Consider the following 72,089-nt stretch of genomic DNA (forward strand, 5'->3'; position numbering starts at 1 on the left):
ATATTATGTTACGATTGCTGTGTATGTTGTGTAGGCGGACGGAATCATGTTTTTTTCTACTGCGGCCTCTGCTGCGGTCTGTAAAAGGGCTGCAGCACAAGCAGCAGTAAAAAAGGGATGTCTTTGAACATCCATGTACCGTGTGCCAGCACCACGTTGTGCCTTGCACACGGTGCCGGAATGTTTGGGGGCACCACATGTGCCCCCCTGCCCACATAGAGGTGGCACACAGGGGACAGGAGCACTGCGTAGGCCCCGAAAGTCCCTTTCTGAGAGCCTTCCGATGGTGTTGGGAATGTCAGAAATGAACATTGTAAAGGCATCGCCTTAATTTTAGGGATTGCAGTCTGACCCTGCCCTCTTTGCTCCAACCAGCGGTATCAAAATCAACAGGTCTGACCGTTACCCTAGATGCCGCCTAGGCCGCCGCTGGCAGCCTGTTTCTGGCGGGCTGCCCGATATTGTTATGAGGTCCTATGTCCTTTTGGTAACAGTGATTTACCCTTTGGGGTGAATGTGTTTGAATTGCCATGCCAATTCATTTTGAGATAAGGGACGAGGAGTCACAGCCTGGTATAATGCTTTTTTTAATCTATAGAAATGTTGTTTGGTATCCATGAGGTCTGTATGATGGGTGCATGCTGATGAACGCCTATTTTGGTGGTGATAAAAAATGCTTTAGTCGATTTCACTTAAAATCAAAAAATCACGATACAAATCATCCAAAGAAATTATTAAAATCATTAAACATTAGTACTAATTTAAAAATAAGGTTACAATAATCTAATTAAGATGAAGACTAAAAATGATGTAAAACTGTTTTGGTATGACTTCTTATAAACATAAGGCTTCCGGCCCTGCAATATATGGATAACACATCTGATGTATTTAATTTAGTCCAACTGCTGACTGTCCAATCTCGTGTCGCTGGTGAAAGTCAACAGATGATACCCGGGCATAAATAAAGAGTAAGGTGCCACTGCATTAATCATGTAGACTGCCAGTATTTGACCATATTAAGCCTAGTGCCTTTGTGATGGTGGTGTGTATTTATACTTTGATCATGAATTTCAATAACCATGTGATTTAGAAATTCTTGCACCCTGTCCGACATTGCAATATAGATAGTAAGAGTTTAATAGTTATGCCATTTGATCTATTATGTTTTTTTCGATTTAGCATTTAGTTAGGTGCTTGCTGTGTTGAAAAAAGGCCGGTTTCCTAGCCGAAACTTGTCCATGGCAAACCAAGTTGTACAAATATGCAAAATGAGATACTGTGCTGTGTCGGGCCTGTTCTTTAATTTTGGAGTGGGCATTAGAGGAATATATATGATGTCAAAATAAAGATCGCCCCTCACCCACTACAGCTGTAAAAATATATTGATATGTCATTTCATCGATTAAGTGTTGGCCAACAATGGGCTTAATTTTGACAGGAGAGAGTACATGTTTGATCAGAAGCTCTAATAAGAAAATAATATTTTGGAATATTTATTTTTTAAATATTTGCTGGATTTTTTAGTTGTTAAGAATAATGTAATTCAGAAAAGACCATGGAGCATATTATCAACCGATCAATGATAAACATGGCGAAGCGCGCTTAGCGTGATTTTAATTATCGCTGGATTACATCGCCATGTTAGCAGCGTATTAGCAATGCGTTGCTAACAGGCGATGTGAAATCCAGCGATAGACTGCGAAAATGATCATTAGCATGTGAAATCCAGCGATGACTTTACAGCGCTAATGAAAAGCTTGGTAATAGGGGAGTGTGTACTTAACCTTACAATCCACCTCCCTTAGGTATTAATGGTAAGTCAGGTGTTATTCAGGCGATAGAATATTGCGATAATGGGGGCTTATTGAGCCGTTTGTCCTCACTTTGCTGTTCAGGGGCAGCGTTGGTAATACCACGATGTAGGTTTTGCAGGCACTTCACTGTTTGTCCTAGGGGGGAATGCCTACTTTGCATCTCATTTCAGATGTATATCGCTAAGATGCGTAGCGTTAGTAATTCGGCTGCTAACATCCGCTAATGCATGTTAGCGCGGCCTTGGTAATAGGGCGATAGGAATATCGCAGCTTTAGCGGATAAAAGTGCAGCTAAAGCAACGATATTGCCCTTGATAATATGCCCCCATGTTTTCTCAGGATGAAAAAAAATTTTTGAAATGTTATGCAAGAATAATTGAGCAACACAGTTAAAATGAAATGAGATAAAAAAGTGTATATAAACCAACAGATATGAACATTTCAAAATCAAAATGAATTGAATGACGTACATATATATATACATATATATACCAGTAGCTAGTTATAGTTAGGACCTATTATGCATAGGAAATCTGCAATATTCTATTCCCAATACCTTTGGCACCGATTGATGAATCTTTGTGAAATTTTCTAAACTTTTGGCCAGCTCTGGTCTGCTCCTATCCTGAAAGTTTCAGGGTGATTCGTCAAGTGGGGGCTGAGAAAAAGGGGGATCCCAAAACGTGTTTTCCCCAAGCAGTTTCCCATAGGACCTTTAGCCACAGCTACAGCCCGAACGGCTGAACCGAATTACAGCAAATTTGGCAAAGAGGTAGTCCTCAGTTCAGACTTGTGCCTTTTGCTTAAATGGTGTCAATCTGTTCAGTAGTTCCTGAGAAAATTACAGTTAAAGTCATTTATATTTATATGGGCGCGGTGGATCCGCGGAGTGTGCGAGGATCGTCCTCGTACCATAAGCGCACTCTTCCGATCACGAGCTGAATGCTAATTGGCTGTCAAGTGGTTGTCAACATTCGAAATCAGGAACTGTTGGCAGCCATTTTGTGCCTCGGTAGAAGCGAGGCTGAGGAAGTCAGTGGAATGTGTGTGCAAAACGGAGAAAGGGGGCTTAGGGGGTCCCAGAAGCACCCCCAGGGCCCACATTTTTTATTTTATTTTTAAACCCGGCAGGTGCGTGTAGGGTGCGTGGACTGTGCCGTTAAATAAATAAAATAAAACTGAGTTTTTTTTTATAATTAGCCCCCGGGGGTTAAATACCAAATTTTATGGGGGGGCAGAGGGGCCCTCAAGTGTCAGGGATCATCACCCCGGGGCTAAAAAGACAAAAATGGTAGGGGGAGGGGTCCAAGGTCTCCAAAGCCGCTAAGACCACCACCCCTCAGGGATTTATGTATTGAGGGAGGAGGACTGCGTGGCCCCCCTCCTGGAGCACTCGAGGGCCCTGTTACCCCCTGGGGCTACAAAAAAATGGTTGGGGGCGAGGCTGCAAGGTCTCCAAAGCCCCGGGGACCACCACTCCCCGGGGTTTTATGTATTGTGGGAGGGCCGGCTCCTACAGTGTCCCGGGGTGTCCATCCCGTCCTCCCATAGCAAAGAAATCTGTTCTCTCTTTCAAAATCTAAATCAGATTGCTTTTCCACATGGAGAGCTGCATGTTAGTAGTTCCCCATGGTGAAAAGCAGTGCTGGCTCCCAAAGGCAAAGAAGTAGTGCACCAAAGGCGCTGGGTTTGCCCACCCTACAGATTATGAGTCGTGCATCCAGTGCGTGCACACCAGAGGGCCACACTGAGCGCTGCCCGGTGTGCGCGACTTTGAATTTTACTGTAAAAAAAAACCCTATCATTAATGTTGGGGACCGTAGGGGGAGCCACAATGCCCCCACGGTCCCGCCGGCTCCCCGCATCCTTCGGGAGCCGGCATTGCTTTTCCACATGGGGAGATGCTAACTTGCATGTGGAAAAGCAATCTGGTTTGGATTTTGAAAGTGAGAATAGATTTCACTGCTCCGTCTTTCAAAATCCAAACCAAGGGGCATATTATCAAGCAGGGCGATAACAATTATCGCCGTTTTAATAGGCTTGATAATATGGTGTTTCAAATAGAAACCCATGTTCTGGTGTGAACATGGGCTTCTATTGGAAAGCGGTGCAAGGGTGTTGTAAATCTGGTTTGGATTTTGAAAGAGAGAGCAGGGTGCATCTGTAGGGTAAGTGCATGTTAGTGTAGGGGTAACAATTACTATTCTAACTCCAGGAGGGTGCATCTGTACGGTGTATGCTGGATAGTGTATGAGTAACAATTACTATTGAAAATTCAGGGGGTTGCATCTGTGGGGTATTTGCTGGATAGTGTATGAGTAACAATCACTATGAAAAAAAAAGGAGTTAAAGGAGAAGGAGACACGCACTTTCACGGTGAACGTGGAAGAAGAGAAAGTGACGAGAGATGATTTCCAAAGTGTTTAGGCTTGAGAGCCTGGTTAATCATTAAATGGGGTCTGGCAGATAAGTGCGTACTTATTCTGCAAGAAGCCTTTATGGGTCTTGCGAAAGCAAGTCATCTTCAACAATTGCCTCTCGCTGTGTGTACTTGCAAGGTCATCTGATTTGCTCGTATGTTAAAAACAGAAACTTTCTACACCTCTTTTTCATTGGTTGTGAAGCACTGTAAGAAGACGTATTACCGACCAATCCCTTTCCTTGCGCAGATTTTGAAAAACATTTGATTGGCTGTTGTGTGGTTAACTCTACCTTCCTGATCCTAATGTTGATTGGCTTGTTTTTTCTATGTGACGTTACGATACCCTCACCATGTACGTAGCCCAATTTGTGACGCACTTTATTTTACAATGCGGTTAAAAAACTAGTTGTGGGAGGGTGCTTTAACTTAAACCGTGTACTCTGCTACGAGTTTGTTGACTGTAAAGGTATTTAAAAATATTATTCTATTTTCTATTCTATCATAATTGTGCTGACTTTTCTCCTTTACCGTGGAGCACTATGTTCTTTTATTAAATGTATAATACTTCAAACATCCTTGAAAGAAATATGCTCATGTTTTCAAAATATTTTTATTGAGTCTTTTATATTCATCATATGGGTGAAATGCACATTTCTTTTTTCATTCATTGGTATCACGTGTTGGACCACATTTATTTTATTTTATCATAAGCACTCATTCCTTAAGTGTTTCCCCCTCATCTTTATTTAAATGTTTGGGCTTTTTGGGCTTTTTTACTTTCAGATAAAGTAGAATAGAAATGCTACGACAAACACTCCCTCACTACTTCATCTTTCTTTTTTATGTACATTTAATTTCATTATTACATTTAACAATCATTTTTAAAAATGGAAAGAATTATTAACATTTGCAGCCACAATTATATTATTTTTTTCCCAAAAAGTGCTTGCGAAGATAATCCTCTTGTTCTTCACGAGTGAAAATTGGTAAAAGCACTACTCAATATAAGTACTTTTAGCCCATATTCACCCAAGAAGATAAAGAGTATTTAATTTTTTCGTCGATAGTTTGTTTATACTACATTTTTCAATCATTAAGAAATACTTGCATATTAAAAAAATATTATTTATTATGTTTTGAAATCCTCTGTTGAAAGTCATCCAACTCGAGTTGAAGGGTCATAAAGTTATATACAAATTAAAATATACATTAACAATATGATCCCTCTGTGGAAATGAAAGATAAATTCAAGATGATGGCATCGCTCCTAATTATTACTTTGCACGTAGTAATTCCTTAATTAATCCATATTTCTTGTAATTGTTCTTTCGTCAGCTTGTTATTATATTCCATTTAAACTTAATCATACCACATTCTATAATCATTTAAATATTTTTGCTTTCTTTTTTAAAAATATCAAACATATACCCATTCAGATAGTTTACCTCTATTCAATATTCTTTCCTTCCTCCGTCGAAATGTATCCAACTCCTCTGGAAGGAAGATAACGTTTAATGTATTTTTAAATATACATTAACAATATGTTCCCTCTGAGGAAATGAAAGATATTCTCAAGATGCTTCCGCAGCCCCGAATCATTACCTTGCTCGTAGTTTCTTCACCCGTATTGATTCTCTGAAACGAAACTAATTATCCCACGGGTGTGGTTTATACACTTTTTGGTTACTTAACACTCTATGGCATCAATTTATTGATCCTCCTACTTTTAAGTTACGTTTTTCAGTTGACAGGTGTTCTCATTGCCACTGTAGTGCGTCACGTGTTTATGTAAACGTTCCTCTTTTCATACTTTTTAACTTTCGTATAATTTCCAAAATGCTTTATTTAAACTCGTTTTTCTTATTAAAGCATTTATATCAGTTACTTTTTTTAAATACGTGTATTAACGGTCATTCCTCTTTTTTTCGCCTTATTATTCTAGTAACTTCCCTGTTGTTGTAAAACTTTTTTTTATTATTCTTCATTACCCTACATCCCTATTTTCCCTGCATCCCGTGCCAGAGATACTATACTCTCTATTAAACTTTGAGTATTCTAATTTTTATCCGAGTATTAATTTATTTAATTCCATTACTCCTAGCTTTATTACATTTAATAATCTAATATTTTTAATCTTTCTTTATACACTGCAAGGGATACTGTTATTTATCTAGAATCACACTATGAATCAGTGTCCATTTGGCAAAGTTGAGAGAGAATGATTTGGTTGGTTGATGTGTTTGCAGTTACATAAGTACATATATTCTTGCAGTAAGCCAGGCTTTATGGTATGCAGTGCTTCAAACTCCTATGCATTATGCATGTAGAGGTGTAACCACCTTCACATTTGTGCTTCAGGCCTACAATTCCCCAGTCACTATCTATACACTCCAGCAAACACAGTGTGACTCCTGTTGCAATTTCAAAATGACTCTTTCAGTACCATGTAGTAATTAATTCACTAAAGTAAATGTCAACCAATTAAGAATGCACCCAGTGTCTTTACTTATAATATCGTAATCATTCAGTCAGTAAGCATGTACTCATGCAGTGAGCCAGGCTTCAGGGAATGGAGTGATTCAAGGTGCTATGTATTATGCATGTAGTGGTGTAATAACCTTCACATTTGTGCTTCAGGACTACAATTCCCCCGCTCACTATACATACCAGGGGTCTCCAACTAGTAGCTCGGGATCTACTGGCAGCTCACCAGCACCCTGAAAGTAGCTCTCCGAGGTGAAGCCAAACCAAGCCAATCTCAGAGATTCTGTGTATATTAAAGAAGGTAGTACTGCTCATTTCACTACCCTTAAGAGTTACAGACAGCCAAACCAATGGCAGGGCCTGTTGATAACACTCAAACACACACTGTGGTGGCGTATCAATTAATCAATTAGGGATGTATAGAGCGCACTACTCACCTTTGAGGGTTTCCAGGTGCTGGGGGAGTATGTGGGGGGATTTGTGCTGCTTTGGTCATTCGAAAAGCCAGGTCTTATGGCTCTTCCTGAATGCTTTTAGTGTGGGGGTTCATCTGATGCTGAGGGGGAGTTCATTCCAGGTCTTGGCCATGATGTAGGAGAAGGGTGTGCCTCCTGTCTGGTTCTGTGGATACAGAGGATTTCGGCCAAAGCCTGGTCAGCGGAGTGGAGGTTTCTTTTGGGGGTGTAGAAGGAGACTGAGGTATTGGAGTCCGGTGTTGTGGAGGGCTTTATATGTGTGTGTGAGCAGCTTGAAGGTCACTCTTTTTTTGACGGGGAGCAAGAGGAGTGCTCGTTTATGCTGGGTAATGTGGTCTTGTCGTGGATTGCTAAGGATGAGTCTGGCTGCGGTGTTCTGGACAGTCTGAAGTTTGTGGAGTAAAGATTTGTTGATTCCGGCATAGAGGGCGTTCCCGTAGTCCAGCCTGCTGGTGATGAGTGCTTGGGTGATGGTCTTCCTTGATTCTGTGGGCGGGTCTATTTGAAGGTCTTGCTGAGTATGTGGAGGGTGTCGAAGCATGTGGATGCTGCAGCGTTGGCCTATGGGTCTGTCACATGAAACATGTTTATCCGCTTTAAATCTAAATTGCAGAGACTTACTGCTGTGGTATTACCATTTGTGGCACACAGCATGTGATAATTTATATTGTACTTGATTAGAAGCATTTAATATTGATAAACGTTTTCCTAGCATTCTGCTGATAACTTCACCTGGAATTTTATGGTGGTGACTACTGATAATTGTGCTTAGGGTGGTCATAGTGTAATGTTAATACATACTTCCAGCACAATCCCTATACTTCACAAACACCACTACACTACCCTAAACCCTAAAACGCTACCCCCAGCAGGAACGTCTATACTACATAAACACCACTACACTACTCTAAACCCTAAAACACTACCCCCTACAGTAGACGAACACCACTGCACTATCCTAAACATTAAAACACTACCCTCAGCACGTCCCCCTACACTATACAAACAAGGGTGCTACCCTAAACGCTAAATCTACCACCAACATGACCCCCTACTCTACACAAAGACCAATGCACTACCTTAAACCCTAAAACACTACCCCTAACACTTATACAAACAGCACTTCATTTACTCAGATAGATAGTAACTCATAGTTAGTGTTAGAAAATCACTATTACAAGTATACAGTTATCCATAGAATTACTGATGCCATCACTGAGTCATATGTATACTTTTTTATATACAACAAATGTCACATACACTGCCTTTTATTTTTGTACTTTATTGCACATGTACCATTGAGAGATATATTTGCTCATCACAACACCCATAAAGATATTAACTCACCCAGACAAATTTTATAACATGTAGTTTTAACGTCATACACCTACTGAATCAACTATTCACACATCTTTGGGCAGTCAGACACCCCCCCCACCGAACCACACACAGATTCACTCTCCCATACAAATACTCAGTTAACTAATCAGTAAGTAATATAGACTTTCACGTAGCTCGTGACCAACTGGTGCAGCAGTTTGAAGAACAACTGAGAAACTGGGTTTGGACGGTTTCCCTAGATGGCCGCAGAGCCCAGGACCAAAAACATACGTGGGAATGCTGGGTGGTAGGAAATTTGAGTCAGCCCAGTGATCCCACAACTTTCTCACATGGAAAGTAATTTTTCAGCTAAATGTGAGGTTTGGAGGGGAGTCTGGGTAGGAAAAGTTTTGGACTGGTTTCTGTCGCAGGCACTAAGGCTACACACACTAGGGTGGTACCATTTTTATCAGAAGACGTGTGGGAATGTTGGGTGAGTGGATTCCATTACTTTTCATCACGGAAAATGTGTTTTTTTAACAAAGTTTGAGGTTTGCAAGGGATTCTTGGTAACAGAACCTGGTGAGAGCAACACACATCACCCTATCGTGGATTCCCCTCGGTGACCAGTTTTCAAAATGTATAGGTATGGAAGGTTTCCCTAGATTCTTGGTGAGTTAGAGTCCAAAATCATCACCTAGGCACATTGCAAAAAATGGGTCAGTTTTCTGTAAAAAAATCTGATGCCCTCCACATAGCGTTTTGTTCCGTTTCCTGTCGCTGACACTAGACCTATCTACAGAAAAGAGGTAATATTTTTATTAGGAGACTTGGAAGAATGGTGGGTATGTGGAAGTTTGTGGCTCCCTGCAGATTCCACAACTTTCCATCACAGGAATGAGAGTAGAATGGGCTTTTTTAGACAAAGTTTGAGGTTTGCAAGGAATTCTGGGTAACAGAACCTGGCGAAAGCAGTGCAAATCACCCCATCCTGGATTCCCCAAGGTGTATAGTTTTCAAAAATCTACAGGTTTGCTAGGTTTCCCCAGGTCTCATCTGAGCTAGGGGCCAATATCAACAGATAGGCACAATGCGAAAAAGGGTCAGTTTTCACTGGAAACATTTGATGTGTAAACGTTGCATTTTGGACTGGTTCCTGTCGCAGGCACTAGGCCTACCCACACAAGCGAGGTACCATTTTTAATTTGAGACTTATGGGAACACAGAATTATTGTAGAACAAGCGTTATTACCAATTGACTTTCTTTGCATTTCTGCCTTCCAGTGTAAGACAATGTGTATTAAAGAACTCATTTTGAAAAATGTCCTCTAATTCACATGCTAGTATCGGTACCCACACTTTTGGAGATGTGCAAATAACTACTGCTTCTAAACTCTATATTTTGTTCCACTTTTGAAAATTGATAACTGTCCTTGATACCTATTTTTTGCTCTATGTATTTTACCAAATCCATTGCTATATACCTGGTACACAATGAAAAAACATTGCAAGGCGCAACTCAGTTATTAGCTCTGTGTACCGCAGGTTCTAGGTGGACCTGCAAATCCGATATATCACCACAATCAGAAGGGTTCATGGGTGTAACAGTATATTGCTTTTAAAAATCTGCGATACTTAGAAGAAGTTACAGGTGAAAATGTTGGCACAAATGGCTGTATTTTAAACTCAATTTCAATATTTTTTCATTTCAACTGTTGGTTTCCTGTGGGAAACTTTGAATTATCTGAAAAGAAAGTGTGATCAGTTGAAAACTGACAACATCCCTTAGGGCACTCCAGTATTATAGGTGAAATCCTCCTCTGTTATTCAAGAAACAGTATAGACAGTTTTAAAGCATTTATTCTCTACTTTCGTTTGAATAAAGCATATAGTTTTCAAAAGTTGATAAAGTTTTCAATTGCAAACATATATTCCATTCCATTTCATATATGATTAGCTCCGCTCCAATGCATTTCGGGCGTTGCCCTTCGTCGGGAAGCATCTAAACAAAAACGACATATAATATTCTAAATATGATATCACACATATGCATTAAATAAAGATTGTAAGGATAACAGTCTAAACTAAATTAAATAACACGATTGATTATCATCCTCATTGTGACAGGATACAGTTAAAGTGGTTTAAAGACAATATGTGATTACTACGGTTTAAAAATGAAAAATCCCCTCGAGAGTCACATAGGATATGCAGCGTCTGGTTACAAATTTAAACAGTGGAGATGAAGGAACAATATCATGCGGTTAATAGAAGCGGTGAGTGAAAAACCCAATTCAGCCCAGGTAAACGCAACGAAGATGATGTGTACGCCAGAACGGGCTAAGGTGACTAAACAGGTTGCGAACGGCTTGTGGTGGCCAAGTATGTCAAACGGTCATCTGGGTTTACTTACTCGGTTATTCAGTTCATGATGACATGGTGAAATGGAGTCTCCTGCTCGCGGGAATCGAAACTACCGGGAAAGACCCTGATTATTTTAAACGGGGAACCAGGAAGTGCTATGCTCACGTGGGTTACTAAACATGGTAATAGAAATGGGACTGACATAAATAAACAGAATCGCTATGTTCGATACCACAAGCAGGGGTATGGTAAACATGCAAATAATGAACAACAATGAAAACGAAAAAATAATAATAATAAGAGTTGCTACAAGTGATTTTCATAATAGTCGGCCAAATGGAAAGTCAGAACAGGGTTCCCACAAAAGTGGGTTAATTTATAAGTAACATGCAAACTCAATTCGTTCATTGAGTCCGTTCGGTTTGATCGAATTCAATCTGTAAATCCAATAATTTTCACGCTGTAACAATGTCCTGTTGTTATCTCTTCCTTCAATTTTCTCAATTGTTTCCAACGCCATAAACTTAAGTTGAGAAATATTATGGTTCTTTTCCATGAAATGGCTTGCTACAGATGATTTAGAATTTTTAGTCCTAATGTTTGATTTGTGCTCATTGATGCGAGTCTTGAGTTTGCGTTCAGTTTTCCCAATATAAACCATACCACACGGGCATTTGAGTAAATATATTAGGTGATTGGTGTCACAAGTAGCCGTGACCCTCAGTGGTATGTTATATCCTTTCATAGGATGAGTGACTCTCGTTCCTGGGATGATATTGTGATAATTGTTACAATTGTTACATGGTCTTGTCCCTCGTGAAATCACTTGATGTGGTTTGGAATGTTTTAAAATTTCTCCTAGATTCTTTCCTCTCGTGTATGCAAACAAGGGTCTGGATTTGAACATGTCTTGGAAATCAGGTTCTACTTGTAACATTGGCCAATGTTTTAAAATGATGTTTTTGTACTGTGAGCTCACATTAGAATATTTAGACACAATGACCATCCTGTCCTCTGTAATTTTGGTTGTAGGTTGTTTTAACAGGTCTATCCGTTCTGAGTCTTGTACCTGATTTTTCGCTGTATGTAATATTTGTTCTGGGTAACCTCTTGTTCTGAATCGATCAAGCATTTCCTCCGTTCTTGTTTTTGCTACATCAGGGTCAGATGTGATACGTTTCACTCGAAGTAACTGTGATTTGGGCAGATGTCTTTTTAAGGATGATTGGTGAAAACTAGTATAGTGTAGGAGGTTGTTACGGTCTGTTGGTTTTCGAAAGATATCTGTTGTAATTTGATTGTCCTTTAAAGTGATGAGGGTATCCAAAAATGTAATAGTTTGAGAGTCTATTCTCCAGGTAAATTGAATTTGTTGGTTGACTGAATTTAAATTCAAAAGAGCTTGTTCCAAATTTTCTTTAGTGTGCTTCCAATGGAAGAACAAATCATCTATGTAGCGCACATACATTTTCAGGTGATTTTTCCATGTTGGGTTAGTCCAGATGTGGGTCTGTTCAAACTCACCCATGAAGGTGTTAGCGTATATTGGAGCTGCGCTATTTACCATACTGGTGCCCACGAGTTGCAGAAACCAGTCATTCTCATGTCTGAAATAACTGTGGTACAACGTGAACATCGTTAATTCCATCAGAAACACTTTCATTGGTTCTTCCACTTCCAATTTAAGGATGGCTTGTTCCATGGCTTCTATACCTTCCTGGTGTGGAATAGAGGTATATAAAGAGGATACATCTGCTGTACATAGCCAAAGTTGTTCATTGGGTCCTATTTTGATTTCCTGCAATCTGCATAAAAATTCAGTGGTGTCTCGGATGTAACTAGTGAGTGATTGTACCGTCGGTTGAAGATGGCGGTCCAAAATTGACCTATCGGTTGGTGAATGCTGCCACAGGTAGATACTATCGGTCGTATTAGTGGGTCCATCAAGATATTGTGTATCTTAGGAACTGCATATATGGTTGGGCTTCTTGGATTGGTCTTGATTAAGAAATTCCTAGTTCTCTGATTTATTGTCCCAATATTTAGTGCCTTATCCACTATTTCTTTCAAAATGGTAGCATATTGTGTAGTTGGGTTTCCTGGTAATTGCATGTAGGTGAGTTCATCCGATAAGTGTTTTCTGAGTTTTTGTTGATACATATTGGAATTCATGACAACTAGGGCGCCCCCCTTGTCTGCTTTGATACAAACTATGTCTTTATTGTTGGCTATTTGTTGCAATCTATCGCAAATCTCAACGCATTCCCCGAGGCCTGCGAATTGCACTGAAGCCTTCTTTATGCAAGAACTCAAAATCCTTCCAAGACCGCTGGTACGCTATCCTTAATAAATGCAGTTTGGATTTAATTCTAATAATTATCGAGGAATTGGGCATGTCTGTGTGCCACATGGCACACATGCCTGTAATTGGGGTGCCAGAGGGAGTCAAAGTGACACCCCCTGCACCCTTGCAAAATTTGGTATTTACCGATTTGGTAAATACCGATTCGGTAATGCCCATTGATTCCTATGTGCTTCAATGCCCATAGGAATCAATGGGCATTACCGATTCGGTATTTACCGAATCGGTAAATACCGATTCCTTCCGATTCGGTAATTGTCAAAACACAATTACCTACATCTGCTCTCCTCTTTTTTACCACTTCTTAAATACCGATTCGGTATGAATCGGTATTTATGAAGTGGTAAAAAAGATTTACCTACATCGGGCCCCAAAAATTCTAAATCATCTGTAGCAAGCCATTTCATGGAAAAGAACCATAATATTTCTCAACTTAAGTTTAAGGTGTTGGAAACAATTGGGAAAATTGAAGGAAGAGATAACAACAGGACATTGTTACAGCGTGAAAATTGTTGGATTTACAGATTGAATTCGATCAAACCGAACGGACTCAACGAACGAATTAAGTTTGCATGTTACTTATGAATTAACCCACTTTTGTGGGAACCGTGTTCTGACTTTCCATTTGGCCGACTATTATGAAAATCACTTGTAGCAACTCTTATTATTATTATTTTTTCGTTTTCATTGTTGTTCAATATTTGCATGTTTACCATACCCCTGCTTGTGGTATCGAACATAGCGATTCTGTTTATTTATGTCAGTCCCATTTCTATTACCATGTTTACTAACCCACGTGAGCATAGCACTTCCTGGTTCCCCGTTTAAAATATTCAGGGTCTTTCCCGGTAGTTTAGATTCCCTCAAGCAGGAAACTCCATTTCACCATGTCATCGTGAACTGAATAACCGAGTAAGTAAACCCAGGTGACCGTTTGACATACTTGGCCACCACGAGCCGTTCGCAACCTGTTTAGTCACCTTAGCGCGTTCTGGCGTACACATCATCTTCGTAGCATTTACCTAGGCCGAATTGGGTTTTTCACTCACCACTTCTATTAACCGCATGATATTGTTCCTTCATTTCCACTATTTAAATTTGTAACCAGACGCTGCATATCCTATGTGACTCTCGAGGGGATTTTTCATTTTTAAACCGTAGTAATCACATATTGTCTTTAAACCACTTTAACTGTATCCTGTCACAATGATGATGATAATCAATCGTGTTATTTAATTTAGTTTAGACTGTTATCCTTACAATCTTTATTTAATTCATATGTGTGATATCATATTTAGAATATTATATGTCGTTTTTGTTTAGATGCTCCCCGACGAAGGGCAACGCCCGAAATGCATTGGAGCGGAGCTAATCATATATGAAATGGAATGGAATATATGTTTGTAATTGAAAACTTTATCAACTTTTGAAAACTATATGCTTTATTCAAACGAAAGGAGAGAATAAATGCTTTAAAACTGTCCATACTGTTTCTTGAATAACAGAGGAGGATTTCACCTATAATACTGGAGTGCCCTAAGGGATGTTGTCAGTTTTCAACTGATCACACTTTCTTTTCAAATTTTTATCCATTCCCCCAAGGGTGGAGGGCGATACCATAGGAGCACTTATCTGAATGAACATGTTGCATCATTGAACTTTACTCGAGCATAGGTGTGCACGAGCCAAAAATTATCTCATTACATTTGAAACTTTGAAGTATCTACACAAATGACCCCTTTTTTAATTCAGACTTTCGTCTACTTTTCAGAAATGTATAGCTGTACAGGATCCATTGCTTTCATACCCATTTCTACCAATAACTGGAAAAAGGTTGAAAGCACAAAAAATAGGAAAAATAGGCTATGTTCAAGGAACATGTCAAAATTGTGTAGTAAATGTTGGTTTTCTGGCAAAAGTCTGCCTGTTCCTGAAAGCTGTTAAGATGGTGAGTTTAGCACCAGAAACCCTTTGTTGATACCATTTGCAGTGAAAAAACAAGATGCTTCTTCTGCAGCACCTTTTCCCAATTTTTCAAAAAGCAAAACAAAATGTAGCTGTATTTTGGCAAATTTTTTGGTCCCCTCCAGCGGAATCCACAAACCCTGGATCCCTTTAGAGTCCTCATGATGTTCGAAGAAAAGGATGCAAATTTGATGTGGATAACTTATGTGGACGAAAAGTTACAGGGGCTTAGGCGCAAACTACCCCAAATATCCCAAAAAAGGCCTAGCACAGGGCGGGAAAAGGCCTAGCAGCAGAGGGGTTAAAATGATTGGCATGTACTTTTAAGTTTTACATAGTCTTGTGGTGAAAACCCTCCAATATGTGTTTTTCACTTCAGTGATGCCAACCGTTACTAAAACATTGGGGCTTCCTTCTTACATTGAATAAGCTTTTAACTTTGAACCAGTCCAGTGCGACCAAATAGTTAGGATTGGCGCTTTCTGCCTTTAAGCGCAATATGCAGTTTATTCTTTAAAACGTCATAAGTCCAGTTCCACTGATTTGATTTTTGTCATGTTGATGTAAAATATTTTAGCAAATTTTACTGTTTTTCTGTTAATTGGTTTGGGATTTTTCTTGTTTTGTGTTTGCAATGTATTACGGCTTGTGTCCTGCAAAAATATGTTACATATTGCCTCTAAATTAAGCCTGCTTGCTTTTCCTGCCAAGCTTCCCAGGTTTACACACATATTAATTTAGTAACTTTTTGTGGCTCCCCCTGAAAGGTATTGTGGCTGTTGCTTCATCAGGGCTCACATGCCAGTCAACAAACAACCCAAATTCTCACAGTTGTGTGATAGACAAGGAGATGTAAATTTGTGAATAGTGGTGTTTCCTTCATTTGCCTATCTTTACGTTGGAAGGTGTATGAATTAGGAGTGGTAGTGGAGAATTTGGGGCATGTTTTAAGGCTTTAATTATGCAATGGATGGGAGGTGAGTGAATGAATGTTGTTGTGTTGGGGTGTTTGTGGTAGGTCTTGATTAAGATAGAAAACATGTGTGTAAAGTTGGTTTAGGATATGTATTATTTGTGTAGTCATTAGGGTGGGAGTAGGTGTTTGTTTTTATTTTGTGACAGAATGTAGCATGAAGTTGTGTTTGTGACATGTTGATGTTCTTCTGTGTGTGTTATGTTTTGAGGAGTAGTGAGATACTGATGTAACACCTTTATGTGAAGGATTTGGATATGAAATACTGTATTTGAGTGGAAGTTGGATGGTAAAGGGGTGGTGATGTGTTGTGGAGGAAAGTGAATGTGGTATGTGAGAAGAGATTGGTTACAAGCATTAGTATTAGATTTGTTAGCAGAAAGAGGTAATATGTGTGGTGAAGTGAAGTGTAAGGATAGTTTGGTGTGTGTTTTATGGTAAAAGAGGATAAGGGTGTTATTGGCTAATGGCCCTAGTCCTAAACCTAGCTAATTGTAATCCTAGTCCTAGCCAATCAGAAACCTAGACCTAACTCTAGTCAATCTGAACCTTCTCCCTAAACCCTAGAGCCCATGGGAGCCCTATTCCTATTAACCAATCACAACTCTAACCCAGTCTACCAATCACAAGCCTATTCCCAAGCCCCATGTCTAATGCAAACCCTGGCCCTAGAAACCAATCAGAAACCTTAGTTCTATCAACCAAATAGAATGCTAAGCCTACTGTTGGACTTGGCCCTTTTGGCAGGTTCACATCAAAACTTTTTGCGTTCTCCTAGCCTTTTTCTGTAACCTGGTGTTGGTGATTTCAGACCTCTGAGCACTTTAGCACTGTGGTCCAGTGTAAAGTGTGTGTGATCTCTGTGTATATGTGGTGAGATGGGCCTGCCTCCCATAGGAATGCATGGGGGATATGTGTGTCCCTGGTTGTTCCTGGTTTGAGAGGAGTACAGGGGGGAGTTTAGTATGTATGAACACATGAGAATAAATGCTGCGCAATGGTGTGCGCAGATTTATGCTGACTGGTGGAGAAATGCCTCTTTTAGAAGTTGGCATTTCTGTGTACTGTGTGTCTGCCTGCCTGATGTGAATTGCATGCCTGTCTTGTGATTGACAGGAGCTGAGAGGTGCGGGTGGCTCCAGGAGCCAGAGGGAGTTAGCCCAGTGGTGAATAGAGGGATCTGCATGCAGATGGGAGGAAGGAGTTGCACCTGGGACCTGGCTCCAGGAGTCAGGGGGAGTTAGCCCAGTGGTGTATAGAGAGATCTGCATGCAGATGGGAGGGAGGAGTTGCACCTGGGACCTGAATAGGACTGTGCCTTCCCTCCACAATGCCGGCTCCATCCCCTGTGGTGCGTCTAATCCCAGAGCCCTCACCTGACAACGGAGAGAGGAGCTGAGCAAAACAAAGTGCTCCAAAGCTACCCTATACCAGTTTTAACTGGTATCCCTAAACCCTGTGCTGTGACACAAAGGGAGTTGCTAATATAAATATAGGGGCTGTGTCCCCATGAAAGTGTACGTTGGTGCTGATCCTGTGGAGGGTGCTGCTGCTGGGACCTGGGGGGGGGGGGCTGCCAGGAGGGCTTGCCTCCCTGGGCCCTGCATTGCCCCTTCATCTCTAAGGACTGATTCTTTGTGCTGCAGGACCTTTGCCTGCTTCTAGCGCCTTGTGAGCACTTGATTTTGAAGGAAGAGGAGCGCATGGGCTGTGGCAGCGCGGTGCTGCACATGGAGATAGAGGGAATCCCGGCATGAGGAATTCCCCCGTGATGAGGCTGAGGCGGGAGCCCACCCCGCAATCTTTGTGTATCGAGCGGGAGTCTACCCCGTCTATGGATTATTCAGAAACACGGGTGCCCACCCCACTTTTATGCCGCGATTATCCGAATTGCGGGTGCCCACCCCGCTTAAGCCTTTATTTTTATTGCGGGTGTCCATCCTGCGATTACCGATAAAATCACCGAGTGCCGGTCCTGAGGCCTGGAAGGAGAGACCAGCGCAGAGAGAAGCGGGGCTCCCGTGAGCTGTGGGAAGCCACGGCGCCCAAGTGGATATCCGGATCCTGAGCCGTGGTGAGTAGAGGCTTAGCCGGAGGTTGGTAGTGCCCTTCGAGGCACCGAGCCAGTCCTGAGGCCTGAGGGCAGAAGAGCCTCCCCCGGATAGCCTGGTGGGGAGGGGCTGTGAGTGAGCTGAGAGCAAAGGAGAGATTCAAGGAGCGTCCTTGCAGTGATTTTAAGTACAGCGGGGGAATTTTAAGAGAACGTTGCCCTATTGGAGTCCATGTGCAGGGGGGGCATTATACAGGACAGAGTCCTTCTGGTGATTGCCCAGACAGTGAGGGCCATAGTTGGAGGCAGTGTCCTCTCGGATGATTGGTGCGCCCTCGTGCATCATGAAGGGGGCTCAAGAGTGCCTGACCTGATTGGGGCACTTTTGTCTGTAATATTTACTTCCCAGCTGCACCGCAGTTAGTGGCCAGCTGCATTGTGGGGGCAGATTTTGTTGAGGAGGCCCAGTAGGGGTTCAGGAGGCACTGTAGTGCTAGCCCCATTCTTTTCCTTTGGGACATTTCAAGGAGAGGCACAGTGAGTGCCCAGGTCCACGTACTGCTCTACAGCTGCCCAGCAAGTAGTGGGCAGCTTCTACATTTAGGTTTTTGTAACTGCGCACTGTGGATTGCTGCATTGGCAGCCAGAGGGCTAGTGGGATAGTCCTGGAGAAGCCCTAACATTTCTGGACATAGGGAACTGGCGCCCCAGTGAAAGGCCCGATGGCCTGGGGTCAGTTCTGTTGTTTAGGCGTAGTGTGGTTTAGGCGTAATGTGAGTTATGCGTAATGTGACCGGCCTAACGTGATGCCTATGGCATAATGTGATCTATGTGACATGATGTGTGCACCCTGGTTTATGCCTCTAATGATGGTTATGTCCATGAGGTTCTTGCATAATGAGTTTATGTTGGTGAGGCCTAATGCGTAATGTGTTTATGCTTAGGAGGGTGTCTATGCTAATGAGGTTTGGGCCTACTGTGGGTTAATGTCTAATGTCATGCCCTGGGACCAATACAAACCCAAATCACCTTACTTTCAACAGTGCCCTTTGTCTTTAGGAAACCATTGTCATCGTCCTTCAGCAGAGGAGACTACGGTAATCTCGTCCGCAGCTTGCACATGGTGCTCAGTTGCATTGTATCAAAACTTACAGCGTGATTGTCCAGAAGACTATTTTGTCTGGTCGGCAAGGAAATTCCCTTAATAACATTCATTACTTGCACAACCATGGCCAACTTCAGGAACGCTTGAAGGACAAAAAACATTTCTTTCAGCCTACGTTTTAGAAAGCAAATTAGACCTAAAAAGACTTTTGAGGCCTTTTCCGCAGAACAATAAAGTGTGCTTTTTTCTCTAGGAAAAACAAATACACAAATAATTATCATGACACAACAACATTTCATCATTAATGCTTTGTATTTCTCTCCACATTGGGGTCGATTCCGATTCGGGAAAAAAAACGTCCATACGATTTGTATCCGGAGCCCTCTCCGTACGAATTGTACCTGTCTGTCCGAGTCGCGAAGTTCGATCCGTATTCCGTGAATCCGTCCGAATCGTCGCGATCCGTACGTATTGCAAGGCTGAAACCGCGAACCGTACGACTCGTACACATACCGTACGACTCGTATACATGCCGTATGACCCAACGAGTACGATCCGGACCGGGGTATGAGGACGCGATTCGTACGGTCCACGTCAGGTAAGGACGAGTCGTACGGAAAAGCACACAAACACATACACACCGTATGTTCCGTACCCCCCATAATCGCAGGGGTACGCACCGTACCACTGCGATCATGGGGTGTACGAGCCGTACCCCCATTGTGCGATTGGTGTACGAGCCATACCCCCATTGTACGATCGGTGTACGAGCCGTACCCCATGTACAATCGGTGTACGAGTCATACCCCATGAACGATCGGTATACAAGCCGTACCCCCATTGTACGATCGGTGTACGAGCCGTACCCCATGTACGATCGGTGTACGAGCCGTACCCCATGTACGATCGGTATATGAGCCGTACCCCCATTGTACGATCGGTGTACGAGCGTACCCCATGTACGATCGGTGTACGAGCCGTACCCCATGTATGATCAGTATACGAGCCGTACCCCCATTGTACGATCGGTATACAAGCCGTACCCTATGTACGATCGGTGTACGAGCCGTACACCCATCGTACAATGGGGGTACGGCTCGTACACCGATCGTACAATGGGGGTAAGGCTCGTACACCCCATGATCGCAGGGGTACGGTGCATACCCCTGCGATCATGGGGGGTACGCACCGTACCCGGGGGGGGGCGTTCCGTACCTGTTTCGGCGCGAACTCTGCTTTTACGGCTGTTTTTAGCTCCCGTAGAAAAAGGGTCGTACGGTGCGTACCCGACACGTATCGTACTTGCTTGGTCGTAAAAACCAGCCACGAACCATACAGATGTCGCGTACAGCAGGTTCCGAGGGAGAATCGTACGGAGATTAGAGTTGTACGGTGTCTTGTACGACTCGTACGGAGTACGGCTCCTGGTACGAATCGTACTTCGTCGTACGTACGGGACGTTTACAGGTACGATTCGTACGGGGAAAAAACGCTCCGTACGACGATTCGGAGCGCTTTTTACCGGATCGGAATCAACCCCATTATGTACACAGTTTTGGACAGTTAGTGCAAAGGAAAATAATTATCTTTTAAAACTCATGTCATCTAACATTATTTTCTTTTGGCTGATATTTCTGCATTAATCCTTCACGTTTGAGGCCTACTAGAATAGAACTGAAAATACTAATGTCTGTTCCAGCACGCATTTGCGCAAGTTCATGTTCTTCCCGTTTTTAGTTTTTCACTGTTCATTTTCACACAACTTAGTTAATAATCCACACAATAAGAAGTTTGATCTGTAAAGGATTAGTTCTTTCACTCAGGGAATGATGATGGCAACTTCAAAGGGAGCAGGCGGTGGTAAAGCATAGTTCTCATAATGTTTGCAGCTAAGCAGCGAGGCACTCGGACGCCCTCCTACAGCCGCCTACCCGCCGTGATTAACTCTAGGCGACCACTACACCAACAAGTTACCCTCTTCTATAGCGACGACAGCGCTACCCGGACCCCCAAGAAAACAAAGTTTTTTTAAAATACTCAGTTCGAGTAGGACCCTCATCTAAGTTAAATTGATCGAGCGCTACTCGGACCCCCAAGAAAACGACAGTTTTTAATACACTCAGTTCGAGCAGGACCCTCATCTAAGCCTAATTGATCGAGCGCTACTCGGACCCCCAAGATAACTACGGTTTTTAATATACTCAGTTCCAGAAGGACCCTCATCCAAGTCAAATTGATCATTGACTCTAACTTCGGTCATAGTTACTCCTTCGCTTCTAAAATTTTCTCTTTGGCAAATTACCGAAAAACCAGTTACTCTGATTCAAAAAGTTTTTTCCTGTTGTCCTAAAGTACTAATTTCAGGAGGCTCATCAGTCCTGGTGATGATCTAAATTCATATAGATCGAAACGTCGTCGACCTACCCAAGGAAATACCCCCACTTCATTGTATATATCTCTGTGCTTTTTAGCCTTGTTGTTGTGTGACATTTCGTTTTTTCACTATGTTCACTTGTGTCACGTTCTGCACCTTGTCACTCATTTGAGCACCTGAAAAACATTATGAGAATTGTTAAAAAAGAAATTAAATAAAAGATTCTATATGAACCTACATCTTGAGCTCCCTAGCGTTAATTAATCACTCGCTTTACTCTCTTTAGGACCTTATCAGGCCATGCCCGAACCATTGTTTTTCTAAAAATACATACTCACCCCAGGTTCGCTTTATGGGGTACCCTTGTTCTCCAAGTAGTGGTAAAGCATAGAACAACTTTCCAGGGGTAAAGAAAACATAAATAATAAGTTAGGACTACTAGCATATATTGCATAGAGCATCTTTCCTCACACAACAGTCCTGATCACACTGTAGTATTCTCTGTTAAAGGCTTACTCACATTTTGTCAGGAATGTTAATTAGAGCTAAATTAGCGCTGGAAACATTAAGAAAGCCGCACTTCCTGATCCATTTCCCACTTTTTTGGTTTGCATAAGTACTGGAAAAGACTGATAACAGCTTAAACTTCTCATGGAATTGTGTGCATGTCATATTCACATCAATGTGCCACACTGGCCCAAATGTGCTATTGAACCATACTTGTGCCATGGCACTTTGGACAGATGGTTTCAGTAGTGTGTCACTGCACGAGAACGTTCTGGTACTTGGATGGTAATGGGAATGTGCTCACGAGGTGGAGATGATGCATAGTATCAAAATTGTTTACATTGTGATCCAGGGACCTGTTTTCTAACCCTGGCTTTAGAGTTGACCAAGAAAGGGTATGCCTGAAGAAAGTGAATTTCTGCCCACCAACTTTGCTGGTTGCTGACCGGTGTCAGATGTCGTTCCATCATCCTCTGCCTCCTTACTTCATGCTTGTTTCAAATATCCTTTCCCCATGGACTCCACACCCGAGCCTGTTGCATGTCGTGAAATTCTTGCTTGAGGTTTGCTCCTATTGCCATACAATATCCATTGTAAAGTGCTCAGCTGCGCCTTGAAGGTAAGTGAAATAAATTAATTTAGGCTTTCCCTCATTCTTCTAAATGGAGTAGAGAATTTGATTTTGAATCGGTTCATTTATGTTGCAGATGGGAATACTTGGGAAATCCTACCTCTCCATCACCCACCCGCTTTTCATATTTTTTCCTGAGAGATTTGACATGTTTTATTGTACTACAGAAAGGCCATACTTTTGGAACAATATACTCCAAACAACGGTTCTTGAGCAATATTATCAGACTTAACTAAAACAAAAGGAAAGTAAGCCCACCAACAAAGTAAGAAAAAGCCAATGGGTGTCACAATGTCACAAAAAAACAATACATAAATACGTGCTGAAGTATATTTGATAAAGCAAAAAACACAAGGGCGCTCAGACAGTTACACTCACAAATATTACATTCAAAAGACATAAACATATGTGAAATCAAAAAACAAAGAACAATGGCGGAGACTAATAAACAAATCACAATATACACAATCCACAATAGAAAAATAATGTGATCTCTGATTTTTTGCCATCTACATAGCGTCGACGGCATTTCAACCCAACATTCCTTTGAGGGTCATCATCAGGACAGATTAACTTCAGGAGCGGAAGCGACCACTTGTTAGACTTTCTACAAAAAATAAGGTATATGTTGGTTTTGAGAAGATGACATTTATGGTTGACAGTCATCATAGTTAGGCTTTACACCGAATCAGTGCAGAGAAAGATTTAAGAAAAGGTGTTAAAGGATCATGAAAAGTTAGAACAGAAAATAGGACCAATTCCATGAAAAACAGTTCCCAATGTGCATGAAAAACTAATAATAAAAATAATTGTGAATCAAAAAAGAGAAAGATTGAATAAAAAGAAAACCTTAAAGGTCTTTCTAAGCGTTTGGGAATCCTTCTCCTATTGTACCATATAGATTCCAACAGGGAGACCTATCAAGAGAATAAGGTGCAGCAAGTTAAATGTCAGTAACCACTAAATGGTGGACTGACAACTAGTTAAAAATTAGTGAGGACTACTATTGTCAGCTTTTGTTGTTATTAGTCCACACTAGAGGAACCTTTTACTCAATGGTGGACTGACAACTGGTAAAAATAAAAAAGGGGATAAAAACTACAATAGTCAACTGCTATAGTGGCTTATGTTATTATTTATCCACCCAAAAAGAACCTTTTACTTAATATCCATACCTGGCAGTATCTGGGAGTACCACAAATTAGCGAACCTCCAAATGAGAGTTGATAAAAGAATTCAAAAGTTCCTTGAAAAGGGGAACACGATCATCGAGAATTTTTTGTATGGACACCCGCAAGTTGCAGAAAGTTCCGAGTAATTTCATAAACTGCAGGGGAAAAGAGTATAATAAACCCACTGATATATTACTTTCTATCCTAATTAGACACTATCAGCCGCCTTCATCTCATCTCTCATAGTTCTAGTTAAACACATTTCCACCGTTAAAATAAGCTCAAGACCAAGAAAGCGGGGTGAGTCAACTTATCGTTTCAGAACTTTGTATGCAAACTCGAGTCCCAACAATTTCATTTGGAACTGCCCTGGGGATACATCTTTCGGCCGCCCGATGCGCAAGCCTCCATATTAAAAATAAATATGTATATCTCGGGGATCCCAACCGCAGACTGGGAACGCCATCAGCAATATCTGGAAATAGCAGCCAAGTCAAGAACTACCCTCAATTACAAATTAGTACGTAGCCCACTAACCCATCAAGTGGTTCCCATAGCAACACGGCCCCAGAACAATTGAAAGGCACACCGTTAACCATCCACTTACTTTAGAGGTAAATGTCACGCGACCGAGTGTATCACCAAAGACGCCAGCAACTAAATGCCGGTGTCGCGCATGGTTTTTAAACAGACCATGCCATGTTCATAGAAAGAGGACTCACGTGTATTCAGGCTTCCGGCTTTGGATAAAAGACGCTATCGAAATAACCTCGATCCCTCGATCGGAATTCAATACAATTAAGTACATTATATTTTGTGGAAGGATAAATAATAATAGTAAAAGAATCAGAAGAGCCCAAATACAGTGGCCATCTTAGAACAGTCAGAGAAATCAAAGAAAGGGAAAAAATAGGCTCCCATCACCATTTCACCTCGTTTCCCATGTAAGTCAACATCAGAGATCTTAAAAACATGTTAACAAACATTAAATCAAGAATAATTAAACTTTCACGAACAAACTCATTTGTTTTACAAAAGGAGAAATAACAAATATTTTTTTTAATTAAACATAATACGATAATCTTTACTTGTCATGTTTCTAAATTTGAACCAACACCTCTTATACTTCATGCCACATGTTTGGTATTCATAATGTGGACACCTTACTTTAATAGTGATGTCGCTACATATACACTTGCTTCATTTCACATATGAAAATATTAATTTACAAATTAAAATTAATTTTTTCTTAGGTAATATATTAAGACTAGAAATGTCTTCATTAAATATTCATAACCCATAGGATATCTTTTCAGATACACACTTCCATATCTATATTCATGACGGTGAATTCCTAAAACTGATATAAAATAATGTATCCTGTATTTAAAGGTGTACATTCATCTAGATAGTCTACCATTTAGGTATGGGTGTTCCATCCCATGTAAGCATGGCCCTCAAAAGTCCACCAGAGTCCTCTCAAGTCAAATATTCCAAACTGCACACATACTAGCTTGATGTCTTATTCTAATAGCGCTGTGCCAGATATTACAGACCAAAAGCTGCTCTAATGAAAAAGTACAGCCGTACATTCTTTAAGGCTATTCAATCCATGATTGATACTGTCACATCGAAAAATCCATCTACATTCAGCTTGATCAAGTATTCGTGTAAGGTCTCCATCCGTACTAGGACGCATAATCTGCTCAATGACCTCCCAATGCAGGTCAGATGGAGCGTGGTTATATTCCATAAAATGAGAGACCAATGGTGCAAGTTCGTTTTTACATCGAATGCGACTTTTATGTTGGGAAAGTCGACTTTTTACCTGTTGGGTATTCTGACCGATGTAGATTAGGCGACATGGGCACCAAATTGCGAATACCACATTTTGAGAATTGCAATTGGTTTGATCTTTCAAATCAATTTTAACATTCCCATGCACAAACTGTTTGGTATTAATGGTTGAGTCACACATCTGACAATTGCCACATCGATAGTGACCCACAATGCTATTGAGGCCCCAAAGAGTGGTCAAGTCAGGAGACGGTTTAACAGGCAAGGCAGCCCGAACTAGATGGTCCCTCATGTCTTTGCCCCTTTTGAAAGCAAAAAGCGGTTGTTCCTTCGAAATACCCACTGCTTGTACCTAAGGCCAGTAGCGTTTGACAATCTTTACAATATGATTACTTTTTGTCCCAAATGTAGTAACGCATGGTATGCGTTCTGTTTTCTTAGGGGCATGAGGTGTCAAAAGAAATTCTTGGTGAATATACCATGCTCTTTTCAGAGAACGTTTAATTAAACGTCGTGGATACCTCCGATGTTCCAATTTCTTTGCCAATATTTCTGCCTCCCGGAAGTAGTCCTCGCTAAGTAGGCAATTCCTGCGAATCCGCAGAAACTGCCCAAAGGGGAGTCCATCTTTCAGTCCACGTGGGTGCTGGCTGGAATATTCCAACAAAGTATTTCTGGCTCTCGGTTTGGTAAAAAGTGTGGTAGCCAGTTTTCCCTCATAAGGGATAATCATCAGGTCCAGAAAGTCAGCACTCTCACAACTGGCTTGAGAGGTGAATTTCAGATCTGGTGAACAGGTATTGAGCCATTTTAAAAAACCTTGAAGGTTCAGTATATTGCCTGTTCAAATAAAGAAAATGTCATCAATATAACGACGCCAATGATGCACATTATTGAAGTATGGATTTTCTTGTCGATTATAGATGTATTTGCATTCAAAGTTATCCACAAACAAGATCGCAAAATTGGGGGCATAAGAAGCCCCCATAGATGTTCCCTTCATTTGTAAATAGAATGTGCCATCAAACTCAAAGTAATTCTTTGTGAGTGAGATGGTCAATAATTCGATGATAAAATCAGTAGGCACCGTCACGGGACCTGGCCTAGTATCAAGAGCCTGGCGGATTACCTCAATCCCTTACCTCTGAGGAACATAAGTGTATAAGGATTCAATATCCAAACACACTAGTAACTCAGTAAGGGGATCAAAATGCATCAGCTCTAATTGACAAATAATGTCACCACTATCGCGTACATAGCTAAGGGTAAATGGAGCAAGCTCCTTGATGAATACATCAATATATTTGCACAAGGGTTCCGGAACCGACTCACAGCTAGAGACTATGGGTCGGCCTGGAGGATTAAGCAAACTCTTGTGCACCTTAGGTAAGGTGTATAACACCAGTGTACATGGTGCTTTAGCATTCAGAAAATCTAATTCTTTTGACCTGAGCAATCCAGCAGATTTTCCAGAAGATGTAATTCTCAAGATAATTTTTTGTAGGTCAGAAAAAGGGTTTTTTCTCAAAATCATATAGTGATCTGTATTATTGAGTTGGCGGTGATTTCCAGATTTATACATCACATATTTTTGGAACAGCCAGAGCATTTCATTGTTCAAAGTTCACAGATGCAGGGAACACTCTCTCGCTATTGTCCAAATAAAAACTAGTGAATGTTATTGAGGATGTTGTTGCTCATTTGACAAGGTGTAATCTCTCATCGAATAAGCACACAATGTCAAAAGTTGGGCCAGTGGAAAGCCACAATACAGATATTCAATAGAGTAGTAAAGGTATACATAAAAAGCTGTTGGGTAGCAATATTGCTGCAAAAAAACAGAATACATTCGATCTACACCACATCATTAATCTACACCATTAATAGAAATATGGTTCATAATTACAGTTTTCTCTTTTCAGTATTTATTTAATGTAAATTCCAGAGGGTATTTCTAATTGTTTTCCCAGCCTCTGAAAATGTTATCAGTGTTCATACATTTAAGAATTTCATAAAGTGGTCACAAATTGTGTTTTTCAATTCCTTCCACAATACAATGCAGAGGACTGAACTAATACCCTTTTTGCAGCAGGTACATCTCCACCATGAAGAAGACCCTAGTAGTCGTTGAATTGAATTGAAATGGTGTCTTTAGGCACAGTGACACTGGTGGTAGATTACAGTGTCCACAACAGATATTGCCCAGTAAACATGCACTGCCACAGGGCCCAGTGAGAAGGCCACACTATCTCCTGTCCTCATTCCCATCTCTGCAAATGTTGGGCAAGCTTTGAAACAGGCTTTACTTTAACTTTGATGCGGCCTCTAACACAAAGAGCAATTGCCCAGGCTGGGCAGACTGCACCACCTAACAACTAGATGTGGGCAAGTAGGTAGGTTTTAGCTTGGAAAATATGGGACTTGATATCATATGTCAACTTTACCACCTTACCAAAATAGTCTAGCAAATATACACTGCATACAAAATCTGGTCAGGGCTGCTAACACAGTGTAATTTCTCAGGATCGGACAGTCCGTTGCCTTTCCATCGGAACCAACGCAAAACCAGTTGGGAAGTCTTGTGCAAGTGGAAAATTGGGGTCTCAGAAAATATGTTTTTTTAGCTTTCTAACCACCCTAACGTAACAAATTAAGGACTCATCTGCAATAACCTTGGACATTGACTTCTCTATCAAATGTAACTGCAGTTGGAGCTATGAAATATCCAAGGGAAGCAGGTAATTTAGCAGATTATCTGAGAGTGGCACTAAATACACAAACAAGATAAACTTTTGATTTTGGAAATTGAAAATGTGTTTGTAAATTGGGATGTCTATCTAATCACACAAAGTCAAGATGTCAAAGTATGTGACTTGACTTAAAACTATTTTAAAATGTGTGAACTTCATGCAGGAATGTTATGTTAAATACTGTAAAATCAGTTATTTGATGGAGAAATCTAAATGGATTTCCTTCTTCTTCTAAACTGCACAAGACATAGAGAATAATCTACACTTATTGTAAGCGCATCATACTTTGTCACACTGACATAAGCATGCACGGGACACCATGAAGAATATAGAAAGGCTAGTCACACCCAATGTGTGGGTATGAGCAGCAGATGCAGAGTAAGATTATGGCATCCGGTCATGTAAATGTGTTATTGTAAACATGATAACCTAGTAGCCTCTTCGGATAAAAGCAACATCAGCTATAAGTGGAGGGAGAGGCATAAGAATACATGGATCGCTGAAACTTTGAGAGTAAACATTAGTAAACTGTCATTTAAACAACACGCCATAATTGATTACAAATCCACAAATATGGCGGATCACCAAGCCACATTAGGAGGCTTGATACTCAAAGAGCCTCCACACTAACCCTGGCAGCGAACTCCGCTGCGTTCACGGAGTTTGCAAAGTTTTCCGCACTCAGCACCTCGTGGAGCACACAGAGTTCCCAAGCCAAAACCAACAACTTAAACCACCACCACAAAGTATGTTTCCATTAAGTGGCCCTTTGTAATTGGCAACTGCATCTGAGGTAGATGTGGTAGAACTTTAATCTGTAGGTGGAATTTAAATGCAAACATCCATGCATTTAGGATGTAGTGAGGTTGTTTACCACAGGTTTATAACAGCAGTTGCATTAGGAAATATATTTAACAATTTTGATCGCCTTCCACATGCAGCTTTTGTAGGGATGGTGTATCATATGAACACAACAAATTCAGAAAAATGCTATTGTGTTTGATATTTTGTTAGCAAAGAAACATTAGTTGGCCAATTATGCTATATTTTCGTGTAAATAAGAGTTGCCTCAGAAAATATTTGTTCCACAGATAATGAATAATATTTCCAGCACTGATTGTATGCTAGGTACACATAGAAGTACAATTGTTCTTCCTGTTCTTGCAATAGGAATTTTTTGTCACTTTGCGGAGTTCCACGTAGCCGAACACCGCCCAGTCCTTCACCAAACGAGTGGTGGTGACTCCGCTGTCATGGAAGAAGCTCCACACTCAGGGCAGAATGTCCTCCATGAGAATTCTCATTGCATGGATTCTGCCCAGAGTGCGGAGACTCCCCCACTACTGGAGGGCCACCACCATAAGTGCAGAGGCCCTTTCTGAATCAGGACCATAGACTCTGCCAAAGAGATTCCAGGAAAAAATGAAAAAGTAAACATGACATTTACGTTTTGCGAACCGATTATTAGTATTTTTTGTGCTTTGAATCATGAAAAACTTTCTGGGAATAAAACATTTTTCTTAATCTTTGTAATGTGATTGGATGATTAGAAACCTTCTTTGAATACTCAAGTGTCTAAGAACAATCTAAGAAACAAAAGATTATAAAGTGATATCCGTAGCCTTTAAAAAGCTCACAATTAGCTAACTATGTGGTTGTATTGAATTTAAACCCTGAAGTGTTTTTCAAATGTTGATAATGTTCATTGATGATGTTTACATCATGTAGTCTACTGTCACATATAAAAGTATGATTTTCTCCTGAAGAAGAACAACAGTGTGTGAAATGCATTGAGAGAGCTCTGCATGGTAATCTTTACTGCACCTAATCATGTACATTTGTGATCATTCTCAAGCTCCGATCCAACCCTTTTCAACACTGAAAATTGTAGCAAATTTACTTCAGGCAATGGAATGTACCCTTCTTCTAGATTTGGTGGGGTGTAGGAGAAGACTTGTGAGCACAGAGAAAAATATTTTACCTTTAGAGACAAAAAAGTGTGAATTTGCACAGCGACTCCATTACCCTAGGCTTTGTTGATTTTACATATTTCGTTAATGGGGGTGTTGGAACCTGGGTGAGATAAATAAAAAAAAATTCTTGTGTCTTCATTTTGCAAGATATCCAGCTGGGTTATACTCTAGTCTCTCTAGGTCGTACCAGGGGAACCAGACCGTGGACCATAGAGTGAGACCGTAAAGAGTGGTTACCCACAAGTATACTACTGTTTCCAATTCCTTCTCCTTTACTAACTGAGCCTGCCGGAGAATAGGAGATCATATGGCCAACAGAGTAGGTGGCATAATCATGGGACTCAAGTTTCCTTTTCTCTCCACGTTATCAACGGAGCCCACACTTTCTCTCTGCTTTTTTGATCACACGCCATATCAGATTCGCTAATATAGATAATACTTCTGAGGCACTCAGAGAAAATCGGAGGATTCCCAGATTTCCATAATTTACAAATCTCACATATTGCCAACAAAACTACATAAAACAAAAATTTGGATTCAACAGCAGTAATTTGAACTTCTTGACCCAAACTTAGCCCGAAAAAAATTAAGCAAATGGGTACTTTAAGTTGTATCCCAATGGTTTCTCCCAAAAAACACTTATCGAATTCCAAAAAGGGACTATTTTTTTAACATAAAATAAACATATGTATATCGTCTGCCTCTACTTGCATACACCTGGGACAGGTATAGATGTTACCAGTGACTTTGGTGAGTTTTACTGGGGACCAATAAACTTTATACGTAGTAAACAGGTGATTCCGTTTAAGTGGTGCCGATTTTACTATTTTTTGTAATGTAATATATGAGTTACTCCACATTTGCATCAAGCCTCGATTATCAAACTCCTCACCCCAAAATTTTTAAATGTCATTCTCATTCTTTCCACTTGTCTCCACGAAAGCCCAATACCAAAATGATGTTTCTTTTCTCCACTGACCAGTTCTCATTACTTGATCGAATTTAGAGTCCTCGACCTCTACCCAGTCTTGCGTTGCCCACCAAGAACTCAGTTGATAGTATTTGAACCTTGTCAGTAGATCATTGGTACAGTTGCTCAATAATTCCCCACTCATCATACTTATACCGACCTTAAGGTCTGCCCAGTAGCAAATACCTCCTGTTCTCAAAGGCTGTCTTAGCTGGTCCCTCAAGTACTCCGGTGTACCTGGAGAGTCCCAAATTTGTGCCCATGATGAAAAGTATGGGACTCTTAGAGTTTTTCGCACATACATCCACGTATGCAGTGCTGACTTTAAAATCTTAAGTCTCGATTTAAAATAAAAATGTAGGGTCACTGTTAGAAATGGGGTTTTCCGGTTGACTACGGCTTGCGCCAAAGCCAGGCAGAAACCACCACTCTAGTCAGGGCCAGGAAGTCACCCGCCAAGATAACCCCTGCTCACCCCCTTGGTAGCTTGGCAAGAGCAGTCAGGCTTATCTCGGAGGCAAGGTGTAAAGCGTTTGCGCGTGCACCCAGCAACAACACCCAAGGCCCACCACAAAGGAAACTCCACAAAAGGTTATATATAAAAATAGCCTTTGTATTATACCAAACACATTAGATAATAAACACACAATTTACACTGTGCCACTGGCACGGGCAGAATTTACAGGGGATTATATACATGGGACAGGGCCACATGGACCACTGTCAGGAATAAGCACTTTTAAACTAGCACTTGCTAGAAATAGCACTTTGTAGGAATAACACTTAGCACATGGCATATATAACAACTGTATCACCAAATAACAAATGTAGCACACAACCAGTAACCACTGGCAAAAGGTAAGTAGCACCTATGCAATCCTAAACACCTTAGGCAAATATCACGCAGGGAACCATGAACTCACTAGCATCACCATATACTAGGAAAACACTCTCCTAAGCATAAAAATACATTTAGGGGTATAGGCATAAAAGCATTGCATATGATATAACAATCACATTAGGCAGGTAATCACAATTGCGTAAAGATCACATGGGGCAAAAACATGTACCCCATGCAATGGCCCAACACATAAACTGTCCCCCAGGCCAACTTGGCCTCTCAGGGGCTGAAACGCCCAGTGTCCAGCAAAGTCAGGGCAGGCTGCGCAGGCAGCCACAGAAGATTGTGCAAACCCTAAACGAAGCAGCTGCCCACTAAGTGCTGGGCAGCTGGAACTGAGCCTGGCACCAGCGTGCCTCCTGGCTCTCCTCTGGGAGCCCTAAATAAACAATGCCCAAAAGCAACGTGGAAGCCTCGTGGGCTCTGAATAAAACAACTGGGCCCGCAAATCAACGTTGGAGCCACTGGGTTCGGAATTGACAAAGACTGCCCCCGGGAGCCTCGTGGGCCCTGAAACAAATATGACCCGTCGTTGGAGCCTCTCGGGCTCTGAATCAGCAACTGCCCCACGTTGGAGCCACGGGGCTCTGAAGTACAGAAATGCTCCCTACTGGGGGAGCGGCTCGCTGCCAACCGGGGCCGCTCTACCCCGTGAAATGCCGCCGAGACGTTTGGTGGATGTTGGAGCCTCTCGGGCTCGAAATTACAAAATGCCCCCAAGACGTTTGGTGGACGTTGGAGCCTCTCGGGTTCGAAATTACAAAATGCCCCCAAATGCTGGAGTCCCCCCTTTGGGGACTCAGAAAGACAATGGCCCCTGGAGCCCTCGGGGGTTCTGAAGAAATGCCCCCCGTTGTTGGAGTCCCGCTCGGGGGACTTGAAATAGCAAAATGCCCCCAAAATGAAGCTAGCAACACTGAGGGGGGGTGGGCACCGGCAATGTGCCCAGACGCCCCCCTCTTCACAAAGCAGCACAGGGACCCCACTCACCGGGTCTGCTGGACTCCTCAGGCCGGTCGACACTCACCGGGCTCTATCTGGTGCGAACTGCAGTCTCCGCTGGGCTCCGGTCTCGCGGCGGCTGGGGAAGCTGCGCACGGGGCTCTCCTTTCTCCATGGGGAGCTCCTTCGTTACGGCGAGAGAGGCTGACTTCAAACCGGCATGCAGGAGCACGGGGAAGGCTCCCATCTGCTTCCTGCTTTTCTCTCTAGCGCTTCCGGGTCAGTCCCCGCCCATGTCACAGCGAGGGTTGCATGACTTGTAGCGGCGTTTCTCTGTGATCCCGGGCATCGACGGTAATGCGGGGCAGATGAGGGGTAGGCTCCCTCTTGAATTAACATATAAAGCGGGTTGGGCACCCGCTAGAAGGGTACAAAAATCGGCACAGAGTCCCTGGCGGGGTGGGCACCCTCCAGGGACCTAAACAATTGGCAAATAAGCGGGGTGGCACCCACGCCGCAGATCGGCCAAAGGGGAGATTCCCACGCTGGGGAATCCCTCGAGAATGGGGATGGCACCTCCGGGCTGCAGGTGAACACAACAGCGCTCCTGGGAAGTAGGAACAAAGCGCTTCCCAGGTGTTTTAGCAACCAAAGTCCCCAGCCCAGGCAAAGTTTATCAACCAGTCCTTTAGGAAGGCAGAGGGGGCAAAGGCTGGGCCCAGGGGCCATCTCACAGAGCCCTCCAGGTAGGGAGGCAGTCCCAGTGGCGGTATCCTCCTGGCGCCCAGCAGCAGCAGGCTCCCCCACAAGATAGGATCCAGGGAAAGAACATTTTGCAAGGTGTCACAGCCCCTTTTTATACACATAAATCATTTGTCTAGGCTGCAGGGTTAAGGAAAAAAACAGATACAACTGGTTTTGCCGCACTCTGTTATTCTCAGCCCCTCTCCCCATTCAGAGGACAGGCTAGGGTCATCAGTCGTACCACAGAGGTCAGAGCCAGTATTGTGTAAGGGAAGTCCAGCCCTATTCAGGTCCCAGGTGCACTCCTCCCACCCATCTGGCTGTCAATCTCCCTATTCACCACCGGGGCAGACCCATCTGACTCCTGGAGCCAGGCTCACCAGCCAGCTCCAGCCAATCACAAGCCAGACAGTCACTGCACCTTTATTTTACAGACATGCCATCTTCTAGAAGTGGCACTTTCACACTAGATACATTTATGCCACACACATCATCGCGCAGCATTTACTCTCACGAGTTTGCACATATCAAACTCGAGCCTGCACTCCCCACACATCAGGAACTAACATGGACACATACATTCCCTATGCATTCCTATGGGAGGGCAGGTCAATCTCACCATACGCACTCAGAGTGCGCCGCACTTTTTTACACTGGGACACAGTGAAAGTGCGCAGAAGCCAAAAACAACCAACACTAAGTCACAGATCAGGGCAAAAAAAGTTCAGAGGTGAACCTGCCAGAAGGGCCAAGTCCAACAGTCACCATATTGAAAAAGAAAATTGATTTGACCTTGTGGTACATCAGTCAGCAATGCTTCAAAAAGTGCACCCATCGTTGATTTATCAACTTTGTTGGCCAGCATGCAAACATTCTTAAACTGGAAAGCGTAACATTATCAATCAATCAATCAATGACAGCATTTATAAAGCGCACTACTCACCCGGTGGGTCTCAAGGCGCTGGGGGAGGGGAGGTCCGCTACTGTTCGAACAGCCAGGTCTTGAGCTGTTTCCTGAAGGCGAGGTGGTCCTGGGTCAGTCGGAGGTGGTTCGGGAGGGAGTTCCAGGTCTTGGCGGCCAGGTAGGAGAAGGACCTTCCTCCTGTGGTGGCTCTTCGGATGCGGGGGACTGCGGCGAGGGCGTGGCCGGTCGAACGAAGTTGGCGTGTGGGAGCGTAGAAGTTGAGGCGGCTGTTTATGCTAGTATGTCTGGTAATGCCAGTCCTTCGATTTCAAGCCGCCTACGTATTTTTTTTCCAGGAAATCCTCTGGCCTTTCTGATGCCCAGATAAAACTTCCTATTCTTCCCTGCAGTTTTGCTATGTCTTTTTTCTGGATAGTCAACAGGATAATATTAAAAAGAAATGTCACTTTTGGTAGAATGATCATTTTTATGAGGTTAACCCTTTCATAAAAATTAAGTGGTACATTTGCCCATTTAGAAAGTTGCCCGATAACTTCTTGTCTGGCTTTCTTCCAGTTTACTTTTATGATATCTTCCATTTTCTGTGTTATTTGCACTCCCAAGTACCTTATTTCGTTATTCGCCCCACAGCTTACCACACCCTGATTCCAATCCATAATCTCAGTTATGTGTAGAGAGGCTTGTAGGTATATGAAAGATTTATATAAAGAGGATATCACCACCTAGTCAAGTAGATATAAAAGAGCGGCTTGGGTTAACAATACTCCCTATGGTATCTATTGAGCAATTGAAAGTTCTAGAAGGAGAGATCAAGGTGGGGAAGATAAGAGCCCAGTCTAATAAAATGGAAAAAAGGGAAAGGCTGCTGGACCGGTTGGTCTCCCTGTGGAAGTTTTTCTCTGTATTGTAGACATTGTAACTCCTGCCCTACAAGTTTTATTTAATGATATATATATATGGGTGGGAAAAAGGTCCCTAAATTTTGGCTAGAAGCCACAGTTACTATGATTTCGAAACCTAATAAGGATCCACTGAAGATAGACTCATATAGGCCGATTTCTTTATTAAATACAGATTACAAGATATTTTCTGGTATTATTGCATCTCGGTAAGGCAATACATGAGGTTATTCACCCTAATCAAAGAGATTTATACCTGGGAGGAAACTAAATGAATTGACCTTTCAGTTATTAGGAGCTATAGATATGGCGGAGGCTCGGTAATTACCCTTGACTATAGTGGCAGTGGATGTAGCCAAAGCTTTTGATCAGGTACACTGGCCATAATTATGTGAGGTTCTGCGAAGCTTTGGTTTTCCACAAAATATGGTAAGGATGGTGCAGACTCTGTATCATGGTCCCAAAGCCAGAGTACTGATAAACGGGAGGCACAGGGCTGCCCCCTTTCCCCCCTCCTTTTAAATATATACATTGAGCCATTAGCTAACTTGATATGGGCAGATACGGCTATTTTTCCTTTTAAATTTCATAATTTCGAAGTTAAGGTAGTGCTTTATGCAGATGACCTGTTGCTGTACACAAGTAACCTGCAAGAAGCGATCCCAAACTTGTTGAGGAAGGCGGAGTGTTTTGGCCTTATTTCCGGGTATAAAGTGAAGCCAGGGTGAAATAAACAAAATGATAATGATTGAGACTTATAAAGAGTACACATACTGCAAGGAGTGTCCTGCCACTAAATGTAGGCTGCTTTCTGTAGTGCTGAGCGTTGAATCGTGCTTGTTGAAAGAGCCATGTTTTTCATTTCTACTAAAATATGGGGATCTCCGTTGTGTCACGAAGTTCTCAGTAAAGCTTATTCCAGGCCACTGGTCCAAAATAAGAAAATGGCCTCCAGTCCTGGCCAGCAGTATTTTTGGAACACTAGCCAAAAAGCCATGGGCTGATCATAAATTCATGGTGCGGCATAAGCACAAATCCTTCTCCTCAAGTACACTGCGCCTTTGTCATGTAAGGCTTTATGAACCAGGACAAGGGTTTTAAAAAGATTTCTCTCTTTTAATGGGAAGCAAGTGAAGGCCTTTCAAATGCAGGGTCATGTGAGCTTGTGGAGATAGGTTGAGAAGAATTTATGCTGCCACATTTTGCAATATTAGAAGTCTTTGGAGAAGGAAATCTGGAAGTCCCAGTTAAAGTGAATTTCCATAGTCAAGTCTGGAAGTTATTAGTACTTGGATCACCGTTTTCTTCATATCAACAGATAAGTGGGGTAGGAAAGTTTTCAAGGATTGTAACAGTTCAAAACAGGAGCCAGTCAGTGAATAGATTTGATTCTGGAAGGTGAGGGCACTGTCTATTTTAATTCATAAGTTCTTTACCATACTGTGTTGAGGGGTAGGGTGGGGAGCACCCTTAGGTCAGAACATCCTTCAAATGTTTGGTAGAAGAGGGCCAAAAAACACAATCTCCGTCTTGTTGGGATTACATTTTAATTGGTTAGTGGCCAGCCAGTTAAATATATTGAGGAAGCAGGTTTTAATAGCTTCTCCATCGAATTCTTCACCTTTTCCACATGTGAAAAGCAGCTGGGTGTCATCAGCATAGGATATTACTTTTGCCCCTCAAGTCTCAGCTAACACCACAACGGGTGTTAGATAAGCAATAACTTAGGGCTGAGTAACGACCCTTAGGGACACAAACTGCTAACTCACATATAAGGGAAAAGAAAGGAGTTGGCCACACATCTTGCCTTCTATCAGTCAAGAAGGAGGTCTGCCATTTCAGGTCTAATCCATTAATCCCAATCGATTGTAGACAAGCAAGCAGTTGTTCAGGGAATCAGTGTCAAAGGTCGCCAATAGATCCCACATAATCAAGATGGCCTAATGGTCTTACATGCCCCTAATTTGTAGGACCTCCTCAAGTAAAGCCATCTCCGTGCTGGAGCCAGTTCTGGATCCTGACTGATTCGGGTGCAGCAGCTCAATAATTTTTCTAAAACTTTAGAAAAAGCAGGAAGAAGAGAAATGGCTGATAACTTGGATTTTGGTATCAGCCATATGTTTTTTGAGTAGAAGCAGTATTCCAGTAGACTGTGATGCATTCAGAACACTGTTGGTGATGGGAATAATATCAGACGCCATCATAGGCAAGTAATCGGGGAGGAAAGTGTCCGATGGAGCACCCGATTTAAGACTTTTAATGTCTGCTAGTGATTCTTTCATAGACATAGTTGGGAAGTTGCAAAGGGAAGGCGTCTTAGAAGCAGGCTTGCTAGAATATTCCACCTCAAGGGAAGTATCTGCAGAGTGGGAGTCAGTAAGCAGATTAGCTTGGATAGTGCTAATTCTGTTGTGGAAATAAGAGACCAGTAGGTCACACCATTCAGATGTGGGTTGTTGGCCTTTAGCAGCAGCATCTGGAAAAATAAACTTTTTTACAACTTTAAAAATGTCTTTAGATTTATTGCCTGATTCTTTGATCCTATTCTCAAAAAATGCTTTATTTGCTAGGCGCACCTGTGAACAAATAGTTCTTTAGTGCAAGCTTATAGGCATTTACAGTGTTTTTTACAGTCCTAAAATTCTCATTGAACCAGGGGACTGACGGTTCTTCGGGAGCTGGATGGGGAGTCCAGTGCCAATTCATTGATAGAATTATGAATCCATTCTTCCATGCATATCATATCCAATTCAGGATCTCCCTATAGAGAAGGGGGATCTGCCTACAGGGAGTGGCGCAGGTCTAATGCGACAATTTTGTGAAAGGCTTTGAACATGGTGCAGATTTGTTCAGGAGGAAACTGGTTAAAATTGGATTTAGGGCATCTGAACTGTATTAAATAATGATCTGACCATACTAATGATAAGAGCTCAGATGATTCAGTCTTTAAATTAGAGAAGACTTGGTCAATATTGTGACCGGCTTGGTGGACAGGTTTGAACACCTGTTGGACAAGACCAAGGTGGCTACCTCAGAATCGGTTGGTTTATCCAAATGAAGGTTAAAATCACCTATTGCTAAACAATGTGAATATTGGAGAGACCACGGCGCCAAAGTATTGGCCAGAGATCTCTAAAAGTGGCCTGCATGCCCTGGTAGTCTATAAATCAGTGTCCCCAAAACTAAACGTTCAGTGCCTTCTAGTTCCTTTAGAGGGATAGATACACCATCATACTTACTTTTATATACTATGGCCGCCCTCCACCTCTGCCATTTGTATAATCTTGCTTGAGGATTTTAAATCCCAGCAGGATAGCAGTAGCTAAAGCCAGATTTGAGAATTCTGAAAGCCATGTTTCTGTAATAAACAGCATGTCTTACTTTTCTTCATCTAGGTGTTCAAATATGTACATACAATGTTTTTGCAAAGAGCGGACATTTAGTAAAGCACCCAAAAAATCTGACGCAACTGGGTCACTTGTAAGAGTTTTAGTAGTTTACCTATTCTTGACAGGAAGGCCGGGAAATGTCTAATTTGAGCTCAGGGGACAGCAGGATGGGCTCCCTTTTGTTGGTATGCTTAAATGTTGAAGCCTCTGGTCACAGTAGAACTGAAATCCGGCTGAACATATAATTGCTGTTTAAAATATAACTCCTGTTGGCATGGCTATTTGATGAGGGGCGCTGGTGTAAAACACCCAGCTAGCCCCTTCAGCATCCCTGTGACTGCTGTGCCACACAAGATGCACAGGCCTATGTTCACTCTATGATAAATTCCCCACATTAAGTTACTTTGATTACTGTTTGTACAGTTAAAGTTTTTTGAGTGACCTGTGGTCATAGACAGCATCAAAGCAGGCTCAATACTCGATATATTCAGCACATGAAGCAGATTTCTTTCTATAGTGGAGTGCTAAACAGCATGGATTTGAGATCAGCATGAGCGTATCAAATTGACTTAATGAGTTTCCTTTGACAATGTTGCTGATAGCGAATTCTTCAACACTGTGTGCCCTTGTGCCAATTTACTGTTGGCATCTTGCCACACTCAGCTGGTTTTCAGTACACTGAAACCTCAAAGATTGTTATGTGAAGCATCCCAAAGTTTGTCATGATGAAGGAAACCTGTGGGCAGGTTTATCAATCTTTAAAGCAATTCAGCAAGCCACCTTACTGTGCTCTGCTGCATGAAAGGGAATAGCAGGAATGTGTCATATTTAACATCATATGGTCCACTCATGTCTTTTCCTGGAGCTGGTGCACTTTTGGCAGCCTATCGCCAACACATTCACCCTTGTGGTATGTTACAAGAGTGTCTGCATTGTAGGCTGGACTGTTTTTGTACAGGAAGGGACACCTTCCTGTAGAAAAACAATCCTGAGAGACAGGTTTCTGTTTCAATGCAGCACACATAGAGAGAGGAAACAATGAGGAGAAATAAAGATACTTCTCCTCGTTACACCTCACTTGGGAAGGCCTAGCATTTTGATGTATTTCCTGGTCTACCCCTAATGACAAATCTGGGAATGCTTCAAAATACATGGGTGGATTAGTTACTCTAGATTTATCAAGCCATTCATGGCCCCACAAGACGGCCTTGCGAGGCTTGATAAATCTCAGATAGGTTTTTCGTCACCCTTGCGCCCCCTTGCATGCACAACCCAGCAGCGGCCTGCATGACTCATGGGTAGGGGGGCAGGGTGGGTTGCAGGGAGGGAGGGGGATCGCCCAGGGGATCATGATTGTGGGATTGAGGGAAAAATACATTATTTTAAATAATGACTTACCTTGCCGCCGCCCGGTCCCGCGTCGCTGCTCCTGCTTTCCTGCTTCCGATTCAGGAACAGGAAGCAGGCAGCCAGGCTCCCTCCCCTAAGGCAATCACAATGCTGCAAATGCAGCATTGCAATTGGTCTGAGCGCTGTGACATAGTGCTCAGCCAGGAACTGTAGTGGTGGCCCTGTGCTCCATTCAGGCTGCACTGCAGCCTGCATGGAGAAGTCGGAAAGTGTGCATGACTGGTTCGGGCAAACCACTCCTTCACTGCCCTGCTTGCAGAACAGAGCGAAGCCACCTGCCCGCAAATCAGCCAAACATAAAATGATAATAACTAGAAGTTATTATCATTTTATATTTTGCTTCTGCACTGCTTGGAAGCAGTGGGGCTACCATTCTCTGCCATAGCAGGGGAGCCACCCCTGGCACAACCTTGGTATATTAGCCCCCTAGTTTCTTAGCATTGTACCTATATAACTAATCAACTCTATACAATGTCTTCATTGACCACAACCTTTGTCTAGTAAATGTTAGGCTAAGTACAACCAAAGCAAATGTGTCTCACTCCTCTCTCAAATTCTACTTTGCACCATCTGTTGGAAAACAATGCACCAAAGCATGCATTACATTTGCAAAGTTTCCACTAAGTCATAGTAGGTTTGGACCCTTTTTTAATGTGCCTAGTGTTAGTAAACGCCTTCACAATGGGCTACACTTATATGATCTCTGTGAAAAGAGTGAATTATCCTCGTTCTTTGTGACTAAAATGTTTTAAACGAAAATCCTATAATTTCAAAACAGCCAAATAAATAGAAAACCACTATGGAAGTGGATAATACAGAACATGCATGCTTTAAAGCACATCTTTTAGAAACACCAACAATGGATTACATTATGTGACATATAATCCATGTACTTATTTTGATGTAGAAGAATAGTTATTACCTACTTCATAAAAAGCAAGTTTAATGTGGCAAATTGCTTTTCTTGGTTGTGGGCTGAGCATTCAGAAAGAGGAATTTGGACCCTTCAGGCACTGGATTGTTTGAATCAGCCCCTTTCAACCACTGCTTGTATAACGCATCATTCACATTTCGTTTATGATCAGGTTAGAGGAGTAATTTTTCTCTCCAGCATTTAACTGAGGGAATTATGTGCATTAGTCCACTTATAGAGTACTTCCATTACAACGCATGTGCCTCTGCAGTGGAAGGCCATTGTTATTTATCGCACATTCATTCTAATGGCAAATCATAGGAGCACCATGCCAGATGCCATTCACGTGGGACGATGTTCACTCCCCATTGAGTCCCACCAAGTAGATAGGATAGGAGGAACAAGTGAACGCCATTCGAAGTGCCCTGTAGACAGAACATGGCCAGGCACACTTTCTTTCTAATAGGTGGAGTTCTGAGGGGAGAAGGAATTAGCCCCAATGTATAGGGGGCAGTTGCTAAGTTATTTTTTCTCTCTGATGTCCACGGATCAAGTTACTGCAGGAGAGGGCCTGTACATTGTACTTTCAAGACAACAATAGTTAGACTTAAAAGAGATTAAAGAATGAAGTATGCAAGAGCTGTGTGCGCACAAAGTGTCCTTCCTTATTCTGATTTGGATACAAAATTACTCAGGCAATATCAAGGTGTTTAACTCCTACAAAACTGTAATTTTTACAATTTAGAAGATATGAACTCAATTTAGATTATACTGAAATAACAACTGTGCTGTACTGCAAAACAATGATGTGGAATTGAATAAATAATGGTAGAAAAGCATGTATACACAGCTTGTGCAAAATAAAAACATTAGCGTTCACTGAGAAATTGAAGGACTTTAACCAGTCGCCGAAAAGATAGATGAATCAAACCAAGATCAAATATTAAGTCGAAAGTCATTAAGCAAGAATTTTGAAACCCTTCTCTCGTTTCTTCTTAAAAATGCCCACTAAGAATCTAAGGACATGGTTTCTGTTATCATAGCTGTTGTCTGACAATGCGTAGAACAGAAAATGGTAATCATATAACATGAATCCGTGTTATAAGAAGATATTGTGCGAACGATTGTGGGTCCTTACTAAAAAAAGATAGAAGGTGTAATTACTGTGGCCTAAGTATTATTTTTCTCTGAATATAATAAATCAATGTTTCTTGAGAGATAACAAAGGGTCTGGGGGTTGAGAGCTGTCAGGACAAGGTGCGAACCACAGGAGAAATTAGAAAAATTAAACAAACATTGGAAAAGCCAATAAGCCTGGCCTTGGTAAATTGATGCTATGAATAGCTCTTAAATGCAATAAGTGCTTACTTGGGAGATCTGGTCACCCAGACAAGGACAAAGTCAAAAGTTCAGGCCAACCGCGATATAGCATGGGCTGAATACAGGTGCTCCATGAGGCCCGTTGAACAAAAGTATCTTGATTCTGGCTTAGTCAATGTCAAAGATGAGGGCCGCAGCTAAAGCGATGCGTTGGTATCAATCCACACAATGGGGGGTGATACCTCTGCCCTAGGAAGCAGAGATTTGTCATTGTGGAGGATACTATTGACAGAAATGCGGTGACCTTGTGTAGTGGTGGTTCCGAAGGAGATGCATCGGGCTGATTCATGCAGTAGAGCCACAGTGCCAGTTCTGGTCACACAGCAGAAGCAATACGCTGGTTCCAATTCATGCAACACAAGTGAATCTCTGGTTTCGATCCACAAACTATTGGTGATGAGCTAGTTCTGATCCACACAACAATGATGATGTGCCGGCTCAACAGAGAATGCATGGGTTTAGCTGAAGCAGGCACCTTAGGTCTCACTTCCAAAGCTCAAGGGCTCAGAGATGGCAGAGTCCAGGTGTAGAATCAGATGAGTTGGAAGTCGTTTATATCCCTGAGACTTCCAATCAGCAAGCCAGCCAGTTAGTCCTTGGAGTCACTTTGGGTTCAAGAGCTGTAGGTCCAGTCCTCTCACCCAGGCATGGGAAAGCAGGCAGCAGGGCAGCATAGCAACGCAGGAGTCCAGCAAAGCAGCAGTCCAACACAGTTGCAGTCCTTTAGCAGCACAGCAGTACTTCTTCCTGGCAGTGTTTTCACAGGTCCAGAAGTGTACTGAAGTCATGGTGTCAGAGGATCAGTACTAAAACCCAGTTGGACTGTTGACATGGGGGAGACTTCAAAGACAGGTCTTTGAAGTGCACAGAGGTACTCTCTTTCTGCCCTCGCTCCAAACAGGGTGGTATGCACCCCTTGTGTGGGGAGAGGGCACAGCCTATTCAGGTGTAAATGAGGCTGGTCCAGCTTCTCCCTCACAATCTCCCAGAATATCCTATCAAGTCACACCTAAACTCCAATTTTCTGTGGCTTTTCTGTATTACCCGCCCCAGACTGATCAGAAAGTAAGAAAGTTCCATCTTTCTAAAAGCAGCATTTCCTGAATTGTAATTTAAAATCTGACTTCACCATAAGTTAGGATTTTAAGTTAGGATTCCAGATTTGGGGGCCTTATCTCTTCTCAATTAGAAATTAGACTTATACAATATAATACAGTAATATCAATGTTATCCTATGGGACAGGTCGGCCTTGTAGCAGAGAAAAATGATTTTGGGAGTTTTTCACTACCAGGACATGTATAACTTTAAAGTACATGCCCTGCATTTTACCTACCTTGCACCCTGCCCTCTGGATTGTCCAGTTCCTACCTTAGGGGTGACTTATATGTATAAAAAGGGAATGTTTAGGCCCTGACAAAAGGTTTATTCTATGAGGTCGACATGACAGTGAAAAACTGCATATTAAGGCTCTGCAGTTGCAGGCCTGAGACATGGTTAAAGGGCTAATTCAGTGGGTGGCAAAATCAGTGCTGCAGGCCCACTAGTAGCGTTCAATTTACAGGCCCTATGTACAGGGGTACCACTTTACAAGGGGACTTATAAATACATTAAATACGCCAGTTGGGGATGAACCAATGTTAACAATGTAGGGGAGAGAACAGAAGCACTTTAGCACTGGTTAGCAGTGATAAAGTGCAGGGAGTCCTAAATCCATCAAAACAAGACCAGAAAGTGGAGGTAGTAGGCAGAAATTTGAGGGAAAGACCACCCTAAAGCTGTCCGGTCTAACACTCATCTTCTCAGACATCAATTGGATTGCACCATGGAAAAGGAAGCAAACATACAACACAACCAAGGATTGTGTTTCATACTTGTTTGTGTTTTCCACTCAAGTTTTCGTTCACTGCTTAAATAGCACCAAACTATAGGTACTCTGATGCAACAATAAATAGTGATTGGTATTTATGGTGTAATGCAAAAATGCTTCAATTCTTGTAACAATTCTAAAATGAAAGTGATGGTAGTGTACCTGCATTTCTTTCTTTAGAGGTAAACTTGCACGCACGAGAGAGACTTATGTTCAGAGTAGAAATCATCATTCACTTGGATAGTGGTCAAGTGCACACACTTCATCTTGTCTTTGGTTTACATAAATCAAAATCGGGTGGTCAACCACAGAAGCTCGTATTCAGGATAAAGCTACAGCGTTTTCAACATTTCAAAAGTACTAACTCCTTTGAAGCGACAAACATCAAATGCATGAAAGAACGGTTCTGATGCTCATCAGACATGCATTTCCCAAGTTTGACCAGCTGCAAATGAACAAAAACCAAAAGGCAACAAAGACCACAAAGCCATGAGATCCATGACCCCATGTACGCTATCGGGGGCACAAGGCTTTGGTAATTGAAAGACCTCACTTCTGTAGGGATTACAGAAAACTGGGGATGCAGTATATCTGGAGATGGGAAATCCAGAAAATCACGGAGATTCATTTTGAATATTTATGTAACGCAACTGTGGACATACTACTTAACACTCACTAAAGTACTGAGCTGGAGAGGGCAGTCTTTATTTCATTTTTAAATTTCTGTTGTAAATGCAACAGCTGGAAAATCAATTATCCTCACCATGACGTAGACCAGTTCAAGCAGAGCACTCGTTTTGTTGTACTCATCACCCTACCCCTCCATGACATTTGAATATACAGCCCAGGGTAAATCAAAGAGTGGTAACTAAAAAAAAAGAATTCATGCAGATTTACTATTCTTTCATGGAACACAGCAAGACAATTTGCTTCACTGTGTTGCATGAAAGCGAGAGGGCAGGAATGTGTTATATTTGCAAAGGAATGGTGCATTTCTGCTGTCTCCTTGACACAATGGGGCCTGCTTTGGCACTAGGCAGCCACAAGTGTGCCAGCGCTATGACACAGCAGAAATGGCCCAAGTTGTTTTGCTGAATTGTGTTGTGTGAAAGAGTAGTAAATCTGCCCCAATTTTTACAGATGAAGGGATTTTGTGCTACTGAAGCTGATGTTTATCACTTACGTCCCAAAATACAGTCAACTGTAGATGAAAGCATGGCATCTGAAATAAAACAGAAACTAAAATGCAATGTCAGAGATATCCAACCTGTTGTGTAATAAGAGCTACTTGTGTTCAATGAAAGTCATTGTGAACTACTAATATTATTAGTGTTGTAAAAGTGACCACACCAGACAAGATTACATTAGTGCCCATAATACATAACATTTCTATCAGTGATCACCTTAGTCCTCCAGAACGATTTGTCAACAGTAATTTGGAAAAAGGCTTTGTCTATTGGACTTCCTTTAGATGGGCAATACAGACGAGTCACAGCAGCAATGCCCCTGGCACTAGTGATGAGAACAGTAATGTTTCCCTAAATGATTTATCACTCAAAACTAAGGTCTAAATATATTTTTGAAATCCATTTTTATACAAACATCACCTCATGAGTTCTAAAAATACACACGTTGTTGTTGTATTGAACACCCAGTTTTAGCGTACATACAATAATTCAACCAAAAGAAGGTATTATGTATTCTGGCATGCACACAGGAGAGCTACTTATAGGGAGCTGGAGAGCCACGAGTAGCTCATGAGCTACTTGTTAGAGTATTCAGCAAGCTGCGAAGAAAGCGGTCATGTAGAACCCCTTGAAAACAATATTTAAAGGGACTGTTGTGTAGAGGTGCCTCACTACATTAGGAGGATGCTGAACCATACGGCATGGAACTCAAACACATAAGAAAAGGAATTATGTAGCACCCACAGGCCTTTCTTCGGGGACACCTGTGGTTGATGGATGGATAACAGCAGGCCAGTAGAGGCTGGTGAGCCTAGTCCACTGCTGGAGCGACAATCTAGTACAGTGACAACATATGCAATTATTGTTTTTTAATATAGGAAGTCTGAGTTACACTGTTGCCATGGTGAGAGGGCTGCCTCAAATTAGGCCCTTGGAAAAAATACTATTGGGAAAGCGAAAAAACGAGTAGCACAAATTATAGCAGTCATTAGCCCAAGGGTCCTGGCACTGAAGTGCACTATTTCAGGCAGCTACATACATACGAGCAGGCAAAATGCCATTACTCATAGTCAAGGGAACTAATAGGCCAAGTGGGATGACCCATTGTCTCATGTTGGAAGCTGAAGTGGTCAGAAGACAACTGTGAATAACACAACAGACCAATGGTTGAAGAGGGCTATCTGAAAGACTGAACATGTAAGTATACTATATGTATAATTTTATTAAAATCAAAAGGACTCCAAATGTGAAAAAATGCCCTTTTGCGCATCTTCAAGCCTCTTTGTAACTGATCGTCATGAGGGCACACCAAGCCGGCTACACATGCCATTTGGTCAACCATCGCATTGACCCACTTTCCTACATTGGCGTTTTGGAGTAATCATGTCTAGTGTGAATTAATATTGTCACATTTGAAGAACATAACATAGGAGAATCATAATATATGAATTGAATACGGGCAACGGTCCACGGCAACCACTATCTCAGCATTGACTGCTTAGTCGTGATTTATTGAGCTTCGATATAAGCACTAATGGAGATCACAAGTGATCTACTTTTTGAGCGTGAACGTTGCGAAGTTGCCCTGAGGAAGTCCATTGTGGGCGAAACGCGTTGGCCGTTTTTGCTGGTTTTTTAAACATCTCTCGGCACTCTGTGTGACGACAAGACAAGATTAAAAGATTTGTTACTGGGAAACGAAGAAAGAATTTGGATCTGATTATTATACTGTGCATTTATGCTTTGAATAATTGTTATGTTGCCTCTCTCTGTTTCGAATATTGTGCTGAATATTTGTGTTGATTTTTAGACTCTGCATACTGAGGAAGTTCTGTCCAGTGCCAACTGTATCTGCGCAGTCCCCTAAAACATGTAGAAGTCTGTTCATGCTCAACTGGCTTATTTGACTTTCTTGTAAGACCATAGTGTGTGGTGCAGAAAATACACCTATGGTATAGAAAGTTAAATGTCACCTGTGGACTGCAGCACATATTATCCACTAGCTTGACGAGTAAAATATGGCTTGGCCCACCAATGTAGTCAGATTGCTGCAATTTAAATATTTGATTCAGAAAAGGGGGTGGTGATGAACAGAGTGTCTGAATTAAGCCAGCCACTCTTACCCAGTCCAAAGATCAGGGCTTGATCCATCACCGTTATTTAGCTCACTGCCCCATCCCAGCTCAGAACCTGGCTATATGCAAATTAGTCTGTCCCTGGCCCAGTGCATCATGGGAACAGGGCAGACCAAACTACCAAGCCAATTCTTCACCAGAAAGGAGACAAGCTTCCGGGGACCGGCTTCTGCCATTTCAGGCGTCGTCGGCCCGGCTTGCTTGAATCCTGATGGAGCAGTGAGCAAGGGACTCATGTCTGAGCTAAAAAACGGTGTTGGATCTAGCCCTGATCTCTTGACTGGGTGAGAGTATTCTGCTTAATTCAGAAACTCTGTCCATCACCACCCCTTGTTGTTAAATATTTTGTCCACCCTAAGCGTGGAGGGGAAAATCAGATGTGAGTCCCTTGCTCATTGCACCATCAGGATTCAAGCAAGCCGGGCCGACGACGGCTGAAATGCCAGAAACCGGTCCCCGGAAGCTTGTTTCCTACCCAGTGTAAGAATTGGCTTGGTAGTTTGGTTTGCCCTGTTCCCATCATGCACTGGGACAGGAACAGACTAATTTGCATATAGTCAGGTTCTGAACTGGGATGGTGCAGTGAGCTAAAAAACGGTGTTGGATCTAGCCCTGATCTCTTGACTGGGTGAGAGTATTCTGCTTAATTCAGAAACTCTGTCCATCACCACCCCTTGTTGTTAAATATTTTGTCCACCCTAAGCGTGCAAGGGTATACTCAGATGTGAGTCCCTTGCTCATTGCACCATCAGGATTCAAGCAAGCCGGGCCGACGACAGCTGAAATGCCAGTAACCGGTCCCCGGAAGCTTGTTTCCTTCCCAGTGTAAGAATTGGCTTGGTAGTTTGGTTTGCCCTGTTCCCATCATGCACTGGGACAGGAACAGACTAATTTGCATATAGTCAGGTTCTGAACTGGGATGGTGCAGTGAGCTAAAAAACGGTGTTGGATCTAGCCCTGATCTCTTGACTGGGTGAGAGTATTCTGCTTAATTCAGAAACTCTGTCCATCACCACCCCTTGTTGTTAAATATTTTGTCCACCCTAAGCGTGGAAGGGCATACTCAGATGTGAGTCCCTTGCTCATTGCACCATCAGGATTCAAGCAAGCCGGGCCGACGACGGCTGAAATGCCAGAAACCGGTCCCCGGAAGCTTGTTTCCTTCCCAGTGTAAGAATTGGCTTGGTAGTTTGGTTTGCCCTGTTCCCATCATGCACTGGGACAGGAACAGACTAATTTGCATATAGTCAGGTTCTGAACTGGGATGGTGCAGTGAGCTAAAAAACGGTGTTGGATCTAGCCCTGATCTCTTGACTGGGTGAGAGTATTCTGCTTAATTCAGAAACTCTGTCCATCACCACCCCTTGTTGTTAAATATTTTGTCCACCCTAAGCGTGGAAGGGTATACTCAGATGTGAGTCCCTTGCTCATTGCACCATCAGGATTCAAGCAAGCCGGGCCGACGACGGCTGAAATGCCAGAAACCGGTCCCCGGAAGCTTGTTTCCTTCCTAGTGTAAGAATTGGCTTGGTAGTTTGGTTTGCCCTGTTCCCATCATGCACTGGGACAGGAACAGACTAATTTGCATATAGTCAGGTTCTGAACTGGGATGGTGCAGTGAGCTAAAAAACGGTGTTGGATCTAGCCCTGATCTCTTGACTGGGTGAGAGTATTCTGCTTAATTCAGAAACTCTGTCCATCACCACCCCTTGTTGTTAAATATTTTGTCCACCCTAAGCGTGGAAGGGTATACTCAGATGTGAGTCCCTTGCTCATTGCACCATCAGGATTCAAGCAAGCCGGGCCGACGACGGTTGAAATGCCAGAAACCGGTCCCCGGAAGCTTGTTTCCTTCCCAGTGTAAGAACTGGCTTGGTAGTTTGGTTTGCCCTGTTCCCATCATGCACTGGGACAGGAACAGACTAATTTGCATATAGTCAGGTTCTGAACTGGGATGGTGCAGTGAGCTAAAAAACGGTGTTGGATCTAGCCCTGATCTCTTGACTGGGTGAGAGTATTCTGCTTAATTCAGAAACTCTGTCCATCACCACCCCTTGTTGTTAAATATTTTGTCCACCCTAAGCGTGGAAGGGTATACTCAGATGTGAGTCCCTTGCTCATTGCACCATCAGGATTCAAGCAAGCCGGGCCGACGACGGCTGAAATGCCAGAAACCGGTCCCCGGAAGCTTGTTTCCTTCCCAGTGTAAGAATTGGCTTGGTAGTTTGGTTTGCCCTGTTCCCATCATTCACTGGGACAGGAACAGACTAATTTGCATATAGTCAGGTTCTGAACTGGGATGGTGCAGTGAGCTAAAAAACGGTGTTGGATCTAGCCCTGATCTCTTGACTGGGTGAGAGTATTCTGCTTAATTCAGAAACTCTGTCCATCACCACCCCTTGTTGTTAAATATTTTGTCCACCCTAAGCGTGGAAGGGTATACTCAGATGTGAGTCCCTTGCTCATTGCACCATCAGGATTCAAACAAGCCGGGCCGACGACGGCTGAAATGCCAGAAACCGGTCCCCGGAAGCTTGTTTCCTTCCCAGTGTAAGAATTGGCTTGGTAGTTTGGTTTGCCCTGTTCCCATCATGCACTGGGACAGGAACAGACTAATTTGCATATAGTCAGGTTCTGAACTGGGATGGTGCAGTGAGCTAAAAAACGGTGTTGGATCTAGCCCTGATCTCTTGACTGGGTGAGAGTATTCTGCTTAATTCAGAAACTCTGTCCATCACCACCCCTTGTTGTTAAATATTTTGTCCACCCTAAGCGTGGAAGGGTATACTCAGATGTGAGTCCCTTGCTCATTGCACCATCAGGATTCAAGCAAGTCGGGCCGACGACGGCTGAAATGCCAGAAACCGGTCCCCGGAAGCTTGTTTCCTTCCCAGTGTAAGAATTGGCTTGGTAGTTTGGTTTGCCCTGCTCCCATCATGCACTGGGACAGGAACAGACTAATTTGCATATAGTCAGGTTCTGAACTGGGATGGTGCAGTGAGCTAAAAAACGGTGTTGGATCTAGCCCTGATCTCTTGACTGGGTGACAGTATTCTGCTTAATTCAGAAACTCTGTCCATCACCACCCCTTGTTGTTAAATATTTTGTCCACCCTAAGCGTGGAAGGGTATACTCAGATGTGAGTCCCTTGCTCATTGCACCATCAGGATTCAAGCAAGCCGGGCCGACGACGGCTGAAATGCCAGAAACCGGTCCCCGGAAGCTTGTTTCCTTCCCAGTGTAAGAATTGGCTTGGTAGTTTGGTTTGCCCTGTTCCCATCATGCACTGGGACAGGAACAGACTAATTTGCATATAGTCAGGTTCTGAACTGGGATGGTGCAGTGAGCTAAAAAACGGTGTTGGATCTAGCCCTGATCTCTTGACTGGGTGAGAGTATTCTGCTTAATTCAGAAACTCTGTCCATCACCACCCCTTGTTGTTAAGCAATTTAAATATCTCGCTCGACCTGTCAAAATAACTTTTTGAGAGGGAAAAAACCTTGTTAAAAGAACTATTAATAAGACACCCTAATGTAGGCCTTGTAGAGCACAGGGGAAGGGTGCAATTTATTTATAAATGGGACATGTAGAACTGTAATTTTACTATGTCCCTGCTGTAACAAGTTCCCAAATTTTAATTTCACTGTGTAAGGCCCGGGTTGTTCTATATGAAAATAAGAGTGCCACTTCAAATATTATTCCTGTATCTTGGGTTTGGGATCAGCTAGAAAAATAATTCAACCACTCTTCTTAATAAATGCTAAAGCCCAATTCATGCAGAATTTAGATTTGTATTCAATATTTAGGAAAAGTAACTTTTAGAAATTTACATTATACCTGCCTGAAGCATGAAGACCCATTGGTTGTGGCCCAGGCACCTAAGTAACTTCAAATGCCCCTCTCTTGTCACAAGTAAATGTGAGGTGATACCTAGAAAAGCTGTATCTTTTATTCCCATAGTCAGGCTGTCACCAAACCCATTGAGAGGAAAGCTACCCTTAGAACTGGTATTGAGTGTTCACAGAGTAGGAGACTTGCTCATTATCCTGGCCACAGCTCTGGGTGGGCACACAGGATCTGCACAAGGGGGGAAGGATTGCATTTGGGAAATTAGGTGAACTGTGGGTTTGTTTGCAGTAGGACAAACATGAACTTCTGAAAAAGTGGGTAGGGTTGCACCCTGGGATATTTTACCTCATTGGTTAGAGAAGAGCTAGGAGTCACCCCACCCACTACTTGGTGCCAGGCATCAAAATGGCAACCAAAGGGTGCCATCATCAGAACACTTTCTTGACCTCTAGAACAGCAGAAAAAGGACTGCACCTGCTGTTCGGCTTATTGGCAGATTCCAATTTTTGGAATCTAAACTTCTCCTTCTTATCGTCCATTTCCCAAAACCAAATGTGATTAAAGGTCTGAGTCTTTGTTTTATGTTGGGGTCCTCCTTATTTTGAAGTACATGCTCCGCTGATTCCTCTTCCTCTTGAAAATCAGTCCGTCACATCAGGAGTGTCTCCAAAGCTGATAGTCCCACAAGAACAAATGATGGGAGAGAACAGAGTTCACACCTGGATGTCAGCACAATGATATTTGCATCAAAATGTTAGCCCTGAGCACACATTCCTACTCATTATGATTCTTTTATGAGCCACACCTCCTTCCTGAGATGTGCTCAGGAACCTCCTTTGTGACCTCTCACTGAATCAAATGGCACCCAATGATGTTTACAGGGGAGATCTGGTCCTCCCCTCCTTGGTGTGTCCCCTTGCCAGCTTACATGAATGTAGGAATCCTCAAATCTCCATGGGGAGATCTCTTAAACTCCTGTCCATGTTTCACCGTGCAGGTCTGGGTCTCTCAAAATGGAACCCAGGGCCCTCCATGTACAGTACCATCTACAGGTACACCTATACCCAGTGCATTATACTGCATACATATACTGCACAATACAATGTACTCAACATACAGTACCACTCATACCTACTTCATCTACATTTAACATGCAAACACTGTCCAACACTATATCATTTATGTATTGTACCACTCTGAGGCCCACATACATCCAGCATATGCCTTAAAATCCACGCACTGCATTGTTCATGTATTGTAACACTCACATTTACACATACATTGAGGACATGATTTATCCTACATGCATTGCCTAGCACTACTTCTTTCAGGTTCTGTAGCACTCAGGCACATGCACATCCAGTACTTGAATAAACCATTTACCCACTTCTCAGTACTCCACTATTCCTGTTTTACATCTTTCCCAGTTAAAGCTTCAGCACTCTGTTCATCATCTCCTTGTGTCTGTTTTCTTCACTCTATGTTGGCAGGGTATACCCAACCGTGTGTTCCTTGCTCACTTAACCACTGGATTGAAGTTAGCCTGAATGATGAGGGGTGTTACCCCAAAACCGGTTCCAGGATTCTTATTTCTGGTCCAAGAAAGACATGGCTTGGCAGTTTGGGCTGGACTTTTCCCATGAGGCACAGGGTCAAGACTAATTTGCATATAGATGTGTCTGAACTGGGGTGGCGAAGTGAGTTAAAGAATGATGATGAATTTAACCCAGATTTGCTACTGAGGGGTATGCCCAGACGTCGGTCCCTTGCTCTCTTTGCCACCGGATTTAAGCTAGCCTGGCTGATGAGGGGTGTTACCCCGCAACCGGTTGCAGCATGCTTGTTTCAAGGCAAGGGAAGACATGGCTTGGCAGTTTGGGCTGGACTGTTCCCATAAGGCACAGGGTCAAGCCTGATATGCATATAGTAATGTTTGAACTGGTGTGGCAAAGGGAGCTAAAGAATGATGAGGGATTCAACCCAGATCTGTGAATGGTGGTGAGTGTTTGAAAAGCTTGGCACCCCGACCATCATCTCCTTGTGTTTGCTTTGTTCGCCATAAGTTGGAAGGGTATGCCCAGACATGGGTCCCTTGCTCACTTTGCCACTGGATTTAAGCTACCCTGGCGGATGAGGGGTGTTACCCAGAAACTGGTTCCAGGATGCTTGTTTCTGGTCTAGGGAAGACATGGCTTGGCAGTTCGGGCTAGACTGTTACCATGAGGCACAGGGTCAAGACTGGTTTGCATATAGATGTGTCTGAACTGGGGTGGCGAAGCGAGCTAAAGAATGATGACAAATTCAACTCAGATATTTGACTGGGGTGAGTGTTTGAAAGCTTCAGCACTCCATCTAGTATCTTTTGTGTTTGCTTTGTTCGCCCTAAGTTGGAAGGGTATGCTTAGACGTGGGTCCCTTGGTCACTTTGCCACTAGATTCCTGCCAGCCTGACTGATGAGGGATGTTAGCCCAAAGCCGGTTCCAGGTTGCTTGTTTCCGGTCAAGGAAGACATGGCTTGGTAATTTGGGCTGGACTGTTCCCACGAGGCTCAGGGTCAAGACTGATTTGCCTACAGCTTTATCTGAACTGGGGAGGCGAAGTGAGCTAAAGAATGATGATGGATTCAACCCTGGTCTGTGAGTGTGGGTGAGTGTTTTAAAAGCTTCAGCACTCCGTCCATAATCTCCTTGTGTTTGCTTTGTTCACAATAAGTTGGCAGGGTATCCCCAGACGTGGGTCCCTTGCTCACTTTGCCACTGGATTCAAGCTAGCGTGTCTGATGAGGGCTTTTACCGGGAATCTGGTTCCAAGATGCTTGTTTCTGGTCCAGGGAAAACATGGCTTAGCAGTTTGGGCTGGACTGTTCCCAAGAGGGACAGGGTCAAGACTGATTTGTATAAAGCTGTGTCTGAACTGGGGTGGCGAAGTGAGCTAAAGAATGATGAACGCCTCTTTGCAGATCCTCTCCCGCTTCCAGTCACAGTATTCAAACCGATGGACCGAAGGACGGGCATTTTAGATTCCCTCTTACGCGCGCAGGATTGTGTTTTATTATACTCCCCTAACATGCCCATTGAATGAATGCTATGGCTGTTGCCGCTCGCAGAACGTGGAGTCACCCAGGCACTACATAAGGTGGACATCGCTCGAGCGGGTGACTTGTTTGCGGAGGGCAAAGTGAAAACATGGGACAAAGTGGTAACTGACCCTGATGCGGCACCGCTGTTAACCCGATTCCAATTTCATAGGGCGCGTAGCGCACTTCTGGAGCTTCTTGGCCCGGACATGGTGGAACCGCCAGAGATTAGGGAACTCCCCCGGAAATTAATCACGATTTTGTATAGGATGGCTATGTCGCTTAGACAGCAACAACTCTCGGCAGCTAGAATAGCCTGGCAGAGGGATCTGCAGATAACAATAGATGATGGTATGTGGCGTTATTGCTGCACAAATACTAAGACACTATCATTGAATGGCAGACACAGGCTGATACATTTTAAGTACTTACAGAGAGTGTATTACACCCCGGGGAGGCTTCTGCGATACGGCCTACGACAGTCATCTGAGTGCGATCGCTGCCATGAGCCAACAGCGGATCTCATGCACCTTGCGTGGCTGTGCCCGGGCATACAGAGATTCTGGGTCAGCATATTCTCGAAACTGAGCGAAAAACTGGAGCTCGAACTGACTCTACTAGGTCATTCGCGAGGGCTGCCAAAGGCGGTGAGACGACTGGCAGACATGGGACTATTAATAGCAAGGCGGGTGGTAGCACTTTGCTGGATGAGAGGCCCGCTGCCGACAGCAAAGCGATGGGCGCATGATATGCTGTACTGCTATACACAGTCGGAACATTACAGCGAATTGCTGCCCCCCACGAGCCAACCGAAGAACTTCTGGGGTCTGTACTAAACGCACCTTCGAACTAGGGATACAGAGAGAGAAGCTGGTGAGGCGACGGGCGAGGAGGATGCAATGCCAGACATTTGTGAACCCACTGAGGAAGAATAAGTGGAGGAACATAATAACACACACGTAGGAGAGATGTTAGAGGCAGGGCGCAGATAGGAAGATGATAGGGGGGACAAGAGGTGACAGCATATAATCACACGACAACCCCGAACATGCGCGTGGGGTCATATGACACTACAGTCTTACACACTCGGAATGACTACTAGTTTAGCTACTAGGAATATGGGAGGAGGGAGAGTTAAACAACATGGTAGGCGTATACAGTCTTAAGAGCCTAGGGATAGGACCAGTTGTGTGCATAGGAGAGGGGGGTGGGAAGTTGTTGGGAGTTTGTTCATTTATTTCGATCCACATGACACAGGGTGTTTACAGCTGTATAGACATAGTATGGGGTAGCGCACTGGAGAAAGCGAGGGGGTACATTAGACTACCCAATGAGAACGTTTTGATACTCTAAGCCTTTCAATATATGTTATCACCTATTGGAATGTATGTAAATGACTCGCCGCCGGGCCCCTGGGCTGTCGGCTACAAGGCTGTGTATCTGGAACAGTGGAAGCTCCTGGATAGGGACCTACCTGCTGGCGGCCTCCGGGTTGTAGGCAATGGCTGTGTACGATAATGGTTGTAAAATAAATTAAAAAATTATTAAAAAAATACCAATAAATAAATTTTAAAATGTAATTGATTATAATTAAATTACTTCCCACCCTATTCCCCTATAAACCCACGACCCGCTACAGAAAATCAATTAATTAAAATGACTTACCATTTATATTTTAATTAATTACCAATTAAAAATGTAAATATCAATTAATTCAAAAAAATAACAATAAATACATTTTAAAAAGGAATTAATTATAATTAAATTACTTCCCACCCTATTCTCCTATAAACCCATTACCCGCTACAGAAAACCAATTAATAAAAATTAATTACCAACTATATTTTAATTAATTACCAATTAAAAATTTAAATATCAATTAATTCAAAATAAATACCAATAAATACATTAAAAAAATTAAATAATTATATTTAAATTACTTCCCACCCTATTCCCCTATAAACCCACAACCCGCTACAGAAAATACACTAATAAAATTAACATCATTATCAATTAATCAATTAATTAAAATAATTACCAATTATATTTTAATTAATTACCAATTAATTATTAATTAACAATTAATTCAAAATAAATACCAATAAATAAATTAACATATTTAATTAATAATAATTAAATTACTTTCCACCCTATTCCCCTATAAACCCACAACCCGCTACAGAATTATATTACGCAAAAATTAAATACCATAACATTAATTAATTAAAATAAATTATAAAATAAATATACACTTTTCACACATATACTAATATTAAAAATGCTTTAAAAAATTAATATTAACTTATTTACCTCAAATTCGATATTTTTGTTGTCTATATTCTGTCCATTCTATATTTTTGTTGTCTATATTCTGTCCATTCAATATTTTGTCCATTTTATATTTTTGATTCGATATTAATGCTATTCTATTCGATATTTTTGTAGTCTATATTCTGTCCATTCGATATTGTGTCCATTCTATATTTTTTACTCGATATTAATGTAACTCGATAGTAAAAACTCAATATTTTGAGTGTATACCTACTGTCCCCTCTCTTTTGATATTTCCCCTCTTTCTTTATTTTACTTGTCTTTTTTCATAGTGCTGCTTGTTGTCATAGTCCCTTCTGTCCTACTTGTTCCTTTCTGTCCTCATTGTCTCCTCTGTCTCCTAATAGTCCCCCTTCTTTTTATACTCCCTCCTCTGGTTTCTTAATCCTCCCTCTCTCATCATAACTCCCTCTTAACAATTCCCCAGTCAGTATATATAGACTGCTGCATACACTCTTGGGCAGATATACAAGCTCCTTGGGCCACTTTCTTTTTCTATTGTGTCTCATTTTTGGATGTAATGTTGGCAAAAAGATAATGCAGTAAATTGGAAATGTATTCGCAAAATGAGTCAGGATTGTCCACTGAAATGTAGTGGTCATATACATGGAATGTTTGCAGTCATTTAATGGTGTTAGTGTGGTAAATGTGTTTTGGTAAAATGTATCGTTTAAAATTTTTTGTCTAGAATCACACTCAGCGCCTGTGTAAATTAAGGAATTATACATGCACCTTTTTCCATAATCTCCGCAGTCTCTCCTTACAGTCTACCTCTCTCTGCTTATACTGTCCGCTCTATTCTGATATTTCCCCTCTTTCTTTATTTTCACTTGTCTTTCTCAATAGTGCTGCTTGTTCTCGTAGTGCCTTCTGTCCTATTAGTCCCTCTCTGTCCTCATTGTCTCCTCTGTCTCCTAGTAGTCCCCCTTATTTTTATGCTCACTCCTCTAACCTATTAATCCTCCCTATCTCCCTCTTAACAATTCCCCAGTCGGTATACATAGACTACTGCATACACTCTTGGGCAGATTTACAAGCCCATTGGGCCTCTTTCTTGTTCTATTTTGTCTCATTTTTAGAGGTAATGTTGGCAAAAAATTAATGCATTAAATTGGAAATGTATTTGCAAAATGAGTCAGGATTGTCTACTGAAATGTAGTGGTTATATACATGGAATGTGTTCAGTCAATTAAACGTTTTAGTGTGGGAAATGTGTTTTAGTAAAATGTATGGTTTTAAATGCCTTTGTCCAGAATCACACTGAGCGTCTGTGTAAATTAAGGAATTATACTTGATACTTTTTCTATAATCTCCCATGTCTCTCCTCACAGTCTATCTCTCTCTGCTTATACGGTTTCCTCTCTTCTGATATTTCCCCTCTTTCCTTATTTTCACTTGTCTTTCCTCATAGTGCTGCTAGTTCTAATAGTCCCTCCTGTCCTCTTTGTTCCCCTCTTTCCTCATTGTCTCCTCTGATTACTAATCGTCCCCCTTCTTTTTATACTCACTCCTTTGACCTCTTAATCTTTCCTATCTCATCATACCTCCCTCTTAACAATGCCCCAGTCAGTATTCATAGACTGCTGCATACACTCTTGGGCAGATTTACAACCCCCTTGGGCCTCTTTCATGTTGTGTTGTGTGTCATTTTTGGATGTAATGGTTGCAAAATAATAATGCAACAAATTGGAAATGTGTTTGCAAAATGGGTCAGCATTGTCCACTGAAATGTAGTGGTTATATACATAGAATGTGTTCAGTCACTTAAATGTTTTAGTGTGGTAAATGTGTTTGGTAAAATGTATGGTTTTAATTGTTTTGTCTAGAATCACACTGAGCGTCTGTGTAAATTAAGGAACTATACTTGCACCTTTTTCCATAATCTCCTCTGTCTCTCCTCACAGTCTACCTCTCTCTGCTTATACTGTCCCCTCCCTTCTGATATTTCCCCTCTTTCCTTATTCTCACTTGTCTTTTCTCATAGTGCTGCTTGTTCTCATAGTCCCTCCTGTCCTCTTAGTCCCCCTCTGTCATCATTGTCTCCTCTGTCTCGTAATACTCCCCTTTCTATTTATACTCCCTCCTCTGTCCTCTTACTCCTCCCTTTGTCATCATATTTCTGTTTTCTCCACATTTTTGTCTCTTTCTCTCTTTATATTCCTTATTTTTTTCTCATATATACTCTTATTTCCTTATATTCTCCTTTTTTTCTTATTCTTGCTCTTCTTTGTACATACTTCACATTCTCTTCTTTTATTTTTATTTCTCTTCTCATACTCTCCTCTCTCTGCTCTCACTTCTCTTCTCTTTTCTTATTCTCCCGATTCTGTCCTGATATTCTACACTTTTCTTATTGTCATATTCCTCTCATCATTCTCACCGATGTCCCTATACTCCCCCTGTTTTCATATTTTTCTCTTACTTGTCCCTGTCTCCTCATACTATTCCCTTTTACTTATATTCCCTTTTGTCCTATACTCCTTCTCTTTGTGTTCGTCTTCTCCTGTCTCTCTTCATATTCTTTTTCTTTTTTCGCTTTATTCTTCCCGTTTCTATTCATATTGCCTGTTCTCTTCTCTTACTCCTCCTTGACTCCCTGTGTATACTTTGCAGCACTTTCCTCATACTCCCCGTCTTTTCATACTGACCTCTCTCTTGATATTTGTTTGTCTTGTCATACTCTACCCTCTTTCATCATACTTTTTTCACACTTCATAATCCGCCATCTATTTATACTCTTTCCTTTCTCTTTGTAGTGTATCTTCTGTTTTTTGTACACCCTTTTTCTTCTTATGCACCACTTTTTCTCACATTATCGCTGCTCTCTTCTGGTACTCTTCTGTCTCTTGTTATATTCACCCCTCTTTCCTTATATTTTTTTTGTCCTTATACTAATGCATGTTTCCACATATTACTTGTTTTCTGTTTATAGTCCTTGTCTCTCTTCTTATACTGCCCCCCTGTTTCCTCACAGTCTGTCTGTTTCTTCTTATACTCTCCCTTCTCTCGTCATACAGGCACCTTTGTCCTCATACTCCTCCTTTTCTCTTCATACTTTCCAGTCTTTTCATAGCCTCTTTATCCCCTTATACTGTAGTGTCTGCTAATTTTCTTTTTTCTATTTAAATTTCACGTAGTCTCATAGCTCTCTTTTTCTTGTTGTAACTGTTTCTATTTTCATACTCCCATGTTTGTTGTGATAATCTCCCCTCTCTTCTTTTAAGTAATATAATAGTGTATTTCATATATCTATTTTTTTAAAGTGATATATATATTTTTTATAGATTCTTTTTATCAACACTAAAAAACAAATCCTCATGCCTACAAAAACTGAAAAGAGGAAAGAACGAAGAAAGCAGTTCATTTGAAGAGAAGTCATCTACAAGATTTACCTGACGAACAATGTGTTAATAAAAAGAAAAAAAGTCCTGGTAAGAAAACTAAAACTTTTCTGCGAAAATTGTTAAACACTAGGGGGTCCATTAGGATGTCGGGCGGTGGCACCTCCGCGGTGGTGGCGGGGGGGAAAAACAGCTTTTTCCACCCGCGATCAGTGGTACTCACATCCGCCACATTAGGATAGCAAAACATTTCCCGTCCGCCGCGGATCACCGCGCACTGCCATCAAAGTGCACCCGCCACCACGGCGGTGGGCGCCAATCGAGACTTACCGCCGTGCCGAATGACGTCCGCCCCGCTCGACAAATTAGGATGGCCCAAACAAGCAGACGCACCGCTGCGGAGACACCGCCCAGCCTGAGCAGGCGGAAACTAGAAAGTGGAGCAAGATAGCCAAGACCCGGTCATGAACGCCATGGACCCAGCCCTCCACATGCATCCGGTGATGTACCTCCTACAACACTATCATCAGATGGGCCACCGCGGACGCCGCCGCAGGTACGCAACTACACAAATGCAACACACAACACACAGGCCGACACAGGGTCCAATCACCACACAGGCACCCTGCTGGGGTCACAACACATCCACAAGGGCACCCACACATGACCCACCTGACAACAAGGCACCCCTCAGCATCCGGGACACACATCGTCCGCCAACCAGCAGCAACGTCCCGGTCACGTCACTGCCGCGGTCAACACATGCTCACTATGCAAAAGGCAGGGCTACTCCAAGGCATGTGCAGGGATCAGACACCATAGGGACACACCACCCCCAACCACACATCAACACACCCCATCATGTCACAGGCCAGGTGCCCATCCCGTGCACCCACATGCACGCCAACAAGCACTGCAACAACAAGCACAATACACACCCTGCACCACACAACACACAACCAGGGAGACAGCCACTGCGGGAGTGGCTGACAAGGAATACACAACACCAGTGCCACACACACTGAAGGCTCACAATCCTTGCCAGCACATACACACACAAACAAACACACTCTGTAGCCACAAACACAACAGACAAGAACAACACACATACTGAACTCTAACAGAAACAGACATACCTTGTCAGCCGAACTGGGGAAAAGCAATGGGAGCACAGACACAACACGAGTACACAACATCATCACTCAGGAACAAAACACAAATCACACAAGAAGTGCATCTGCACAAACACACACTGCCACATGAAACCCTAATCAACAAACACCACAAGACATCAGGGGATGCACATCAGGCAATGCCAAGGCCACATACACACAGCACTGCATGCACAACAAGCAGTGTGTCCATAACAAGCACAACAGCCACACACACACATGATTGACACAACCTCATCACACACACCACAAATCATCACTGCACAAATACAACAGGAATGAAGCAATACCACAGCCAACACACAGACATCCAACACAACAACTACACATGCGCCACTCTGGGATACAAGAGCAAAGCCATCTCCACCAGAGCACTGGGCAGCACACACAGCTGAAGTGCACATGACCAATACAGAATGACTAATAGCACAGGGAAAGCACATATAAACCATTGGGGCAATGTCCAGAGTGGAACAACACGTATGCCCAAGAACTGCACCACAAAGCACAAGCTCACAAATGAAGTGATGGGGAGGCACACACACATGGAAACCAAGGGGACAGCTGACATCAAAGTGAAATACAAAAACAACAGAGGAGTGACTTAGCACAAGAACCTAAAAAGGCAACCTAGGTTCCCTTAATGTGTGGTGATGGTTAAATAAATTAACCCCCCTTTGTGTGCTGTGTCTTCATCTTAGATACCTCACTCACTAATTGTGAGTGAGGGTCCTTCTAAATGAATAGAGCTCCTCCACTGCAGATTGCTACCTCTAGAGGGTGAGCTGCGTACCAGATGGTATACTAGTGGAACAGGTAGTACCATTTTATCTAAGATGAAGACACAGCACACAAAGGGGGGTTAATTTATTTAACCAACAGCACACATTAAGGGAACCTAGGTTGCCTTTTTAGGTTCTTGTGCTAAGTCACTCCTCTGTTGTTTTTGTATGAATTAGCCCGGGGTCTAGGAGTGCCTACTCATACCCTCTTTCTCTTGTTGCTGATATATCAAAGTGAAATAGCCTGTATGTCAGTAGCAGACATGTAAGGGGTGTGCCACACACAAATAGAGGGAGGGAAGACCCGAAATGGCCAGGCACAAGTGGCACACATAGGGGATGGCTTTACACCACACACACCATGCCATACAGGAGTAGAAAAACGACCATGTGCCTGCAAGGCATGACAAACACAAACACAATGCCAGTGTGGAGCAGCAGGGACACACAGTCTACACAAACACACCCAAGATACATTGAGCATCAAACAAACACAACATTGATGTGCAACTCACACACTTTGCATACTTCTAACTTACCAACACAACAAGGAGGAGTCACAGACAACAGCATGGACACACCAACACACAGCACAGTGCACTACAAACAGCTCACACAAGTGCATACAATCTTCTACACAGGGCAAGACAAAACAAACAACAGGCATACAACTCCTGGGTTACACATGTGTGTCTCTTACAATACAGGGACACACATACATCCACTACAAACTTACACCCTTCACACTGCACACCTCTGCTACACCCAAGACTACGCATCTCATGTAGGCCATGGTACCAGGACTAAGGGCCAACACAAGATGACCATACACATACACGGCTGGGCACACATAAAGGAATCCATACACATACATCATGACATATCCCAGCCTGCTTCAAAACCTTTGCACAGCATCACACCCTGTGCTGGCAGTGTCCCCCAACCTGACTTGTGAACAGTGTAGCCAACAATAGCAAATCACTAAGAAGATAGCTGCATGGCAGGTAAAATAGCCATCACAGATTACACTATTATCAGGGTCAGAATGGACTGAAGACCCTGTCACCCCTGTCTAAAAATCTGATGCCGGCAAAGAGCCTTGCAATGTTGAAGTGATACATAGAGCATGGGGCACAGGCAATCAAATGCAAACAGAAAAAGAACTTTAATCAGCAAGGACACTGACAAAACACACAACAGAAGTAACTGTATTTATTCACATATTGCACAGATGTAGCAGTAGAACAATAGTAGACAACAGCAAGGCTCAAAATGATGTTCAAATGCAAGATACTATGCACAGGTGAAACACAAACAGGAAGGCCAGTGTCCATAGCACAGGTGAGAGCCCAACACAGCAGAGCAACAGGGCCAATGTCCGTGGCAGGTGAGACAGCAAGTACATGAGAGGCTGCACAGGGGAGAGCCCAACACAGCAGAGCAACAGGGTCAGTGTCCATGGCAGGTGAGACAGCAAGTACATGAGAGGTTGCACAGGGGAGAGTACAGCACAGCAGAGCAACAGGGCCAGTGTCCATGGCAGGTGAGACAGCAGGTACATGAGAGGCTGCACAGGGGAGAGTACAGCACAGCGGAGCAACAGGGCCAGTGTCCATGGCAGGTGAGACAGCAAGTACATGAGAGGCTGCAAAGGGGAGAGCCCTAGACAGCAGGGCAACAGGGCCAGTGTCCATGGCAATTGAGACAGCAAGTACATGAGAGGCTGCACAGGGGAGAGTACAGCACAGCAGAGCAACAGGGCCAGTGTCCATGGCAGGTGAGACAGCAAGTACATGAGAGGCTGCACAGGGAAGAGTACAGTACAGCAGAGCAACAGGGCCAGTGTCCATGGCAGGTAAGACAGCAAGTACATTAGAGGCTGCACAGCGGAGAGTACACCACAGCAGAGCAACAGGGCCAGTGTCCATGGCAGGGGAGACAGCAGGTGCATGAGAGGCTGCACAGGGGAGAGTACAGCACAGCAGAGCAACAGGGCCAGTGTCCATGGCAGGTGAGACAGCAAGTACATGAGAGGCTGCACAGGGGAGAGTACAACACAGCAGAGCAACAGGGCCAGTGTCCATAGCACAGGCGAGAGCCCAACACAGCAGAGCAACAGGGCCAGTGTCCATGGCAGGTGAGACAGCAGGTACATGAGAGGCTGCACAGGGGAGAGTACAGTACAGCAGTGCAACAGGGCCAGCAACACACCCATGTTCTAAACAATGTTCAGGACTAGCACACCTGTATGAGGCACAGGCATATGAGGGTGATGTCAACTCACTCCTGGCTGTCATGCGGACTTGTACCTGGCTGTGTGTTGGGGACAGCAGGCCCACTTGACTGTGGTGACAGAGCCCCAGGTGATGTGGGGCTAACAGTGGCTTGGTAAGTTGGAGGGCTGTGTGGACCAGGTGGCATAGTGGCACGTGGAGGTGGTGTCATGCAGACCTCTGACACAGTGTGGGTGGGAGAGGTTGGAGGGGTGCCCTTCAACTTTTTGAGAATATGAAATTGCTTCCCTGTCTTGGGGTTGATGGGAAGTGGTGATGACACAACAGGCACACACACCAACTGTCCCACATCAGGTGCAGACACTGGCACTACCTCTGGAAATGTGCTGGATTTCGCGGAACGCTTGGTCTAGCTACGTCTCTGGACCACCTTCCCCTCTTTGCCAGGTATACCCCCTACAGTGCCCTCCTTTGCCTTCTTGCCAGGTGTACCCCCTACAGTGCCCTCCTTTGCCATCTTGCCAGGGCTGGTCTCTACAGTGCCCTCTTTTGCCTTCTTGCCAGGGGTGGTCTCTACAGTGCCCTCCTTTGCCTTCTTGCCAGGTGTACCCCCTACAGTGCCCTCCTTTGCCTTCTTGCCAGGGGTGGTCTCTACAGTGCCATCCTCCACCTGCATCAATGGTCATGGAATTGGGGTAGATGTGGTGGGTGGATGTGTCCCTGTGCTCTTCCTAGGTGTACCCCTGATATGAAACACCTCCTCAGTGGGCACAGATACTGCATGGGTAGGTCCGTCTGATGTTTTAGTGACAGGAGAGTCTTTTGCTGGTCATGCCCCTGCGGCATGTGAGCCTGATGTCTGCCTGATTGCTCTTCTGGCCTTGCTCTTCCCTAACTGGCTCTTGTCTCTGCATTCTGGGGTGGCCATGCTCTTCAGTGGGGATGGTGTCTGTGGGCGGGAGTGTTTAGATTGTGTCTGTTGTGTGCTCCTTGTGCTGTATCTTTTCGGTGACGCAGGCGAACCGTGCTCACTGTCATCTGATGTGGCCACTGACTGGGGGTGGACAAAGGCACCTGAGCTGCTTTGGGAGCATGTGCCTGTTGAAGGGCTGATGTGACTGTGGATGACAACGCCTGGACTGTACTGTGTAGCCCACCCACGTCAGAGTGTATGCCCTCCATGTATGCAACCACCTGGCCTAATTTCTTGTCATGGTCACTGAAGGCATTGATCAGGGCGGTCTGGCCCACACAAAACTGGCGCAGGAGCTCTACAGACTCTGCACTGAGGGCAGCAGGGGGGGACAGGTGCTTGGGCAGCGGTGCCAGGTGTGAATGTGACTCATCCCCTCTTAGTGACACGGATACGAGCAGCACCAGAGGAAGTGGATGGGAGACTGGGCACTGCCCGCTGGGTGGTAGATGATGATGCAGACTCCCCATCGCCTGTGCCTGCCAACATGGATGCATCGTTGTGTTTTCAAAGAAGGGAGACAGTGAAAGAGGCGAGTTTTCCACTCAAAGAAAGAGTGGTAGGTCCAGCCAAGTGTCCGCCCAAAGTAGCATGAAACACAAGAAGTACCAGGCTGTTCCTAATGGGGGCGAGGGTTTTGTGTTGGTGGCACCCGTGCGTCGTGGATAAACGCGTGGGTGTCCAATATGTTGGATATAATGGCCTCACACACCCTTGCAGGTGTAATGCTTCATCATCGGCAATGCTCCTCGTTGGGTCGGCGGTGCAATACCCAACGGGCAACACCTCAAAGATTCCAATAAGTGTAAAGGGTCAAAAGTACCTGTGTTGTGCTGTAATGCCTATCTATCTTTACACTTATTGGAATACTGTTCTATAGCAAGGTAAAGGCTCTCTGTAGATAGTTTATTGAACCACAAACTTCTTGTTCATATTCGGTCCTGAAGAATCGCTAGTCAGTGGACAAGCAGCGAGAAACATGTCGACCTATTGATATACTCATTAGACTAGTCTCGTACCAGGGGACAATAATTCCCTCAGAGCCTATTCTATATTTCTTTTTAATTTGGAATAAGGAACTGCTAGAATAAACCTGATCCTGGTACCCTTTACCCCAATTTTAACTCTCATAACGTCTACACAGCACTGGCCCCATACCCACACTTCACCCATACGGCAGTTGGATAAAAGATCTCCGCCAAAGAGCCCCTCTTTGAGGTGTTGCCCGTTGGGTATTGCACCGCCGACCCAACGAGGAGCATTGCTGATGATGAAGCATGACACCTGCAAGGGTGTGTGAGGCCATTATATCCAACATATTGGATACCCGCGCGTTTATCCACGACGCACGGGTGCCACCAACATAAAACCCTCGCCCCCATTAGGAACAGCCTGGTACTTCTTGTGCAACATGGATGCATCCCCACTGTCATCAGATGATGTGGTACTCTATGTCTCAGCCACGGATTCCTCCTGCATTCTTCTGTCCCCCTCAGATGCGCTGGTGGCCTCTACTGCAGCTGTAGTGCAACTCTCGCCACCACTGGTTTCTGGCTCATGTTCCTCCGTGGTCTCTTGCGAATCTGCATGAGAGAGAGATACAGGGTAGTGTAAGTGTCATCATCTGGTCACACAAATTCAAATCAATGCAGTACAGGAGAGGCATAAATCTACATGGTAACCACCACACCCTGCAATCACTGTGCAGCAACACACAACATAGACCACAACAGTGCCTGTAACGCAGAATATCTGCCATGAGTGAGCCATGTTGATGCTACACAGCACTACACCCTGCCCGTAGATGGAGTGTCCCCCCCCAAATTGCCCTGCCCTAGGGACATGATGTGGGTACAACACTTATTACCACTGACAGACCCTCAGGGAACAGGAGGGGACAACACACACACCTATTATGACATTACAGTCCACAATGCCAAGTAGGCCATAGCAAGCACCATGTGGTAATCTGGGGCACATTGTTGTCAGATGTGTGGGCCTCAACGATCATGGTGCATGCAAAGTAGGCATACATGAAGTCACACTCAGAAAGTGGACACTGCAGTTCCCCCCATAATAGATTCCCCACACTATCCCAATGATGAATGACCATGTGGAGCCTAACCCATCTGGCAATGCGAAAGTACAGCAGGGAGTTTCAGCTTAGTAAGGCCAGGGTGGGCCAATACCTGATACAACCACACATCACAGCAGCCACTCACATTACACAGCACAGCACAGCAACACACGCACATCACATGGGTCACCAATGCCACAGACCCTGTACACATGCATCCACTCCCAGCAAAAGTCACCCTCCCCAGATACTCACCACCCCTGCCTTGCTGCCGATGCTCCTTCAGACGTGCATCCAGGTCTGGATGAGTCACTGCCAAGATGCGGCCCATCAGTGGAATCATGCTGCGCCGTGCCAAACGCCCTGTGCGTGGTAGCATCCCCAAGGTCATCTCTGCCACTAGCTTTGCCAGCCGGCTGATGTCGTCCCACCTCTTGTGACAGTGGGTGCGTCGTCTGTTGGATACCCCCAGGGCTCGCACTTTTTCTGCAATGGCCCCTCCACAGGGCCTTACGCTGGTGTACCTTGAGCTGCAGGTATGAGAGAAAAGAAGGGTAAATGACCAGTTACACAAAGTCAGGTACCAACATCTTTCAGTACAGTAGCAAGACACAGACTCAGGACTAATTGTAACCGCCCTCCCTCCAAACCTGGGGGACCCCTCACAAGGGCACTCTGCATGGCCCCAACATTTGTGATTGCATGCACACATTGGGGCGTAGAGGCTCCATGATAATCTCACAAATGCAGGATGCCTCAACACAATATGCATTGACAGAAGTGTGTAAGACTGAAATTATACAGGGCACATATGGGGCATATCTACTATTCAGTGTGAAGGAACTGGAGCAAGGAGCATGTAAGTCTGGTGATGTGTTATCGTTTGGGTGGGCAGGCACTGAACCTACTCTCTGGGTCACACTGGCTCAGACTACAGGGGCACACTGAAATATTCACACAAGCATTTACTGTCCTGGCACCTACATGGCTAACATCCGTTGGCTCAGTATGGCTGACAATGTAACACACCCCACTCACAATACAAGTACAGGCATGGAAAAGAGTGACAATGGGACACACACACTCCCTCGCCCTGGAGACAGCTTGTCTGTCAGTGTTTGACACAACCCTCAGGCATATACAGCAGCTACACAACTACATGTCCGACACCCCCTGCCCTACAGCTACCTTCATGGTGACTTACCACTACATTGGGACCACCAAACAGCCTTGGGTACTGTGCCAGCACCTTGTCCACAAGGACCTGCAGCTCCTCACTTGTGAATGGACTGGCACGGGTCTTCTCTGTCCTTGCCATCCCTGTGGACACGGAACACCTGTGGTGGAAGTGAGTGGTGAGGGGTCCCAGGCAGCAGGCTCTTCAGGCAGCAGCAGGAGAGGGTCCCAGGCAGCAGGCTCTTCAAGCAGCAGCAGGAGAGTGTCCCAGGCATCAGGCTCTTCAGGCAGCAGCAGGAGAGTGTCCCAGGCAGCAGGCTCTGTGAGCAGTGGAAATGTGAGGCTCACTCCCACAGATTTATAGCCCTCTGGGGTCGTTTGGAAGTTGCAAAGCTGCAACAATTGGTTTTCCAGGTCTTCCTCTTTCAAAAGTATCCAATGACTGCCTCTGCGGTGGCGGAGCACACTTTCCACGATTTTTAAATCTGCATCATGCCATCGCGATCATCGCTCCCATTGGCTGTAGGCAATGCTCCATGGCAGTGATGCACCGCGGGTGCCTGGGGTGCGCTACCGCGATGGTGCATCATTCAAAAGTATCCAATGACCGCCTCCGCGGTGGTGGAGCACACCTTCCGCGATTTTCAAATCTGCATCATGCCAGCGCGATCATTGCTTCCATTGGATGTAGGCAATGCTCCATGGCGTTGATGCACCGCGGGTGTCCACGGTGCACTACCGCGATGGTGCATCATTCAAAAGTATCCAATGACCACCTCCGTGGTGGCGGAGCATGCCCACCGCCATCTACACATGTCCATATGCCAATGGCTACCGCACTTGTGAAGGGGGTGGTGCTGGTGTCACACCGCCGGGGCCAGGCGGTAGGTACCGCGATTCATGCAGCGGAGCATGCCCACCGCCATCTACACATGTCCATATGCCAATGGCTACCGCACTTGTGAAGGGGGTGGTGCTGGTGTCACACCGCCGGGGCCAGGCGGTATGTACCGCCATTTTCATAACATTTATTGGCTATGTCCATCGTGAACACTGAATCAGTACCCAGCAGCAACATGGTGAAGGGCACATCATTGTACACACAATGCCATTCTTACATGTCATCCACAGGTGGACGCACGTTCTGTGTGACACACTTTGGTCTGTGGTCCCTGCCATGTTAGTTATGCATTTGATGGTTGATGATGCTTGACACTCTTAAGCTGGTGTCAATGATGTTGAAGAAATCAATGTGTTGTGGGTCAGTGCTGACCTTGACAAGGCTTGTGTCGCTGTATGGTATTGTACCAGACTGGTGCTTCCACATCAGCTCATGCACACAACTGAAAGTTTTCCGGCTACTGTGATCATTGTGTTGATGGATGTGTGCAGAGTTTACATGATGCATTGAGGTGTGACAGGTACAGCAGATGGGTATGATGCAGTCATGGTAATTTCAGACACATTGGCAGATGTTACAGCACCTGGCGTGCACATGTGAAATGTGTGGTTCAGTATGTGTGAATTCACATTCACCGATGTGTTTGTTGCACTTGTGTATTGTTAGTGGAGAGGTGTGCCCTCAGTGTGTATATCAAAAGGCCACCCATGTAACCTGGTGTGCCATGCATCTCTCAGGCAGTCTTTGTTTTTCCATGACATCGTTTAATGGTATGTGCTGTGGCCATCTTATGATGGTTGTCACTGACATTTGCAAATTTACATCTCAACTAGGAGGAGGCCAAATCTACTACTTCACCTGACAGTGCTGGAGGACATGGAGAATGTTGCAATCATTCAGAAATTCTGCCTCGACAGACCACCACTGAAGATCCTGTGTGATCTTTTGGAGCCCCACCTGCAGCCTCGCGGTCACTATCCGACAGCATTCACACCCACATACAAGGTGATGGCAGCCCTCCACTTTTTTGAAACTGGTTCCTTCCAGGAGACCGTGGCTAGCGCTGGAGGGTCGTTGCAACCCATGTTCAGCCAGGTGCTCAGGGATGTTCTTGCACCCATGATGCTATATAAGAATCGCTACATTCATTTCCCTAGGGGAGCAGAATTGACCGGTGTGAAGGGTGACTTCTATCCCCTTGGGCACATCCCCAATGTTGTTAGTGCCATCGATTGCACCCATGTAGGTCTGGTGCCACCACAGGCAACAGAGCACATTTTTAAAAATCGTAAACATTATCATTCTATCAATCTGCAGGTGGTGTGCCTTGCGGACATGACCATTTCCCATGTGTGTGCAAGATTTCCTGGCTCTGCACATGAATCGTACATCATGAGGAACAGCATGGTGCCACAGATGATGGAAAATCTGAATCCCGGGCGTGCTTGTATTGTGGGTGAGTATGCCTACTGATATGGCATGCTGTGTGTTACCTGCTGCATTCTGGCTGTGCAACATCGCAATGGGTGTTTGTCATTCACAGGTGACTCTGCATATCCCAGTAGGCAATGGCTGTTGAGCCCGCTAAGGAATCCCAGGACCCCGGATTAAATCCGGTACAATGAGGCCCATGGCAGGACCCCACGTGTAATAGAGCGGACTTTTGGGTGCTGTAGTCAAGATTCCGCTGCTTTGACAGGACAGGAGGTGCACTGGCATACTCGCCTGGGAAGGTCTGCAAGATCGTTGTGGCATGCTGCACAACCTGGCCATCCACAAGGGGATCCCCCTGCTCCTGGACGATGGTGAGGAACCAAGGCCACCACCTGCTCAAGGACCTGAGTCCAGTGATGAGGACAGTGGAGAGGAGGAAGGAGTTGACCTGTGCCAACAGCTCATCGACTGCTACTTCACTTGAAGGTGGGTAACGAGGTACGATGTGTACATTGTCTGGTGTGGTTGCTGTTGTTGTGA

This window comes from Lissotriton helveticus, chromosome 2_1, assembly GCF_964261635.1.
Source record: "Lissotriton helveticus chromosome 2_1, aLisHel1.1, whole genome shotgun sequence".
Lineage (NCBI taxonomy): Eukaryota > Metazoa > Chordata > Amphibia > Caudata > Salamandridae > Lissotriton > Lissotriton helveticus.